This window comes from Thamnophis sirtalis, unplaced genomic scaffold, assembly GCF_051295495.1.
Source record: "Thamnophis sirtalis isolate CommonGarterSnake01/CBP01778 unplaced genomic scaffold, rThaSir2_p1.2 scaffold_2, whole genome shotgun sequence".
NCBI lineage: Eukaryota > Metazoa > Chordata > Lepidosauria > Squamata > Natricidae > Thamnophis > Thamnophis sirtalis.
This window is the reverse complement of record NW_028261382.1, coordinates 164,416,754-164,488,842: the sequence shown is the minus strand read 5'-3', so window position 1 is coordinate 164,488,842 and position 72,089 is coordinate 164,416,754. Positions and strand designations below refer to the sequence as shown.

Below are 72,089 nucleotides of genomic sequence, written 5' to 3'. Positions count from 1 at the left end.
TTCAAAGGAAACAAAGTACTCTAGGAATTCTATGGAATTTCCAAATAACATTGGTCTTGTAAATCCTTTGCTATATAGTTTGCCATCTCAGACAATGCAACTTGTTCAAGCCGCAAGACAGCTCTGTGTAGAATACAGCTGAAACAAGAAACTGGACAAGATGGGCACATACAAGTCAAATAAATAAACTGACACCATCAAGAGAGAAATTACCACCACTGCATTAAAATGTGGATGCCTTTATAGACGTCAAAAAGAGGTTCCAGTTATATAAATAAAAATGTAATGGGGCTCCTCCAACTAAATTTCTGGGGAGGGAGGAGATGCTGTTCATGATTACTACACTAATCATTGAAAGTGTGTGAAGTTCGGTAGTTAAAGTAGTTAAAATGATGGACTAAAGATTTGTTTATTTATTTTATTTAATTTGTATGCCACCCCACTCCCGAGGGAAGATCAGGGAGACCAAGGTTTTAGTCTTCTCTTAGACATAGAATCTGGATAGGGGACTTTGGTCCAATCATTCTCTCTTTCCTGGGAAGCTGGAAATCTTAAATCTACCAACTGGCACTGGACAAACAGATTATGGTCCATAGTCTTCTATGACTTTGCTCAGGTTGCAGTGTAATACTATACTGTATATTAGTTGTTGCACCAATTTTTGCTCATGGATAGCAGTAAAACTGAAAACTGAAAAGTGATATGAAAATAAGAATACTACAGTATGGAAAGATCAGATATGATACATTAAATAAATACCAATGTTTTTTTGGCTTATCAAGTGAAAATTTACATATACAGTATATTTGCCTGATCACTAAAATAGTAGAGATTATTCTGGCTATACTTTTGCCTGTGCACTGCCACCAAGCAGCTATTCAGAAACAGCCCTTCTTTGTGGTATTGCCTACTTCATGGAATAAGCCCCGGGTGGTTGAAAGGCCTTCCTATAGCAGAAAATACAAGGAGAGTAATTACTTATTGAGTAAACATGAATTATTATAGCCTTCCCTGTTTGATTTTCAATTTGGGGATAAAAGAAGTCTTAGATCTTATTTATTTTTTCTCCTTGGTTAGAGTAGACATATATCTGGCTGTGAAAATCTGGATTACTGTAGTATGCCATGTTTTTTTTTTGTATTCTCTTCTTAACAAGTAGTTGTTGAGATTTATGCAGCCCAGAAATAATAGCTGTAAATTGAAGGCACTGTTAATATTAGCCTGCATTATTTGATATAGTCATATTAATTTCAAGATAAAAGGCCATTATTCTGCTTAGTTTTACTATATTGGATGCAAACACTTCATTAACCTAAGCAATCCTATATAAGCAGTTTTATATAATTTCTGCTTCTGAAAAATGCATCTTTGCAGGATTTTATTTTTGTCTCCTATTGTAACAAGGAGCAGAGATCTTTACTGAATAGTTTACAGTTACTGTCAAGATCTTCTGCTGAGTGGAATAGCTAATTTAGAAACCAACTGTGTGCATCCAAAATGGAAATTAATCTTGCCAATGCCCTTGAAATAGCTTATATTCATTTCTATTATGACCATAGAGAATACTGTAGAAACAAAGCAGTTACATGAATTAAAACAATACTTTTCCTGTAATTATTTTCCTTTCTGTTTTCTGCAGACTTTTGTTTTACAAATATTTCTAAGGCCAGTGGAGCTTTATGGATCACATTTATTGAATAATAAAATAATGGATAAGTAATCAATCATCACTTATTTTCAATTTAGGAATGGTCACTTTCCTACAGTATTTGTTTCAACTTTAAAGGATGTTAAATAGATTCAGAGGACTCTGTTCATGATTTGCTGGTTTTCACAAATATCCAGATTAGATTTTAAATCCCCAAAGCATCATTGCCTGTTCCAGGCAATCCAATGGCAATATTACTATCCCCACTGAATTGCGTAGGGGAATCTTAAAAAGCTACATTCTGGGAAGGAAGAATTAATAACTTTACAGTTCTCTTTTTGTTGTTTCCAAGTCTGCCCAACTAAAGAGGAATGCTATTGAAAATGTTCTTGAAATCAAATCAAATGTCTTTTCTGAATGTTCTGTGTGACCTGAATGCTTGGATGCCCATTAACATAATCTGAAAGAACCTCTTCAAATCAAGAAGTTTCTACCTGTCAGTTAGATGCCCCATGAAGATCTCTGAGCCATCACAGCTATACAAATGGAGTTGCTCTTCTAGCCTAGGTGATAGACCTGTCATCCTTTCTGCTGAAAATTTTGCTAGAGTTCACTGACTTTTCTGCATACAGCAAGAGTGGAGGACAGCCCTTAATACAGATATGAGGAAGAGCCCATAATTCACTTTTTGGCACTTTTTTGGCTGTATACCAGCATTTGTGAGGAAAATAGATTGAACCAAGGCCATATTTGGAAAGGGAACAAAAAAAAATGTCAGAGCACTGAAAAAAACAGAAAAGGTTAGTTGAAATGATCCAGATCTTGGCCCATTTTTCTAATCAGGACAGAGTGTTATTTTAGAAGAAAAATAAAAGACAAAGCAGAAGGTTACAAAAGAACACTATGGAGACAGAATATGAAAGAAGTTTCTTCTGTTTTCTACTGGAACTCACGGCCATCTGCCGAAATTGCTTATTAACAAGTTCAAGATGACAAATGGAGAGCTTGTTATTATGACACATAGTCATTAGGTCACATGGCAGCAGAAAAAATTTAGATAAATTAATGGATAGATCTGGCATTTATTAACACAATATTAACAGAGTAATATTGCCCTTCTTCCTGATATTTATTTGGGTTTATATAACAAAAATGCCCTTGTTTGTAGCTGAGAGGAAATTATTAAATGCCTTAAGGAAACATTGATGTTTATGTATGTATAAAGAAACTTTGTGAAAAAATCCCTAAACATTAGTGGTTTTCAAAGCATTCTGATGAGAATGAGGCACGATTGTCACTGAATGCTGACCTTTTAAGAGGATAAATGGAAAAGGGTCTGTAAGAGAATGTAGAATAGTTTTTTTTTTAAGGCCATAGTTGTTCCATCAGAATTTGAACATAAGGATTCTGCACTGGAACATGTTTTTACAAGTCATACAAATGAAAATTTGTGTTTCCTGTGAATGTTTGATTCACTTTTATTTATTCTTCTTTTTTGTATGTAATTTTACTTAATCAGGAACACTAACACAAACTAATTATAAGGAAGAGAAAGAAAGAGAGAAAAGACAAAAATGCAAGAAAGAAAAAGTTGAGGGAAAAGAGGGGAAAAAATAAATAAGTGGCTTCTAATATTCTTCACAGCAGTTATTGTACAAACTTCTATTTATACTCCCAATTAGAAATTGAACAGAAGTTCAGATGGTTGTCTCAGGGACTTACAAGTGCTGAGGGAGGGAGGCAGATTGACTGGATTCTCAAGATATTTGTCAGAGGTAGATCTTTAGCACTTGAGAACTGACAGCTCCTCCAATATGTCTGAAGGTTCTTTGGGCAGCCATAGTGTGTGGACTACTAGTTTGGTGAGTTGCATCCCAACTGCTAGAGGTTAGCTGCATTACTATCACTTTATTCTGATCATGGAGCAAGGCATTGTTAAAAGATTTGCTAGAAGCTCTATAGCCACAATATAATCCTAAATTTAGCAGTAAACTAGAATTCTCCATGCATTTAATCCCTAATTCAGCCTTTGACTAGACTTAAAAGGAAACTCTCAGATATGAATTATCTAGCTTAGAAACTTCATTGCAAATGAGTATGAGCCTTATACTCAACAGTTGATTCTTCCTTTAGTGGAAATAAATCAGAGTATCTGTCTAAATATGCTCTGGGGTTTAAATTATAGTGTTTTTCCTCTCTTTTTTCCTAAGTTAATGGATACTTAGCTAGTCTTCTGATGACTTTTGGAGGCAACTTAGTTGCGCTTACATAATAGTTCTGCTTAGCCAGAATCTGCTGATTCCTGTCTTGCCAGTCCCAATTCTTATACAACATATATTAGAATCTTTATTGTGTCAGGAGATGGAAGGTGGGGGAGGGGAAGGAATTCACATCACGGTTTGGGTGTGTATCCTGATGATAATGGTGAGGAATAAAAATTAAAAACAACAACCTTATCTTTGATCATTGTTGGATTCTTGTCAGATCTTCACACTTGGCTGCCAACTTCCATGTTGCAATAATACAGAATATGCTCTTAAAAGCCATTGGTTTCCAGTCCTGTCTTTGGTCTGTCTTTCCAAAAGGTAAGCCCTCATGCTGTTGTGGTGGTGGTGGTGGGAGCCAGAGTTTGCATATGGAGTAGCAGGAGTGGGAAACAAGGGTATAGAGCAGCTTTTCTCAACTGTGGCAACTTAAAGATCTATGGATGTCAACACCCATCTTGACTAGGGAATTCTGGTAGTTGAAATGCACATCTTTAACCTTTACCAAAGTTGAGAAATACTGGTATAGAGAGGCATGGCCATCTTCGGAATAATTACATTTAAAGTACTTCTGTTTTTTATATTATGAAGGTCCTTGGGAAGGCTCATTTGAAACCATTCAAATTTGTGTTGTATATATTATTTTCATGTTAGCTACTTGAAGCAAAGAAGTAAAAACATGTATTTGTGCTTCATAAGTTTCTTCTTCCAAGTAGCTTCTGTGAAAGGCTTATTTCTGTTTATTTTAAGGTTATTTAAGAGTTGCTAATATCTGTCGGAATCTGCTTCTTAAATTTAGCCAGCCTTGAACTGGGCATTCTTATTAAATGCTAACAAAGTAGCTTTGGAAGGGATGTTCTCATTATGCATCCAGATAAAAGACTTTACAGTGCCTATTAAAATGGACTATTGAGAATAATGGATGATTGGTACTCAGTATCTCAGAGAGAAAAAAGGAAACTTTGGATCTTGAGGTTTTATAAAGCAACAAATTGAAGCTTCCTTACAATACTTCTGTTTAGAAAGAGATGCATCTTAAAACCCTCCTCTGTTTAGAAACAACCATTGGCTAAAAGCTTCTCTCTGTCTGGTATAATTAGAGCTATTTAAAATGAAGGTTTTACATAAAAGCCATTTTAACAGCAGCAAAGTATTTTTGGTTTAAAATTAGACCACATGAAATCCATGTTGACTTTGTGGTAAATAGTTTGCAAAACTTCTCGGAATGTATTCGCTTCAGTTTGTAGAACACTTTCTAAGATCAGAAAGGGGCAGGACAGCACTTAGCTGTCTTGGTTGATATTGAAAAAGAAACTTAGGTGCAGATTCAGACCTGGGGAAGGGGGGGGGCAGGATTTCCCAGGGATACCAGAAAATTCAAAGGTTTTGGACTATTTAGGGAATTTTTTTAAAATTCCCTGGAAAAGAAATGCTGGAAAAAGGCAAATTACTTCGTTATTGTAAAGAAAATCAGAGTCACATTGAGATTTTCAACCTTTAGAAAAATGTTACATTTTAGCATTCTATAGAGTTAGTTCCAATATCTATTATACTCATTGTTTGTGTAGAAGGGATATGTTGGTCTAAGCAACTTCTGCTGTTCATTCCTCAAAACACAACTCACAATTATTTAGTACGAACCTTTCTGGCTTACTGAGCAGGACTGAGAATTCAAATTTCAAATCCATTTACTTCAATTCTCTGCAAGATCATTGGCTGTAGCTTTGCAGCACCATTGCTAATCTTCCTAGCCTGAGAATTGAAATCCCCCAGGAATAAATATTTATAACTATACCTAGGTTTCTTCATGAGTCTCTCTTGCTTTAAAAAGTATTCGTCCATATACTCTTGAATCACCTTTTTCAAACAGATTTTGAAGTATATAAACCTCATTTCTGTATCGGTGTATCACTGCAACTCTGGTTCTGGATTCTTAGAGATTTAGGTTAGCTGAAAGATTTAAAAAATATTTAAACGATTATCTCAGCAAAAATTCAGGAGCTGATATTGTTTTAATTGCCTCCAGGCATCCTTATCAGAAAGTTGCAGAAGGTTTATAATCAATGTAAGCCTGTCCTGAAACTTTCATCAAAACTTGGAAAGCTTTTTGCTTTAACTACAAATGGAAGAAAAATGAAAATGATTCATTCATAAGATAGTGGTACAATCTTAAACATATATGGTTAGTGCCAGTTTCCCACATTTTAATTATCATCAATTCACAGTAAATATATGCCGAATGTTAATCTATAAAATAAAGTATATTAAGGTAGCCCTCTTTCTCCAAAGAATGATTCCCTCTTTTTATGTTAAATTTCATCATAGCTTCAGTATGTGGGGGGAAAGTATACCACCAGACATGTAACTAATGTATTCAACTATTATATATATAAATTATGATGTACTTATCCCATTTTACTGATTAGCTCTGTATTTTGTGCCTTAATCCCATTTAATTTAGCTGTGTGTTGTTACACAAGATAAGACTTCTAAGATATTTTTTTCTATTTAATTATTCATTTTAATTGGAGAGCTTCTCCAGGTACTGTCAACTTTCATCAAATAACTAACCACCAAATTCAGATTATTCAGCTGCCCTATCAGCCATATTTTAGCTATTTATAATCAGGGAGGCCTGTCACAAAACCTCCCTGCTTCCCAGTCTTACACACTCACCTTTCTTGCTCTCTTCTTTTTTTGAGCAACCAAAATGGAAGCTCATTTTGGCGCCTTAAAGTAGATTTTGATTCTGAATTCAGGAATTGTTATTACTTGTTCATAGCATTGTAAGGCCCAATACCATACAGAAGCTAGGTGGATACGGCATTTGAATAGCATTAGTCTGTTTTTCTGCTTTGTCTTCTTGCTTTTCTTTCAAAAAAGCTGTTGTAGAAATACTATAACAGGATAATGTTGCTTTGGGTTGGATCCAATGGAAGGAAACATTATATAGAAATAGAAGGGAAAGTTTGGACCACATCCTGAGTGCTAAAAGAGTACTGGCACAATACAAGTGATAGAAGTGATATTTTACAAGGGCCAATTTTAATTAACAGTAGTGATGGGAAGGCTTCATCTATGAACCTTTCTTCCCTTTGTTTTTCCATGCTTAATTGCTTGTGGAATATCAACATATTCATCTCTATTTAATATTTTATTGTAAAGAAATGCAATGCAACCCTCTGGAACGAACTCCCCGTGGAGATTCAGACCCTCACCACCCTCCAATCCTTCCGCGCCGCTTTGAAGATCTGGCTGTCCCGGCTGGCCTGGGGTTAAGATTCCAACCCCACCCGAATTGTGTGACTGTTGTGCTCTCTTTTAATATGTTGTATTGTTTCCATATTGGAATACTGTTTGTCTTCCCCCCCCTCCCTTTTTGAATTGTGAGCCGCCCTGAGTCCCCCCAGGGAAAAGGGCGGCATACAAATAAAGGAAATTCAAATTCAAATGTGATAACTACATCAAGAAAAATCTCATAGTGGCAATATCATCACCATTTAATCATGTTTGACTGTCAGCCATTCTATGGATCAGCATTCTCCATGCCCCTCTGTATTGCATTGCCTCCTTCAGTTCCACCAGGGTCATTCTCAGTGTCATCCTTTATAGTGTCCAGCCAACAGCTACTAGGGAGACCCCTTCTCTTTTTACCACTGATCACTCCCAGTATGAATGGCTTTTCAAATGGGTTATCTTGCATGACCAAAGTATGATAGCCTTTGTTTGATGATCTTAGCTTTGAGTGATATCTCATAGTACTATGTATTAAATCTCCTATATACAGTAGTTGTTCTGCCCCCCCCAAATGTTATTGAATAGAATGATAAATATGAAAATGTATAATTCTATATACTTGTTTATGTAGCTTAAAAAATAATAATTTGATTTTTAAAAAATTACTTCAACAGGTATCCTTAAAGTCTTAGTATTCAGCATCTATCTTCTAGGGATTGGAAAAGGGGGAAATGTCATAGATGAACATGGTCCATTCCCGTAGAGTTGGTAAATCTGCGCATGAAAGTAAAGACCTAAGCTTGATTGTGAACAAAAGGATTAACATATTTACCGGTATGTTTCAGAAAGATCTGTTTTGAATACCTGACTTAGGACAGGCCTACTGAGTATACATAGTAAAATAATTTGAACAGCTTATTGTGTAAGATTTAGAGAATAGTGAAGAATAGAAGGGTGAGAGGTTTCTGAATGTGGACGATCTTTTTTTTTTTAATGGCAAAAGTAGATCTGGGAACATGTGCATTGTCAGTTGATGGGCAGGAAGCATACAAATTAAATGTGTTTTTCAGCAAGTCTGAGGAATGTATTGATCTAAGATGCAGAATTAATTACAGATCATTTGATTTAGAGAAAGATTTTGGCAAAATGAGTAAATTTGAATTATGAAATGCACTACACATATATGTAATTGAAAGTTGCTTTCTGAATACAATAAAAGAATGCTTAGGAAATGATTCAACATCTAGCTTTCAGTAGGAAATGATACATTTAATACATTTATTGATCAATGCTTTATTGATTATTAATCTTTACTATTTATAAGAAATGCTTGCACTGATATTAGAGGTGTGGGATATGTAAATGGTCTATACTGTTGACTGTGAACCTGAATAATTTCCACCAAATGATAGATTGCATAATTCAGTGAAGTGGGTATCCACATAAATCATTTAAATAAATAAATAATCTCACCCAAAAAACAGAGGAGGTAAATATCCATATTTATATACTGCCCTATACGTTTTGATAATTCAGAGTGCTACTGGATTTTACTAATTATACTATAATTGTTTTAATATAATTAAGAGTAGTAGGTTCTTGACATAATTTCAAAATAATTGATATTTTAAACTAATAGATAAGTTTGACATTTACATGCTATTATAATATATAAGTAATTTCAATAGCTAATTTTGTCAATACTTAGAACTTGTTACAGATTGTTTACTAAAAGAAGAAAAAAGTAAAATGATTTATGGATTTAATGATTGAAATGGATGAGAGTTAAGTAAAACGGTTGAAGGGATGTGGGGAAGACTCAAGAGAGAGGGAAAATAATAGGTCTGTTAACTGTTGAAGAAAAGATTATCTTATGTTTCATAACTATGGATTTTTTCTTGTCTTTCATCTCTTCTATTGTCTTTCTTTTCTGTTTAGATTTGCCTTTTGTGTAAAATTCTCAGTAAATATACATTAAAAAGAAATAATATATTTGACTAAAATTAATTGAAGGGTTGTTTTTAGAAATCTGAAAGAGTTTTTGATCTGATGTTTATAATGTTTTAACACAGAATAAGTTAAGCACTAACAAAATGGATTCTTGTTAACACTTTATACTGCAGAAGGACCAGCAAATATTTCTAATAAACACATCTTTAACCTTATGCTTAAATCAATAGTTTTATTACCTAAGAAAGGCATAACTGTCTAGTTCATCATTTGAGATAACGAGCTCATGTTTCATCAAGAAAAGCTAATATTTAGAAGATCATTCCAGATAAGCCTATGTTTTTAAATCAACTATTTATCAGAATTTGAGAATAGGAAAGAATAAACAAAAAACAACAACAATCAGGATCAGAAGCAGAAAAAGATAATATCTTAAGGGAGTTAGTTGAAATAAGAATGCAATAGCATTGCTTTTGGTGATCCTTTTGGATTATAATTTTAGAGAGATAAGTTGAATTGTAAATAATTGACAAAGCAACTTCATTTGTAAATGCTACCATATTCACTACTCCCAGCCCAGAACAAATTTGAACACACAAACTTTTATAATTGTTTGCATTGGCTACGCTAGGTGCCATAGTTGGAAGCTGAAGTCCCAAATAAGAACAGTTTGACAGTAGACCTAATTATGCAGAAATGGTAGGCTCCCAATGAATGTATCTGTGCAATGGCTAGACAGACCTTCTTCAGGGAAGCCTTAAATTAGTCTCCTGCATGAAACCTGAGGCTAGTCAATAGCCTTTCCACCTATATAAGTGTAGGATTGCATCAGCTTACCTATCTCTACTATAACCAGCAATGTTGACCTTGGAATATTTCCCCTCTTGGCAATCTTGTGCTTATGGAGCTTAATGGAATGCCCTCCTAGTTAAAAGAGCATAGGCTTGCTCTATAAGGTAAAATCAGCACCAAACTACAGTACTGTAGGTCTGTACTTTGCACTAAGGCATACATTTAATGTATGAACCCAGACAATGTGGATCATAAATTATTCTACATAATAGAAGCATAAAATGCGTAGCCAAGAGAGAGAGACCACATTGCGCCCCTTGTTTTTTTTTTCATTAATTGAGAAAGCCATCATCCAAGCCTAAAGAAACACAAAGATTATCGATATCTAATTATCAGCGCTCATTCCCTATCAACTAAAAAGATAATTTCCCCAAGCAATCATTCTCTATTGTCAGTGCTGCGAGGTGAATATAAAATTAGTCTTGCACAAATGAAATGGAAATGGGGAACTGAGAAATATGCTTTTAGCCCCCCTTCCTGTCAAGTGCTGAACAGAATTTCTTTTCTCCACTATAACTTTTTGTTAGCACAATGTGTCTTGTTCTCTTTAGACTTTTTAAGAGCAGGCTATCTAGAAGTCCAGCTGACCAAAGATATAGCAAGATTTCTGAATGCACTGTGCATAGTAGCACTGCTTTCATGTTGAATGGGAAAGCATAATAATCAAGCCGCTATACAGAAATTGCCATTTGCTGTACAGAAAGTGAGATTGCTACTCTGGTTGGGGACTAAGAATGCAATTAAGTCAGGACACGGGTGAATAGTTTGTATTGCTGAAATTCAACAATACTCGTTAACGTCCTTTCTTTAATGACCATGGAGGAGTAGTTGGTTGGTAGCTAGAATACCCAGCCTATCCAGCTATTCACCCTTTTTCTGGTTTTATTACAGCAAAATACCTACCCACCATTATTTAAGTGGTTAGCGCATTAGAGTCCACTATTTACAAAAATATGCAGCATATGAAGTAAGGTTACTGGGGTTTATAATTTCTCTCCCACCGCCAGTAAATGTCTTTTCTTTAAGTGCTTGTGATGCCACTAGAAACTGTTTGTTCTTCACTAAGGCTATTACTAACAAAACACTGGCCAACTCTACTTCACTGTCACTACTGAGTTAATAACACAACTATATTCTATTTAATGTCATAAGGACTGTAGGAAATTGTGTGTGGGTTGAAAACAAGAGGGTGACTGGCTGGCCAATTTAGATGATTCAATCTCGGCTCCTGAATCCATTTTGAAAAGCCTGTGGCATGGAGTACTGAACTATTGTTGCTCAAAAATCAGCTTCCAGGAAGAATTCTAAGCAGCAATGAAGTAAAAATGACACAGTGAAGGAAAGCATTGATTGCATACTTTGGAGTGCAAAATGCAAAAGAATGTGCTATTGGCTCTTTTGGGATACCTTTAAATAATACAATAGAGCTACAGGTTTCCTACCAAATTCTTGTCCCTTCTCGACCCTTGGATTGTCTCCCTAGGTGAAAGATTGGGATCAAAAAAATAATGGCATTTAATAGAAAGTGACATGTATAAAGAATGCATACTGTGTGTAATTAGACCTTGAGTTATGATCATAACTGAGCCTGGCAATTAACGTTTGTAAGTTGTGGTGGTCATAAAGCGGAACATCGTCTAATTTTATGATTTTTTTGTGGTGGTGGTCATTAAATAACTCTACAGTTGTTAAGTGGAGTGCGTGCATGTGTGTGTGCATTCAATGTTGAAACTTCAACACTGGATCATAAGTAGCTTTTCTTAAGTTCATCTTAACTTTGAACAATCATTAAACATATATTCCTGATTTCCTTTAATTGCCTTTTCATAAGTAAAAAATAAACCAAATTGTCTTGCTATGTGATTTTTCTCCTTCCCTGCTTTTTCTTTTGACCAGCTTCTTTAAAATGAGTCAGGTTAGAGAGAGCAGATTGCTCTCTCCTAGTCTGTTACAAAAATGATTTCCACTGGTGTGCTTGCTGAGACCTTTTAAATTGATTCTGTATTGTTGTTTGTCTTTGTTTTCTTTCCTTTTGTATTGTTCCCCTCCCTTCCGGTTTTGTTAGCCGCCCTGAGTCCCTCGGGAATAGGGCGGCATACAAGTTGAATAAAACCTCTAAACCTCTAACAGAAGCTTAGAGTTGGATTTCCCCTTTTGAAGACAGTGGAAAGATTAGGTAGATCTTAAATATGCAGGGATATTAGACGGACTTCTCATTCCGTTTTCCCAGAGTAATGGCCATCATAATAATGCAGCGGCCATCCACTGTAAGGCAATGATCATCACAGATTATATATATTTTGCATTCTCCAGCTGTTAATCTATCTCCCATCTGGCATAGGCAGTGCAAATAGGGGAAAATGCTTTTCATATGAACACAATTCTCTGCAGAAAGTTTCATATTTGAAGGCATTTGTTACATTTATTTTTTGAAAATGTTGCTATTCAGTTAGTACAAAACATTTGTGGAGGTGGAAATCCTTCCAGGTCTGATGTATACTGCCTAACAATGCTGTTTGCCAGATAATAACAGATATTTTTAAAAAATTGTTATGACTAAGAAGAGCTAACAACTTTTAAAAGGGGGGGGGGATGAGGGCAGAAACAGCTGTAGCACAAACTTTCAAAAAACATTTCAGAAAAGGCAGTTGCCATATGTTAGATGTGCACTTGATCCAGGATTCTAAATTGAAACATTAGAATTAAAGTTAGCCCATGAAGTCAAGTTGGCTTCAAACCAAACTGTGGCTGACTTAACTCGGTTATGGGTTAAGATGCCTTGCAAAAGAATCTATATACCGTATATACTCGAGTATAGGCCGGCCCGAATATAAGCCGAGGCACCTAATTTTACCACAAAAAACTGGAAAAGTTATTGACTCGAGTATAAGCCTAGGGTGGGAAATGCAGCAGCTACCGATAAATTTCAAAAATAAAAATAGATACCAATAATGCCATTGCCCATTGAATAACATATACAGCCTGCCTGTGCCCATTAAATATACAGTAGCCATTGTAAAAATTTGCTCTGCATAACAAATTATTATCACACAATACCGGTGTATTCAATGAAATACTTCACTCACCTCATGATGCTGATGTCCCGCTGTGATGATGATGTCCCGCCTCCTATGACACACGGCACAGTGATTCCTATCATTGGATCACTGTACCAGAGGAGGTGGGACATCGCTATGTGGCTGCTTGCCATAACAAGGAGGAGGTGGGACATCGTTGCAGAGCGGCAGGAGGGGGAGGAAGGGGAATCGTAAGACAGCCCTGCATTACATTAGAACGTGAGGAGGGGGGATGGTGCAGTGCACGCTGCACGACAAACTGACACAGAGGGAGGGGAAACTCAGGGGCGCTGGGCCATTCACGAGCGTCACCCAGCGGCATGGCCCCGCCCCTTTTTCTCCTCCATTTCGGGCAAATTTTTCACTGACTCAAGTATAAGCCGAGGCGGCTTTTTTCAGCTCAAAAAGTGGGCTGAAAAACTAGGCTTATACTTGAGTATATACAGTATTTCTGGGCAAGCTGTTTCATCAGTTGCTTCTAAGACAAAGTCTCCAAAGGACACTGCTGAGTCTCAAACAAAAGCATATATTTAACTTTGGCACTAAAAATAAGGGCCACGTTTCAGAAGCAGCTTTTTTCAAACCTGTCCCCATGTGCAGGAAGATTAGTGGGTTTTTTGTGTGTGTTTTTTTAAAGCCCAATGTGGAGGATATTGTGTGTCTCCTGCCTGTTTTTGATTTCATCCAGAGGGTTTTGCCAATCTGGAGCCATTTACAAGGGCTACAGTAGTCTATTTTTCCACTAGAGTTCTCCCTAGCCAGAAGGCCTTTCTTGCTCTGATAAAACTTTGGGGAAATTTTCTCATTTCTTTGCCATAGCTAAATGGCCCATAAACAAAGTAATTTGCCAAACACTTTCTGCGCCTGTGTTGTTTATAGCAGTGTTTCTCAACCTTGGCAACTTGAAGATGTCTGGACTTCAAGTCCCAGAATTCCCCAGCCAGCGAATGCTGGCTGGGGAATTCTGGGACTTGAAGTCCAGACATCTTCAAGTTGCCAAGGTTGAGAAACACTGGTTTATAGAGCAACCAGCTGGATCAAAGCTTCTGGCAACCTGGGAGCTGGATAGAAGGCTAGTGCTTTCCTCTCTAAGGAAAAGAGGGCATGTAAGATTAAAACTTACTTTGTGACATCCAAATATTTTTGGGATTGAAGAGCTACAGCTTAGTAATGCTCTGAATGCAAAAGTTTCCAGATCAAATCTGATATTTTTGGTGCGTAGACCGGAAAAACATAAGAAAAACTTTGGGTCAGATTAATGCAGAAAATTCAGTCTTCTGTTCTAAATTGCTATAAAACTATTGTAATATTTAGAGAGAGTTGACGTCTAATATTTAGCCTTTATTTGCCCCTTTTTTTGTGAAAGGGATCTTGACAACTGTTAATGAAGAAGGATATTCTTCGGACGAATGAGGTCACTGGCTTGCAGAGCTTCTGCTTTGCCTAGTAATGTGGCTATTTGTCATATAAAAAGGGGATGTAATAATACAATCCACAAGAGCATTTCTATGGTTTCTGGCACTCAAGAATTGCAGCACCCAGAATAGAAACAGCAGTAGCAATTTTGCTATTTCTTCCCAAGCGGCGAGAGAACTGTCTTGATTAATTTACAGTTGCCTACATGCATGTCACACTTATTGAAAGAAAGAAATGGATGTACTACAGGGACGTGCAGTCACTAGAGGCAGGGGAGGCGGGGCCTCACCAGTCTCCTGAGGGAAAGGAAGAATTTTAAATAATTTTTTTTAAAATAAAGCCAGGGTAGTTGCTACCAGATTCAAAGTCACAGTGGCTTGGTGTCTGCTCTCAGTGTTAACTATGGGAGGAGGCCAGAGAACTCGGGGCCTCTTTTGCCTAAGGAATTGTTCGCCTTTTAAAAGTTAAGGAGGAGTTAAAAACCGAAAACTTTCATATGCAAAAGAGGGACTGATTCTCCTGCCTCCTGATCGGGGAGCAGCAAATCATGCCTTATGAGCACGCTTACGTTGGGCGGACAAGAGGAGAGTTGAGAGAGTTTCCATAGCTGGAAAAGGTGGATCGGACTGAGGGAGGGGGGATTCAAATTTATTGTAATTTAATTTGTATTTTTTTATTGTGAGGTTTGTGTGTGTGGTTTTTTTTCTTTCTTCACAGAGGTGGGGTCGGAGGAGGCAGGGGGACGAGGCGGTGGAGCACCGAAGCGGCAGGGACGTTCTCGCCGCTGTGTTTCAACAGGCCAGGCGTCTTGCATTTATGTCCGCCATAAATGCGAGACACCTGGCCTGTTGGACACAGTGGTGGTGGGGGGAGGAATTGGCTGGGTGGGCTGGCTGGCTGGGGAGGGGAGACCCCTTTAAAGCCCAGCACTGAGCGGGGAGGAGGAGGAGGAGAGCGGTGAGTCCAGGCAGGGAACAGGTCGGGCGGGGGTGGGTGGGCTGGCTGCAGGCTGGGGCAGCAGGATTGTTCATCGGAGGAGGCGGGGGGCAAGGCGGTGGAGCGCAACGGCGGCGAGAAGCAACGTCCCCGCCACTGTGTCCGACAGGCATCTCGCGTTTATGTCCGCCATAAATGCGAGACGCCTGTCGGACACAGTGCCGGGGACGTTGCTTCTCGCCGCTGCTGTGGTCTTACCTCACCAACGGTAACCGTCACCGCACGTCACTGATGTACTAAGATCGCATTTGGGACAGAACACGTAGACGCAGGTGATAGTTTCTTTCAGGTACATTGTTCCAGCCTAGGCATTGCTATCATAGGTCAATCTTTACAAATCTGAACTATTGAATTATTTTTTTTAGTATAGTCCATTACGGGTAAACAATTAAATTCTTGAGCCTACAACTATAGATGAGGATGATAATGACAGTGAGTTTCAGGGGAAAATGTGAATACAGGCAGCACACATCAAATTATTTTTCTCAATCTTCCATATTCTGATTGGCAGCAGCTTTAAGGAGAGATCGGTCCTACCATTCCTTACTGAAACAGTTGAACATATAGAAGTTTGTATCTTTTGTACATGGGTTCTTCCTAATTTGAAAGAGGAGCTTGTTTTAACATTCTGGGGTAGGAGCTTATGTCCAAAAGGATACATGCAAAAAGAGAAAAACAACCTTGTGTCATCAGTAAATGAAAAATGTTCTGTTAGCTATCATTCTTCTATTTTCTACTGAGTGTAGTGTGGGCTAGGTACGATTAATGGAGTTTAAATAGCAATAATAGCAATAGCAGTTAGACTTATATACCGCTTCATAGGGCTTTCAGCCCTCTCTAAGCGGTTTACAGAGTCAGCATATTGCCCCCAACAACAATCCGGGTTCTCATTTTACCCACCTTGGAAGGATGGAAGGCTGAGTCAACCCTGAGCCGGTGAGATTTGAACAGCCGAAACTACAGAACTGCAGTCAGCTGAAGTAGCCTGCAGTGCTGCATTTAACCACTGCGCCACCTCGGCTCTTAAAAGCTCTATTGATCTCCAGAACTGGAGTGATTACTAGTAAAACTTTTTTCTGGCTCTCATTCTCATTAACAAGATTCAGAGGTATAAGAAGTACAGAAGGAAGTGTTAGAGTGCAGCATTCCTGGATGCTATACTGTGTCCAGGTATTGAGTAGTTATGTGTTGGAGCACAAAAGGATGAAGGATTTTATCCCAGTTCCTTACTGAATATCTTTGTTTTTCTTATATTAAATGGAAAGGTGGATTCTGAAAGCCAGAAACGTGTAAGTCATATAGAAAAATAAAAACCGGTAGCTCCCAAACCTATAGAGCTGTAGGAGCAGATCCCAGAAAACTACAAATCTGAACTTTGCCTATTCATTAATATCTTGATGAAATCTGAGCTGGCAACAACTGATAAAAGATCCCTTTTTTAATGTGACAAGGATCCCTTATTTTATGTGACAAAATGAGAAGACAATCCTGGAATATCCTGAGAGAACATCTACCCATGGTAATGTAATCAAGTCTTAATCCCCATCTCAACCATATATTATCATTTTGAAAGACCGAAACCTAAAATCTTGTGTGCCACCAAGCCCAACATTTCTGCTTTTGCTATGCCATTCTAAACAGATCGATAATGACCACACAGTAATTCAATCTATGTTTTTGTTTTAGTCCTTTTTGATTCTTCCATTTGGTTCAGAACAGCATTTTTGCTTTGGACCAAAAAAATGTACTCCATGAATATGTGAGCAAAAGACAAAATTGCATCTTTTTTTTTCTGCCCCAGCAAACCCAGGGGGGTGGGCTTTTCATTATGCATTCTCCTTAATCTTCTGCTAAATTTGATCAGATTAATTCAACACATCTTCTGAACACATCTGGCACACAAACTTTTAGGTGGCAGAAGGGCCCCAAGATCTGGCTCATATATACATGTTTCCTAACCAGGTGTTTGTTTTTTAAATCTCCATTATCCTTCAGCATTGGTTTTTGCATCTAAAGTGGACATGAGAAAAGACAAGGGTGATTTAACTACCATAGAGATAGTTGTTGCTAAGAAGGGGACAGAAACTCAAAAAAGAAGGTAAACACATTATACTATAAATGTTTCATATAAATTAATATTTCATACAGTAGGTCCCAATTAGCTCCTAAAATACTTGCCGTTGTAAATTAGCAGTGTTCATTATTGTCTTGTAAGTATATTTAACTAAAGAGCTAAGTGCCCAGCTGGATGGAATAGTTTTGTTTTGTTTTTAAATAGAAGAAGTCTGCTGCAAAGCAAAACTCTCATCCTTGACAAAATAAACGCCAGGCACTCTGGTCTTTCACTGCACTGGCAGATACTTTACTCTCTTGAAAATGGTCTCTAGTACAGATAAAAGCAGCCCAGCTCCATTGCAGCAGCAGGTCATTAATTGTTCTAAATCCATTTCTCTGTTCACATGCAGATCACAGCAATAAAAAAACCCTTTCTTTTGATCACTTATGAATTGTTGTTTAGCTGTGGGTTTTTTTTGGCCCTCCTGATTTTCTAATCTAACTCTTTTATTCACCCAGCTTTGTTACATTTTTAGAAGGGATGTTATGTCTGTGATGGACTGTGTGCGATGTCTATCTTTGTTATTAAGCACCCTGAATGGAAAACCAAGGACACAGCTATTGTTACTGTTGCCATAGGGAATCAGGAGTGCTAAGTATTCCATAGAACCGTTATTGTCTACACGACCTTTTGTTTTGTATCAATATACTATAGCAGACAAAGACAACTATGTGGAAATGGAGTTGGGAACATCCCATTGTCTTCCTTTATGTAACTATGAGCAAGGGTATCATCCAGTCAGTTGGTTGTATTTTTGTAAACCAGTTATTAGACTGAGGAAGAGACAGAGGCTTAGTTTGAGTGAAGAAGTCAGGATCACCAGTATCAAAACTACACACTCAAGCAGCTGGCACATGCTCTGGCTTTCTTCTCTATAGCCATAGTGGCTTGACTGAATCTACAGAGTGAAAAGTTGAAAGGTTTTCTACTTCCTGTCCCAGAAACCTTCTCATTCGATACACCATCTAGCCGTACTTCCTACTTTGATGCAGTGGCTTGGTGTAATTCCTATTGCCATCACCCAAGAGAAGGCATTTGTTTAGCAGAATTTCCTCTATCCCTAGCCGATGTGGGATAATGCTCCTACAGTCTGCATCGCTTATTGCCAGAGAAAAGGGAAGTATTGGGTGCATGGTTCAGGAAATTAGTCCCTTCTTCTCCTCTTCTATGGAGGGATAGACCAATCCTACAAAAGGGAAGGAGAATCAAAATATATATTAAAGAGATCTGCAGACCAGCAGAATCACAGCCTTTTGATAACTCCCTAAAGCAAGCAAATATTCCAAGCAAATATTTACATAAACTGCAACCATTCTGTGAAATGGCTGGATCCTTGATATAGTTAGGTCTAATTACAAGGAGAGTCTAGAGCAGGGCTATCAAACTCCTGGCCTGTGGGTCGGATGCGTCCCGCGCCGGCCACGGTCATGCCTGGTTTAATGAAGGGGGGGGGAATCTGATGCCGACGTTACGATGTGAGTTTGACACCCCTGATCTAGAGGAACATGTAGAACCAGATGAACAGTGTTAGAAGGGAATAGTTACTCTTCAGAAAAACAATTCCTGAACCTATATTCATATGCTTTATTGAGTCCTGAATTTTAAGTACAATTAAAAAGGTAATTTAAAAGACTGATTAAACTTATCAGATAATGATATAACTATGGTGCCACAAAACCCGGAGGGGAAAACACTGCAAATCGCTGATTTGCTGTGTGACTTCTAATAGAGGAATGTATAATAAATTATTTCTGGAAAAGGAGAATATAGTGGAAACTGCAAAAAAAAAAAAAAAAAAAAAAAAAACACCTCTTGGTGCTGTATCCAATTTTGGGTCATATAATTTTCCTAGACCATATGCCCCTATGCTGAATATAAAGGTTGGTGATGTGTTTCAAACATCTTTCTATATGAAATTTTGCGAAGTGCAAAAATACAGAGGTTCTCTGAAAGTCAGTCAGTCAAATAAGTGGCCTTCAGCTGTGGAATAACTGCTACATGTAAACCCACGCTAAGCTCTACTATGGAGAAAAGAACACAATATAATTGGTATCCTTCAAAGTGACATTTCAATAAGTGTTATTCTCAAATAAATCACTGCACAATAATTTTCAAGAACGGCCTGCCCGTGTTTCTTTATCACATAGCTTGCTGGAAAAGTATATTTCAAAATGTGTTATGAATTTCAATGGATGAAAAATGCAGCCTAGATTTATAAAGTCTACCTTTTGATATAAACACGGAGAAGGCTAATAACTTCTCAGTGCTATCTAGTCTTGTTTGCTTCCAAGGTGATACATTACCAGGACCTACAGGACTATCAACTTCCTTTTATCAGTCACAGGATGCTAAACACGCTTAGCCTCAGAGAGCCTTACCGTGATTGTTCTCTTTTGCAGTGCTGCATAAACTTTGTGTTGTGATTAGCCATTATCACCTCTTTCTAACAGCATGTCATCCTTGTTATTATGGAGGGCTGTTAAAGAAAACAAGGCAGGTTGGAAAATGTCTTTAGGTTCCAGATTCTGTTACTGGTACCTCTAAAGGCGAGCCATCTGCTCTAAGTTAAAGGAAACCAGGCTTTGCAGTGCTTCATGACCTTATCCGCAGTGCAAACGCAGTTTCATTTCAGTTCAAGGAAAAAAGCTTGCCAAGATAACACAAGCACTAAAGGCTGTAAAAATATGAGAAACAGCTAAAATATAAAAATGAGGAGAAATCGTTTACAATAATTTTGCTCTGCATTTTCTAAGAACTATAGTGAACAACTTTCTTCTTCTTCTTCTTCTTCTCCTCCTCCTCCTCTTCTCCTCCTCCTCCTCCTCCCTTTCCTCTTTCCCCTTCTTTCCTTTTTCCTCCTTTTCATCTTTCTTCTTCTTCCTCCTCCTTCTCCTCCTCCCTTCTTCATCCCTCCTCTCTTTTTCTACAACAGGGTTGTCAAACTCAATTTCATGGAGGGGCGCATCAGCGTTGTGTTTGACTTCAGCAGGTAGGGTGGGGGCGGCCAGCTATACGTCACTCATGTCAAGGGTGCATGTGGTGGCCTGTTTCCAGGGAGGCCTGCAGGTCAGATCTAAGCACCCTGCGGGCTGGATCCGGCCCCAGGACCTTGAGTTTGACACCCCTGTTTTACACCATATAATGCTCCGTCTTACACAGGTAATATCTACATATTTATGATACATTGTTTTGTTTCTTCACATTTGAGAATGTGTATCAATTTGCTGAAGTTGGGGGAAAAATAATTCCCCACAATTCCTAATCATGTGCATGCTCTCAGAACTTACATGATGTGTAGTTCCAAGTATCTGAGACTAATTGACCTGGCCCAAGTTAGTGCTTCCACATACAGTAGTCTTGAATTAAAATGCTTCTTATAAGTTGAAATTCAGAAAATGTTATTGAAATTTTATTTACAGTATATATATTTACCCCATTCCAGGGAACTCAAGGCTTCTTCTTTCCATGTAATCACATCCCTGCAGGACAAGTTAGTTAGAATGAGTAAGCCTCACCTTCTGACATTTAATGGGGTCACTGAGAGCTAGGGAATCACCTGGTCCTTTCTCTCCAATGCATCCACAGCTAAAAAGCCTGTTTAGATGAAGAGGTGAGCAATCAGCTTTCAAATGTGGGAGGTTCCATGTGTCATTGGGGAGGGCACAGACTGATTTGCCCGATTTTGCCTTTTCCTATCTTTCTTGCAGAAATGCCCTGATGCTTGCTTAGCACTAGTCTCACATCTATCTGCTCAACTGCTTCAAATAGCATGGCATTTTGGCTCTATAAAGCTTTCTATACTTTAAAATTAAATAAGATGCAAGTAGCAAAACAAGCAAAGTAATATTTAAAGAGGTACCATGTTCCCTTTTACTTATCTTCTCACGTGTCACAATTTTAACTGGTGAGGGTACCTGTTACCTAAAGTCTGGTTGCTGATTAATGGATCAAGGAGGATTGTTATTTTTCACAGCTCTCTGACTGGTAGCTGAGAGTGTACACACTTCCTCACCGAAGACTAATTCCTCTTCCAGATATGTACTGTATGCATGGTGCGATCTGTTCCTGGCTCCCTCTATCACCATGGATGCTTGGGCAGATTCAGGGGCCATGTAAGGAGATATGAGATATGAGAGTGTCCACCCGAATCATGGAACAGTGTAGCTTCCTTTCCTAATAGTTCTTCCCTGCCACAAAGCCAAGGATGCCCACAGAGGAGCATCAACAGTCAAGATGAGATCTGTAATCATGCAATGAAGCCTCACTCAATAGGACAATCAGAGGCCCCAACATAAGCTGATCAGCTAGGCTGTGTTGCCATCTGCAAGTTGTTTCAACAGTCACCTATTTTCACCTAATTATTCACAAATAATTATTGCTCAATTTTCTCCTGAGCTTCTCCTTTAAGTAATGGGTTAGAGTTAGGAACATTAAAAACCAGATGAGGCTTCAATTGCACCATCACAACCACAATTTTGACTTTTCTTACTGTATCCCATAGACACCCCAAAGCATCCACAGCCATTTGTTTCAGTAGAAGAAAACTTTTCAGACTAGAGTAGCTTCATCTCTGGCAACCTTCCAAGTATATACAAGCTATTGTACATGGATATTGAACAATGATCTCACCACAATTAAAATGTGCAAGGTCTTCATCTGGTATTACAGCCATGCTTCTTTTCTCTAAATCAAGGATCTTCATTTTTGGGGGGGGGGGGGTTCTCTGACTGGCTGAGGATTGCGGTGTGTGCAACCTAATCCTGGGCATGTGCAAATAAAGCTTCGCACACTCGTCCACCCCTCACGTGGATTGGTTCCCAATGAGCGGCGGACCGCTACCAGTCCCTGCTCAAATCACGTCAGCCCATAGGCTCTGCAGCATAAAGCAACACAATTATTTTTACTGTCTTCAAAGGATGATGCAGTTAGGCGTAAGGATTTACACACACTTTTAATACAAACTGCTTCTTCAGGAGGAAGGGCAAAAATGCCAAGAAGGTGGCAGTGCCAGCAATAGAAACTCCACCCGGTTTTTATGTGCATAAAAGGGTGGGGTTGATTTAAATTGTGCCCTTGTAGCTTTGAAGTATGAGAAATATTTGAAAAGTTTGTGTCATGTTTGGAAAGAATTTCAACTCCATATTAGTTTTGCTACTTTTTATCACATGTCATTTGAGGAATGGTTTCAAGTTCCTTTAAATGGTGTAATTTTCAGCCTGAAATAATATTTGAAGTACAGAGGAGTTTTTAAAAAATGTATTTGTTGAGGTAAGTAGTTTTGTTGCATAAGCACTAGGACGTGGGTAGCTATATTTCTCAGCTGACAGTCAAATACATTTTCCAGAACAATAATTCAATATTTGAATGACCATATAGTGCAGATATATACATACAAGCAGAATGTTTGTGCTTAAAGAAATGGCATGGATCCAAATGCAAGAATAGGAAGGGAAGAAGAAAGAATTTGAAGTAATTTTTTTATGGCTGCTGTTTTAACCTCAACAAAAATTGTAGCACCTTGCTACAATAAATTTATGGCAATGTAATTAATCCACACAAGACTTTCAAATCAGTTTCTTCATTCAAACTTTTGCCTTGGCATTGATAAAAATATTAGTGTGGAACACTGATTAATCATATGCCAAACATACTTTTTTTCTTTCCTTTGGAGTAAAATTGACTTCCCTCTCTAATTCTGCATATTGCTTAAGCTTTTTTTTTAAAATTTGCATAGCATATAGAAATGTGCAGAAAAGACGGTAATATGCATGAGTGAATAAGAGAGGAGCAGGACACTTGTGGCTTTAAATATTTTTTGAACCAGTGTATCCATAAGATTGGGAATGCCCTGGACAAGAAGTGCAAAAATACTGCCTCCACACCAGTATTGCCTTTTCTGAGCTTGAAAGCCATAGCTGTTCTTATTTAAAATAATGAAAAGGTAAAAATGTAGTACCAGCAATATCTGATTAGCAACAAATAGAAAATATACAACAATGGCAAAACTAACAGCATATATGTAAAAAAAAAAAAAATTAAGCAAATTTAAGCAAGTAAGGTTTCCATAGATGTTACATGTTATGTGGCAAAGCAAATACAAACATTTAAAACTGGGGGCTGGACTAGAAGACCTCAAAAGTCCTTCCAACTCTATTATTCTGTTATTCTTTTATTCCTAGTGAATAGTGTCATTTATCGGTTCATAAAGAAACTTTTAGGACACTGTAGGCAGTAATTATAACATTGGTGCTGACATCCCACTTTTTAACTACAACTAAAGGAAGAAATTTTAGCTCATTTAAAATCAAGATCAATTTTACTACTAAGCAGCATGCGTAGTTGCCTTGCCAACAAAATGCATTTGCTTTATAGAGATTAGCACATTTTATATCAATCTATTCAACCAGAAAGATACTTTAAAAAGAGCTTTTTACTAATACATAGTAAGTAACTATATTGTGTTTGATCTTTCTTTCCTTTCTCTTGGACAGAACATCAACAAAGTGTATGGCATTATTTAAGGAGATATAACAGACAGGTTCAACTGAAATTTATCTGGAGATGCAAGATTGTGGATTGCAGACAAATATTCCACTTAGGTAAAATACTTGTTTGAAAGCACAATTAAATTATAAATTAATTCCTAATCTTATCATTCATTTATTATTGTTTTAGTTTTATTAAAAAAAACCTCTCAACAAGTGCTTTTTGAAAAGTAATGACTCAAAATAAAGCATTTATTCAAACACATTAAGAACTCTATGTCTGAACTAATATAGCTAAGCTAATACAATAGATTAGATAGCAAGCATGAAACAAATTCTACCATACATGTTTTGATTTCTTTCAAAATAAAGTTAAGAATTCATTATATCTAATCTTGGAAAAGATACATCTTAGAAAATTAACATTTCAATTCATGACTTGAAACCACAGCTTATAAAATGTCTTTTATTATATGAAAAGAATCTGTTTTGTAGATCAAATATGAAATAGAATGTACAAAAAACTTTACATCTCTTCTTTGAAAGAAATAAAATACTATCTAGAATTAGCTTGCAGCCATTCCCTTCAAATACAGCAGAAAATAAAAGATCTTTTAAATGGCAGTACAGTAATACACAGAATAGTCCGTATTTAAACTGCAATTATAGAGGTTAAAATTTAAATGGAATCTTAAAGAATACAACTAATCCATAAAGTAACAAAACATGAAAGTCAATTATTACATTTCTTTTAGAAGCAAGCGGTGGGTACATGAAGTGCAGAATTCATAAAGCTTGCATAAAGCCTTCTCAGTTTCTATACAAATATAAAATGTTCCTTTTTAAAAAAAAAAAACCTTTTTTATTCCATAACATTTCACAATGAAGGAAATCATCTCATCTATCCGTTTAGCTCAATCATGCAATACATTCCTCAGATCTTTCCTTCTGAAGCTTGGTTCCCAAAGCCATTATGACAATTTAAAAAAAAATCAGTTCAAAATTTTGCACCATTGTATAAGGAGGTTTTACAGAACTTATGTCTTTGGCATATCACACTGACTCCCTCTTTAATACTTTTCCTTGTAAAAAAAGTATACATTCTTTTAGTAAGTATCTTAAAAACATCTATTTCAGACCTTGCAAAATAATGCATTACACCTCCTATGCGATTTGCAAAATATACACCTTTTTTGGAGGTGATGGGAAATACCCGCTCATTCAAATCTTGAGTGGTTGAAAAAAGCTCAAATAAGCTCACTTCCGCATACATTCAGTTACATAAAATCATTCAGTTCGGCTTCCAATGCTGCCGCCATTTCATCTGCCTCTGAGCTGCTACCCTCCTCGTCTTCATTGCTCGATCCTTTACTTGATTCACTGGCAACATCGTCGTCAGCTAGCTTTCGCTTGTGACCCCTGCAGGTATGGATACAGACAATAATTGTGATTAAAACCCAACTATTATCTATAAGAATTTTGATCAACTAAGCCAAGTCCAGTGCTATTAGAGATTCTGTGTTACTACAGCAATAGGCCTCTGAATGCTGAATATAAGACCTTCCCCTGAAATCCCAAACAAAAGTAGGTAAAATGAATATGTCCAATATAGGTTTCTGCCTGCCTTGCTTAGGAAGATTAAAGTACCTAGAAATAAATATAAATATATTTTATTTATCATATATAGGAACTGCTTATCTACATCATAGAATGACTGTATGAGCAAGTATCTGTATTTATTTAATTTGTTCAGCATTTTGCTGATAATTTGGCAGGATTCTGTGAGGGACTAAGAGCCAAAGAAAGGGAAAAAAAGTTCAGCTGAATGCAGCCAATTTTTTTATGACAAGAGGTTTGCCTAACAGGGTTCTGAGAATTAAAAACAGACAAGCAAATAAACAAACCACTTCCGTGGCATGAAAATTCTTGTTACAGACCATTTATGCTCATTTTAAAATCAGAATTCCTTGTTTTACATATATAAAAGCTTTTTATGCTTTATAACATCAAACACTTGATTTCAATATTACATAGTACTGATTCTGATGAAATTGTCTCCAAAACATGAATTATATTTTAAGACAAGGTCAACAGTGTGGTTACAATGTGTAAGAAAGTAAAAATGCACTAAGATTTCCTGAATACTTGGATCCCTGTTTTGGAACACTCATCTCCCTCCCCGTTTCCCCAAGATTCACCTTAAAATATTTTAATAAGACAAACAATAGCTTGGGTAAGGACAGTAATTTTAGATGGCTCGGGTGTGTATACCAGACAAAAACCCTCACTAATCTTCTCCTCAAAGAGAACATTTCGAATTTGACATATTGTCACCATATTTCTGCTAAAAATCCACGGTCACAATATCAGAGGCACTATGCTACTCTTAAGTTTGTTTTTCCATTAGGTTTTTCAACAAAAATACCTGATCAAATCATATCTATATGAATATGTAATCTGCATCAAGACACATACATTCTATTTCTATGAATTTGCGAATAGGCATATGTAGATTAGTGATTAACAAGTTGGGCTTGAAAGCAGAGGTTCAAGTCCCCAGTCAACAACCAACATATATTTGAAACCAGGGCCTAATTCCACAAAGATTTTACTGCTGTGGGGATAAAACAATTCCCATGTATTTCACCTGGAACTCTAAAAAGGTTGGATATGAATGCAACAATAAAAAGTGAGGTTATGTATCCTAATTGTATTTACTGATTTAGATTTAGATGTGTTTTATTTATGTCCTTTAGATTTTGTATAGTTTTTCTCTTTTTAAGATTGTAAACCACCCAGGATCATCCGGGGTGGCCAATAAATTTTACAAATAAATAAATGTGAAACAGTATTTTTACAGGAAGTCCTCATTTACTGATCACAATTGGAACTTGCAGCTCTATTTGGATTACAATTACAATTCAATTACATTGAATTATAATGAATTAAAGCATCGATGAAGAAGGGATTACAAGAGGGACATATAAGGAATACACATCAAAAGGAATGTAGTGGTGCTTATTCTCCTGTAATCCTTCCTCTCCAATCTCTCCTCTCTGCAAGGACGGGAAAAAAAACAGGTCAGGCACAGAACAGTGAATGCTGATTGTAATGGTGATCACATGATTGTGGGACACTGAAAACATCAGTGTATCTTATTTTTTCAGCACTGTCATAACTTTGAACAGTAAGTGAACCCTTGTACTTTTTTGATTCAATTTAATATTTATTTAAATATTAATATTGATAAATAGGAATATAATAAACATGATGCACCATTTACATTCTGTAGTCCATTGTGTGATTTGAATGAAAAAAATTGAATTTTGTGTGTAGAAAAATTAAGTATAAACTTAATTTTAATTAAGTACAAACATCTACATTTTTCACCACTCCCAATACTCCAACTTAGAATCTGGTACACCAGATCAGGTGCAAATGTTTGCTTCATTAGAAAGGCTGTAGGACAGGGGTGTCAAACTCGTGTCGTCACGGCAGTAAAAGGGGGAAAAGTACCGGGACTTCCCCCCTTTTGCTAAACCAGGTGGGGGCAGAGCCAGCACATGACGCACCTGGTTTGCAGGCCGCGAGTTTGACACCCCCTGCTTTAGGAGGAACCTGTCTGATTGAAACCTTGAACGTTTAATTTGATTTACTCTTGTTGTGTAAGTGTCTGATACCACATTCTTAGATCAAAAGAGCTCTGACGCTTTAAGAAAAAAGGTTAGAGATGCCTGTGATTTTGGAAAGGGGTTTAAAAAGACTGGACATCAATCATTCCACTATCCAGAAGATCATGAGTCTACCATTAGAAAAAAGCTGCGTAAAATAGATCTACATGGCAAATGTGCCAGCGGGGATCCTTGGCTGCCTGGAAAAGTTACCCTTCAAACCAGAGCAAGATTAAAGTTTGCACAAAAACATCTAGCCAAAGAATTTCTGGAAATATTGCTCTGTACTGATGAAGCATTATTGGGCCATAGTACCAGAAATTCTGTTTGGCGAAAACCAAAGACAGCATTTCACTAGGACAAACTATACTATGTGTAAAGCGCACAGGTGAAAATGTTATGGTTTGGGTCTGCTTTGCTGCATCAGGACCTGGGTCTTCGTCAACACAAAATCTGTAATAAATTCCTGATACCTCAAGATGCTTCAGGATGACACCAATAGTCATGAGATTCAGAGTCAACCACAAGTGGACCTTATACATAACAATGAGGTTGTTTCTGCCAAAGGGGCAATACCAGGTGAAACAAGGGTGAACTTCAATTTTCCAGAGAAGGAAATGGCATAGTTTAGTTAAGTAAATGATTAGTTTTTATTGAATTACATCATCTTTACATCATCCAAGGTGGCGCAGTGGTTAAATGCAGCACTGCAGGCTACTGCTAGATCAGCAGGTCAGCGGTTCAAATCTCACCGGCTCAGGGTTGACTCAGCCTTCCATCCTTCCGAGGTGGGTAAAATGAGGACCCAGATTGTTGGGGGCAATATGCTGACTCTCTGTAAACCGCTTAGAGAGGCCTGAAAGGCCTATGAAGCGGTATATAAGTCTACTGCTATATTGCTATATTGCTATTGCTATCTTCATATGAATCAGCTTTTTATTGAATTGCATCTTTATATTAATATACTATTTGAATGAAGATAACATTGATTTGCTGATGTTTAAAAAAAGGGAAAAAAACTTTGCATAGGGTGTACTTTTTCACACGTCTATATTCCTTTTTTTTTTTTAAAGAAAGAATAAATTCAGTGTAAAACTCCATCTCAGTTTTAGTCACAGCAAAGAAAAGCAGAGGATGGCGGAGCCATGGGAATAGTATACCTTGCTCATATATAACGTTGATAGTAAAAATAACTTGACATGACTATTAAAGGAAGTCCTCCCATATATTTGCTCCAGTCATAATCCAAAGTGCTTGATAAAATGACTTTTAGATATCTTTTAAGCTAGCAGTTCCAAAAATCCTTGAATATAGCCAGATTTTTAATTACAGATTTTTAAATAATAGCCTCTTTGAAATATACCTTTTGGAAATTATTTCCAAACTTCACTTATCCATCTCCCCTGATTTAAATTTGATTTTTAATTACTATGAAGTAACTGTTACTCTAAATATAAATTTAAAAAATGATTCTGATCTGGTTTCCTAAATAGAAATAAGAGCTCTAGCACTGCTGACTTCTGAGAATATTTTATTTAAGGTTTTTCTGCAAGCTCCTCATAATAGCACATTTTCTGTCAACATCCCAGGATTATCTTAATACATGCCTACTGGCATCTTCTATCACTTTATAGTTTCTGGAAATATAATTAATCCAAATCACATCTGTGCCAATTAGATAATACACTGGAGTGAAATACAACCTGGCAATTGATTGAAAATTCTTTCTTTGAATACACTTCAGATAATTTGCATTGTGCTTTTCATATAATGCAAGCAACTCCTGAAAAAAAAATCTTCATCTATCTTTATGAAACCCCTAGAATTGGTTTTACTGAAATATTCTCTGAAAGAGAATATCAAATTAGTTTTGTATTGGCAAATTTGTATCTACTCCTACTGGGCTTTGCCTGGTATTATCTCATGATAATTCATTGATTTCTCTAGTTCTAAACAAGCTGTCATGTTTGCCTCTGATGAATAGAATTTGATACCTCTTCAAGGTCAGGTTTTGCAAGAAATAGTGGCAACTTAGCCAAATTATCATGGAAGAGCTGGTGGTGACCACTTTTTCGAAAGAAGACACAGCTGGGAATAATGAACTGCTGGAATCTATTTCTTTATTGATACAAAACTGGAGGTGATTGGGATTGCTGGATGAAAACCTAATGAATGCTTGAACAAACTACTTCATCCAGTTAATAGGTGACAGGTAAGCACCCAATACAGAATTCCTGCCAATATGGAAATGACATCCATAAACATTGTAAAATGATGTATTATTGGTATGTATCACCAGAATAATTGTCTAGAATGCATGAAGGCACTTCAAATTTATGTTGCAGCATAAGGACATTTTATCATGCTTTACATGGATATGTAAACAAGCAAAAAAAATGGGATTAACATACCTACACTGATTCAGAGGATTTTAAAGATTAATACACAATTGAGAGACTTTTCTTTTGCAATTGATGGAGATACAGTTTGGGAAAAATCATGAATTTTGTTATTTTATGTAACTGCAGTGAGATTATCATATTGTACTAACAAAATAAGATTTGGTGCTAATCACAATGAAGGAATATTTGGTGAAATGATGTTAAATTGCTGAGATGCCTAAATTGACTCCTTTGTTTATTGCTGATTGGAAACCCCTTATGGACTTTTCGCATGAAACAGAAAAAATGTATTTATGAAAGTTATGTTATCTTAAGATAGTTATGTTATAATCAAAGAATAAGAGTTAAATTTATATTTGTACTTATAATTGCTGTAAAGCAGATCAGAAGCCACTTTGTATTTTTTCTTTCTTTTCTGTTTTCCTTTTTCTTCCTTTATTGCTTTTAGCTTTTTTCCTCTTTGATTTCTTTCTTTTTCTTTTCTTACTTTATATTAGTAGGTATTAGTTTTATCTTTCTGTTTCAATTTTTTAAAATCAAAATTATCAAAAAATAGAAGAAAGGAGTTGGGAAGCATCAACTCCTTTCTTAGGAATAACATGATTAAACAGAAGTGCACACTAAAATTCAATGTTATCCATCAGTTATCAGCAATACTTTGAAAAGAAATGTACTAGTATATTTATAGATCTGGGATGAGACAGAATAAGAGAAATAGTCATCATCATATATAACTTTTTTTTTACTTTTATCAATCATGTTGCTTTGGTAATATAATATGTAGTATGTGTAACTTGATGGATTCGTAAAATCTTCAGTCTATATAATAAATTTAGAAGCATAGCACCAGAATTTTGACCACTAAGGGCTTATACTGTTACTGAGTAACATTAACTTATATGGCTCTGTCTAAGCTTAGGCCCTTCTCTGGAGACTAACAGCCCTCTTTCCCCTCCCCAATTAACAAGTATTTGATTCTATGATTTCTATAAAAATGTCTGTAATAATGAGGTTTTCATTTAATCTTTTGACAATATGTATACATGTTATATAATTATAGGATTTATTATATTGTAGAACAGCAATTTAAGAGTACTTTTTATTAGCGATAACATGTTTCAGACTCTGAAGCCTGATGCTCAGTAAATTAAATCAGTATCATTTACAAGCTAGTGTTCCATCACTTTCTTAGATCTATCAAAACTTTCAAGCAATAGAAAGAAAAGTGAACTGATAACAAATTTGATGAAGTTAATAAATTGTTCCGCTGGAAAACATGTATGTTCTCAGTTGTAGCACTTGCTCTCCAGGACAGCATCTCTGCCCAGGTTCTATACAACTTATTCCCTAATGTCCTTTGGAAAGTCAGTAAAATTCTGGCTGTTCTCTCAGGCCTGGGGGAAGAATGGTGGTTGAACCCCTGCAAGATACCTTATTGAATCATCTGGAATTGGGAAGCCTCTAAATGATATCAAGTAAAATAAAATAAATAAAAATAGATACATCCAGTAGTAGGTTCAAGGAAAGCTCATTGATACAGAAGAGAGAAGATAACCCTATGTGTCTTCCTTTTTCACCCATTTCTTTGACAAAGCTCTTTTTAATGCATTACTTGCTGCCAGCAGATAGTACTTAAGGAACTGTTCCTCAATCGTGTAGTATGGAAAATTTACATTTTTATGAGGCAATGTTCTGTTTTTATCAGACTTCAATCTCTCATTATGCACACCAATGTGTAGCCATGCTAAGAATACTAATCCTTTTGCAGTGGTGAAGACACTTTTGCAATCTAATGATTTTATTTACATTCCCAGAAAGAGACCCCTGATGGAAAACACACTGATGATTGGACTAAACACAATTCACTGGAGAATAAAACAATACTTATAATGAAGCTAAATCTTAAATATTTTGGAAACATAATGTTAGGAAACAGGTCTTTGGAGAAAATGCTAACCAATCAAGAGCATGGTTAGTGATGTCCATCAGGTGGTGAAGAATCAGAAAACATTAATTATTAAATTAGAATAGTAAAGTGTATCATGAAAGTATGTTTAGTCTTAACATTAATTTAATGAAACAAGTTTGGTTGGTTAACCCCCGATTGTTTTATAGGGTATTTTGTAATAAACATTTAAAGGAGTACAGGATTTCAAGAAGAATGGGAAAGCAGACCAATATTTTAGGAATTCCCTAATAACCTGCTCATATTTCAGATAGCTTACCTTTCAAAAATATATTAAGAAGGATATATAGGTAGTCCTCAGCCTATGACCACAATTGGGATAAGAATTAGCTTTGCTAAGTGAGGCAGTTATTAAGTGAGTCATGTCCAATTTTATGATTATTTTTTTTTGCTTCAATTGTTAGGTGATTCACAATGGATGTTAAGCAAATCTGGCTTCTCCCATTGACTTTCCTTTTCAGAAGCCCGCTAGGAAAATTGCAAATGGTGGTCATTTGACACAAGGAAGATACATTCCAGTTGTCAAATGCCTGAATTCTGATTTTTTTATCATGGGGATGCTGTGACGCCTGTAATTGTGAGGACCAGTTGCAAGTCACTTTTTTCTGTACCACTGTAACGCTGAACCATCACTAAACGAATAGTTATATGTCGATGACTACGTGTTTTTTCATATACACATTCCATATACACAGGCAAACAAATACTGATGGCTTTAATGAACTACTGGCAACCATTTAGCTTGTTGCTTTCTGTGTTTAAAATGCAGAAACTGATGCTGAAGGATTTATTTAAGAATGTTAATAAATACCTGGGTATACTGCCTGTCAAACTTCTTTCACTTGATGATGTTGATATTGGTCTTTCTTCCACTTTTATATTTAGAGTCTCTTTTGTAGTACTATGTGGTTCTTGCTTTTCTTCTTCTGTTTTCTTTTTTTCACTGTCACTGTCATCACTACCTTCTCCTAAAATATCATCAACCTGTGGAGCAATATTAGTTGGGAGTGAAAAAAAATTAGAAAAAAAATGAGAATACTAATTTAAATAACACATTTTAAATGATTTCTTTTCAATTTCGCTATTCAAAATGTGACATTTGCATGTTTGATTTAAAACGTATTTATTATTTTTAACTCCACTCTCCTCTAAACAAGGTGGCATAATGTAAAGCTTAAATTAATGCAAATATTAGCAATTAATTGATAATTTCAATGCAAAGCAGTACATGATTTTTTTTTCATTTAAAGCTTTAATTAAATAAAACGTATAAAAACGCTTCTATGACAGAGGTAGGCAAAGGAAAAATAGTCATGGTCTTGTTTATGTGTGATTTTTCAATAAGTAATAATTGAAGAGAACATCTTAAAAATCTCACATGGGACAAAGATTGTTAGCATGGGACAGAAAAGAACAATGTGTATTTGGAAACTAAAGAAAGAATCATATCCACTTTTTCTACATCACTTGATGAAGTTTGAGATATGAAACTAAGAAAATTCTAAAAGAAAAACTTCTGTACTGTATCCTAAAGGCTCTGGAATCAGAAAGATGGATTTTATATTTCCAAAAATGGGGAATGAATCATTCGGATTAGTACAAGATATAGTATAAAACATCTCGGCATTTGCATCACTACCATCTATATGTTATTTTCACATTTCACTTCACAGAGAGTTTGCTTCCATTTTTCTTTTTAATTTATAACTTTTTCTATACGGCTTATTATTTATACCTTATTGAAAAGTTCTGGAGAATCCATAAACTTGACATTATTCTGTGGCCTTGACTTTACCTAAAACTACTCTAATATAAATTTTAGAATATCACAAGGTATCTTGATGTAAGATTGATCTACTGAGGCTAAAATTTGTATTTAGATATTACAACTGGTGTTCCACGTATTTGATGCAGAGCTGCTTATAATATGTATTTTTTAATTTAAATAATAGTTTGATATTCATGAGCTCTCATTTAGAAAAAATAGCAATTGCTATATGTCTTTTACACCCTCATTTACAATGGAAAAGACACTTTCTAAATTTCAAAATTCAAAATATCCATTGTTTGGAATAATTTCTGCTAAGAAGACAACCAAAAAATGTTGCAATTCATTCAAGTGGATAAACATAATAAATATATATTATTATTGATGTTGTTATTGTTATTACTACTATTAAATAAATGGAAACAAAAGTTATCTTTGAGCTTAACTGTCATTTCCTCATCATGGGACATGTTAATAAAAGGAATTCCAAGATAATTGTACCTAGCCAAAATTTTGGCCTGTTTACACATTATAAATATTTTTTAATCTTAATGAACAGATATTTTAGCTTACCTCTTTATCCATACTTTCTAAATCCTCCTTGCACATAGTATAGAGTGGCATAGTCTCAGACATACTTGGCTGGCGCTTCCTTCTGGATGGGCCAGGCTCCTCATTTTCACTTGCTGGAATCTCTTCTTCGTCAAAAAGCTGTTGATGTGGTTGAACAGCTCTGAAAATTCAGACCTCCTTATTAAATGTGTTATGACTGGAACTGAACAAAATGCCAATTTTGGCATGATATAAACAACCATTTCAAGATTTGTACAATGGAAAAATATATTAATCGTGTTGCTCAATTTGGAATTCCCTGTCATAGTTCAAAGAATTCTAAAGGAAGCATCAGTTAGAATGCCCTCCCACCTCCTCTCTTGCCAGTGTCAAGGTAAAAGTATAGGAATCTCTCCACCACTGAAAGAACTTATAAAAACAAAAAGAGAATTCAGAACAAAGGACTTCAAAGTATGTGTCTATTTTAAAAGTGCTTTGCATACTTATAATTTTATTTGGACAGATACTGATTCATATTCTATCAGGTAATATTATCAAAATAGAAACCGTTTAAAAGTGTGAGGTTCTGCTACTAAAATTAAAAATATAAAACAAGTCAGTTTAGCAAAGTACATCAAAGTTTTTAATTAACTGTTGCCATAGCTCTCATACCTTTAAAATAACATCTATTATGTCACAAATACCCATCAGACTGCAAAATATAACAATGCTCAACTGTACTTCTCCACAAGTTTTATAATTTCCTTTCTGACAATTACAGGAAAGAGTAAGAAATTATATTATCCTATGTAACAGATTCACAGTCATAATTGCATACTTTAAACTGAAAACAAGATGTACAGAAATTAGAAATTTTAATTATTTATAAAGGTATTGCAAATACCTTATTAAGTATTAAAAATGGACATGGCACTGATTTCAGTTTTCTAATAAAGTGCTTCTTGAAAGAATAAAATATACAAATATATGAATTATTTCTTTCCATGTTAAATGTAATAAAAAAAGAGGAAAATCATATATTTATGTACCTGAATAAAGAATGCTCCCCATGGACTGGTAAAGTGAGAGGAGGAGCTGGTGCTTGAATATACGGAGACTGGTTGGAATTCTGAGATCCTTTCCTAATTAGTTTTCCAGTATTGGGATCATAAAGTCGAACTTCAGGCCCAGGCTGACACTTTGGATGAATGGGAGTTGGATGAAAAAGAGCAGTCTGGAAAGGGATATCTGGAAACATGGCAGGACTGTTTTCTCTGTTAAATATTTAAAACACTGTTAGCAATTAGCTTTTCCTGTTTCTTTCCTTGAAAATGATATATAAAGTATAAACAAAAAATCATCGGCATTTTAATAAAATAATTGATTTTGAGAGTATAAGTATGTATAAGAACCAATGTGAAAGCGCTATAAAAACAAAAAGGATAATTATTTCACTTTCATCTCAAGTTTTTAAAACACCAACTGTGAAAACATACTTATATAATGTATGGTTAATTTCAGAAAAGACATTGAATTGAACAAATAAGTTATTCGAAACAAGGAAAGACAAAAAGTATACAAAAAAAGAAACTCAGCTAATATTTACTACTTCTTTAACTGCCATATTATAAACTGTATAGGCTGACTACATCCATAACCGATACAGAAATTTGCATATAAAATGTTCTCATTTTGTACAAAGTTTTCTGTATTTGTAGAACACAATCGTTTCTATAAGAGTTCAATATTATTTATTGAATTTTAATCAGAATGCATCAAACAAAATCTATTGTAGATTTTAGCTCAACTGTAGTTGTAAATTGAGGACTATTTGTAACCATCCTAGAGAGCTTTGCCTGAGATTCCATTAAAGTAAGTTTCCATTAAAAATAATCCATTCCCAGAAACTGCATAAGTCCTTTGACTCCCATTGTCTTAATTTCCCAACCATTCTCTCACTTGAAGGGAGCTTCCTTCTAAGGCTGAGGAACATATGTCAACTCAGTAAGGTCTATTCTTCAAGTCCAACTGATCTTGCAATAAATGACTTTTAGAATATCCACATTCCCAACATTGCCTCTTCTTATAACAACTTGTTCTTTGTTGGCTTGTGTACGGGTAACATAAGAGGAATAAAAGAACAGAGTCTTGCAGCATCCTATAATGGAGGACTTCAGATTCTTTTCCATACCAATAGAAGCTATTTCTGGAAGGGGCATTACTGCAAAACAATATCCCCACTCCAAACTTCCAGAGGCATTACAGAAGGATACCATGAAAGATGCTATCAAAGGCTCAGAGCAAATATGTCCAGAAGGGTTACACTCCTTTCCTGGCCTACCATACTCATCTACCTAACTAAGATAATTTCACTTACCTTGAATCCAGACTGAAATGGATCACTATCATCTGTTTCCTCTAAGAACCCCCCATATATTTAAGTCAAGATTCTGTTAATGTAGCCTTCAATAAAGTAGTTTTAGTTTATCTGGTCATGTTTCCTGTTTGGGAGAGTTAACATCAATCTTGCAAATCTGAAAATATAAACTTTCCACTGCCACTTTTAACTGCTTGATCCATTTGGACTAGTCTTTTCTAGGTTTTTTGAATTTCTACTGGAGACTGCTGCCCCTCTTGTCTGATTGTTTCCTTTCCTCAATGTCATTCTCACACTCCCTTACAAGCTTTAAAGATTTTTCTCCAATATCTTTATTTCTGAAGGCAGGACATTAATTTTTAAACGCAAGCAAGTTGCACATAACCAGAATCTCCATATAATCAATTATTACTTTTTACCTTTGTGTTTTGAAATAATCCTCCTTCAAAGGAAACAATTGTTCCTCTACTTTGTCCCATCGTTCCAAGCAGCACCATAACCAATCTGGATTTACAATTTGAAGATCTTTACAGTTCTGAGCTTGTCGGACTTTTTCTGTGCCTATTTAAACAACCAAATGTGAGTGTTTGGGAAATAAAATGTTTGTGATAAGTCAATTCTAGCTTGGGTATGTATTTTATACATACCCAAGTCCCACTAAATTTAGTAGAGTTAAGGCAATGTATATAAACATTACTGATTTCAAGTCAGTTTCAATGTTTGTAACTTTCTGAGATTCATCCTATAACCTGCTTCAATAAGAATTTGTTGTACTTCAGTTATGATGGCAGAATTGGTTTTCAGAGATGTATTATATTTTATGAAAATCAAAGTTTAATTTTAATTTAACTCAGTGCAAAAGAAGTACATACCGTATTTTTTGGAGAATAAGACGCACCTTTTTTCCTCAAAAGAGGCTGAAAATCTAGGTGCGTCCTATACACCGAATACAGCATTTTTTGCCTCCCGAAGCCCCGCCCCTTCACCAAAATGGCTGTGCATAGCCTTATGGAGGCTTTCAGAGAGTTCCTGGGGGCTGGGGAGGGCAAAAATGAGTGAAAAATCCCCCCCCCAGCCTCCAGCAGCGCTCTATAAGCCTCCATAAAGCTATGCATGCAATTTTTTGACAAAAAACAGGCCCGTTTTTGCAAAAAAAAAATGGGCCATTTTTTGCTTGTTTTTGCCCCCCAAGGAGCACTCTGCAAGCCCCCCCAAGGCTATTCATGCCTTTTTTTGGGGAAAAATAAACACGGGCCCGTTTTCATTAAAAAGGGCTGTTTTGGGAAGGTTTGCAGAGTGCAAAAACTTTTTCCCCCCTTTCCAAAAACTCTTTGATTGATGAAAATTACATTGATCAAGTGCTGTGCCAGCAGAAACACCTACACATCTGCTGTATTTCTTTATTTCTTTCTCTATCCCTCTCCCTACCTACACACACACACACTCTCTCCCTACCTACCTACTGTATTTCTCTTTCCCTTTATCTACCTACCTATCTACTCTCTCCCTACCTACTGAATTTCTCTCTATCCCTTTATCTACCTACCTACCTAACCTACTCTCTCTATCCCTATCTACTGTATTCCTCTCTATTTCTATCCATCCCTCTACCTACCAACCTATCTACTCTCTCCCTACCTATCTACTGTATTTCTCTTTCTATTTCTCTCTATCCCTTTCCCTACCTACCGATACTCTCACTCTATTTCTCTCTATCCCTTTATCTACCTATCTACCTAACTACTCTCTCCCTACCTACTGTATTTTTCTCTCTATCCCTTTATCTACCTACCTACCTACCTAACCTACTCTCTCTATCCCTATCTACTGTATTCCTATTTCTATCCATCCCTCTACCTACCAACCTACCTACTCTCTCCCTACCTATCTACTGTATTTCTCTTTCTATTTCTCTCTCTATCCCTTTACCTACCTACCTACCTACCGATACTCTTTTATTTCTCTCTATCCCTTTATCTACCTATCTACCTAACTACTCTCTCCCTATCTACTATATTTCTCTCTCTATTACTCTCTCTATCCCTCCACCTACCTACCTACACACTCTATTTCTCTCTATCCCTTTATTACCTATCTACCTAACTACTCTTTCTCTCTACCTACCTACTATATTTCTCTCTCTTTCCCTCTCTATTCCTCCACCTATCTACCTACACACACACACTCTCTATCCCTTTATCTACCTATCTACCTAACTACTCTCTCTCTCTACCTACCTATTATATTTCTCTCTCTCTCTCCCTCTCTATCCCTCTACCTACCTACCGACACACTATCTCTATTTCTCTCTCTCTCCCTACCTACCTACCTACCTACCTATGCTCTCTCCCTATCTACTGTATTTCTCTCTATCTCTATTCCTCCCTATCCCTCTACCTACCTACCTACACACACTTATCTACCTACCTACCTACCTACCCTCTACTTACCTATCCACTGTATTTCTAGCTCTATTTCTCCCTCTATCCCTCTACCTATCTACCTACCGACACACACACACACTATTTCTCTCTCTCTATCCCGTTAACTACCTACCTACCTAACTACTCTCTCTCTTTCCCTACCTACTTACTGTATTTCTCTCTTTCTCTCTCTATCCCTCTATCTACCTACCTACTTTTTTTTTAATTTGCCTCTTCAAAACCTTGGTGCGTCTTATACTCCGGTGCGTCTTATAAACTGAAAATTACGGTAGTTCTATAATTTTACTGAAGGATCTAATTAGTACAACAAAGGAAAAGCATTACAGCTACACAGGGGAGACTCTTTCTTCAAATTCAAAGTAATTTTATTTTCTATTTACCTGCTCTGGCTGCAATAAGGTGGGTTGGCTTATTGGGGTCATCTTCATTCAATGCAAGACTTTTTGTAATCTTAGCTCCAAGTGCAATAGCATGATAATGCTCCCGTGTTTTTTCAATAGGAAAATTTGTAGGGTACAATCCACTAAATAATATGGTAACATCTGACAATACTTTTTGTTTCAGTTCTGGCACTATTTTTCGTATATCTGGAAGTTCATCAGCTTCTTTTCTGACATATTTATCATACTTGGAATAATAATCTGTATGCACTCTGACAAGAATCTCTTCGAGATATATTAAATGGTCATCATGATCTGTGTCATCATCTTCCTCTTCCTCCATACTTTGATCTAAAGATTCTCCCACAGTTATACCAGATTGTTCACTATTTTGAGACTCTGTTTCAGCTTCCTTCTTGTCTACACAACCATTTCCTAGACTATAAAGGCTATCTTGTTCAATTTCCTCATGCGTTTCCAAATCCAAAGCTTTGGGATGGGTATTGACAGTAAGTGAAGATGCAGAGTCTCCAGAATGGTTCAACTGTCCATCATTTTCTACATTTGTATCATTTTCCAGCAGATGTACACCCTTTTCTTCCTGCACAGAATGCTTTGATTTTTTCCAGCTTCTTTTCCCTTCATTTTCACTATCTGAGGCAGAAGAGGATAAAGACTTTTTAGCTTCCAGGCCACTATCACTTTCACTATCACTAGACAACTCAAAGTCCAAGTAATTGGATGTTTTGTCTTGAATCTGCTGTTTGCCTGTAACTGTCCTGTTTTCATGATCTGAAGGTACACAAGATTCCTTGGCACTCATCTGATTATTTGTATTAGGAACATTTGTTATCTGATCAGAGTCACACAAAGAGTCTGTTGTTCCTTTATCGTTAGAATTCAAATCCCATGGTGAATTCTCACTGCTGACAGAATTATTGCCATTTACTTCTTTCGTAGATTTCTTAATGCCGTTGCTCTGTTCTTCCACATTTTCAGTGTTCTTTATTTCTTCAGAATCTTTTATTACTGCTGCTGGATCAGATGCATCCAGTGATTTTGAGGAATGATTTGCTAAATTAAAAATGCAATATGAATTAAATTCAAATTCAGCTTACACAGGTATAGAAAAACCAAAGAATATAAATTATCCAATTAAATACATCTTTATTTAAGGCAAAAGCATGGGCCTGCATGATTTCTGTAATAATCACATAAGGAATACAAAAAACAATCCCATGGAAATTAGTTAATGACATTCCCCCTTCCCTGCCCCTATCCATGGGAAGGGAAGGAAGCTGAGCCAATTATATTTTTATGTTGCACAGGGATTTAATTGGTTCAGGGTTAAAAACAATAATCTACTTTAAATACTTTTGGCTGCACAAAATAGTGAAAAGCACATTATTTCATCTTCAGCTACAAGATTATATCTCTATTTAAAATTCATACAATTAGAATGTATTATCTCCCTGAGTACAAGAGATCAAGAAGATTATTCCATTTATATCATTTTCTTAACTGAAGTATACCAGCTGGATAGTGTGAATTCTATTAGAATATAACACCAAAATTGGGATGTGCTTCAGCATAGTGACACAGTTGATTGAAAAAAATATATAATTGTATACTTCTGTTTCTACATATTTAGATGTCCATTTTCATAAATGTCACCTATAGCCTGGACTAACTCTCTTTTGCCTTACTTTTCATAAAAGATAAGCAGTAGAGAGAACACTCTGGGCATGTAATTCAAAGCAGGGAGAACACTACATCCTTATTTTTCAGCCATCATGTAAAAAGCGCTTATGAATATACAACAGCACAAGTGGGGACATACATAAGAAGTATGCAACTGGCTCTATCTGCTGTTATTTACCATTCTGCTTTAATTAAGTTCAATTTTTAATAAGGCATATTTAGTTCTACTGTAACTGGCTGGGTTCAAACACTGCATTGTGTTCATTGGGCTTTTATGTGGCTAAGCACAACATAAATCCAACCATTGTGGTTTAAAAATCACAGTTTATATCTTACTGTAATCTACTGTCAATTAATTATTAATAAATTATAGTTCAACACAATGTATGAGCTACTCAGAGAAGCACTTATGGTGGTTATTAATTTCTTTTTAAGTTGAGGTGCCTAATTTGAACCTGTTTGAGCTAGATTAATTGGCTGGTTACAGATTAGATGGTAGACAAGTTATTATGTATTTTTACAACAACTTTCTTTCTCTCCTTTCTCTTCTTGAAAGTAATAGGACAAAAGAATCCAGGCTGAAACCATACCACAGAAAAATACCATTTCTTTCTTACTATATAAATTTATTTTTTGTTCAAAATCTATCCTAATATTGTTGAAAAAGCACCAGTATAATTAAAATATTGATGCAGATTTTTCCTTACAAGAAGGCAACTTTAAAAACAGTTGATAAGTGTAAGTAAGTTGCCTTATTAGCATTTGATGACTTCCCATGCAATAAAAACCATCTTTATATATCCATAACTAGCAATCTTGTAATCATTTTTAGAAGTGATTATAAATATCTGCTAAATGTTTAATAGAAAAAATTGATTCTGTTGGTTTTCCAACGCTGTCTTAGATTAGATAATAGTTTGCTTAAACAAAGATGATGGCAATTGACTTTGTATGATGCAAATATTGACAATTAGAACATAGTGTACTGCCATTATGCATATTAGAGAGTTACAGTACCTTTCTTTCTAATTTGAGCTTCCCTTGAGCCAGGTGGTGCATTAATATCACCTATACCCTGAAAATATACGTATTTCTTCACAGTGATCAAATTAGGGGCAAATTTCCAAACATCTTCTCTGTCATCAATAATGCAAACCATGGAATCTCCACAAGGAAATAAGTTCCTACAACCAGAGAACAAAATTAATTTATTTTGGTTATATACTTTTAAGTAACTCTAAAATAATTACTAATAGGGTATGACAAGTTGACAGAAACATACAAGCAAGCATTTATTTTTTTTAGGTTCATCTGACATTCAGTTCTACCACCAACTGCTCAAGTATGATCCTCTGTTGGCTAAGGCAACCAGTAACTGGGTACAGAAGAAATTCATCTCAGATGTAGATAAAAACAGATATGATTTTGCTTAGTGGATACTTTAGCTTAATTACTGAGGAAGGGGCAGCAAGAGAAAAAATCAGAATTAACAAAAAACAAAGTAAATGAAATACAGTCGAGAAAAAGCAATGGCAAGATCCTGATAGTCTAAATAAAATGCACAGATGTTAGTAAGATGGAACATACATCCATTATAATTTTTGTTATGCACTACTAATTTTTAATAAATGAGTTACAAAAATCAAAACATAACAAACAAAACCAGAATTATTCTCATGATATATGTGGATGACCGGCGGAGCCCAAGGGGGGGGGGCTCTGGTGCATCATCAATATGGAGTCCCTTCAGGTCACAAGAAATCTAAGTCTTTCAATTCCACTGACTCTTATCTACCTCCAGTTAGTATTGACTGTTAATAGTTCAGATTTTTGTAGAGAGCTAGCATGGAATAAACTTATATTCATTTGAACAGGCTTGGTCCTGGATTTCTTGTGCCTAACAATATATTTAGCATAATAAATTATTAAAATACAATAAAAAATCCAAATTGAAATAGCAATGTTTTAAACATTCATGTAAACTTGTACTCATTTTTTGTTTCCAAAGTATAACTTAGAAAGAAATACACAAAAAAAGCTTAGGGCAAATGATTTTTCTAACATATACAGACACGAACATAGCATTCAATTTAGCTAATACAAATCTTTCTTTTCAGTCAAAGTTGACAGAAATACTTGTGCATGTAAGTGAAATATAAGCTGAGAATACAAGAAATACTTGTAATATTTAATTGATTTTTATCTGCTATTTCCACCAATATACTTTGCATATTTATTCCATAGGTTTACTCACAATACATACCTAAGGTTGCCAGTTTTTGAATATGGATCAATACATTCATCCCTTGACAATATTCGATGGGAAAAAAGCTTCTTTTCAGAGTCCAAAAATGCTTTTAAAGGGAAAAAAAGCCTGAAATTAATTTTTCCAGTATTAATACATTTTCTGTAGGGATTTTGTATATTATGTGTTTGTCTTCTAGATTACTACAAATTACACACACATACATTTTCATCTGGGTTCTCCTATATAAATAAAATGTATTATTAAATTCAAAAATATGTTTATCTACTAATAATACTGCAAATTAAATCAGCATCACTAATTCAAGAATTGGTATATAATTTATAATACATTAGAACATGCTGGAAGAAATAATATTAAGCAAAATATTTTGAAGCTTGACTATTATTTTATATGTTCTTAGTTGAAATTTAAACCAGAATGTCTGGTTTTTAGCATTATATCATTTTGTTAATATTAACAAGATACTCCATCTTGATCACTCATATATTTTCATTGCAAGTCTCAGGATTGAACAATGTCTCTCATTTATCAACAGCATATCTCAGTGTTGATAAATGTTTTGGTGCTTTTAGGAAAAGCACTAAATATGTGCTGTAATGCTTAAGCAAAGTGGGCAAGATAAGGAAAAAGTTTCAATAGAAATTTCTTGCAGTTGCAGGTTTAAGTTATACTTCTAATACTTGTGTATAAATACCACATAGCTGTCCTTGTAATACTATTGTTTTTTTTAAAATCATACTTGTGTTGTCTAGTTTGTGGTGTACAAAAATCAGTTTTATCAAAGCTTTATCAGAATTTCCGATCTGGGAAAAATCATCTTATGCATCTCTTGGTTTTGCCATTTGCCTAGTGGTCTAAAATATTTAGCACCTGATAAATTATATATCAGATAGGCAATGCCCAGCTTGGCTGGTTATATAATACTTATACTCTAGAGATTATCAATACAAACTTGCTTTTTTAAAGCAGGTATTTTTTTAAAATACTTTAAAGTTTTGACCATAATTGTGTAAATTCCATGTTCAAACATGACTGGTGATTCAGGAAGTAATGCACTTAGAGCAATCTAGTATCTATTGGCAATTACATAGCATTTTCTAGAAGTTAAAAGACTTTTAGGAAAACACCTCCAGATATCACTGGTCATTTATTAAAGCTGATACATGTAGGTCAAAACAACTGCATCTTAAAGTAATAACTTAAAACCCACAAAAGCAAGAAAATGTGAGAGTTAAGGATAGAAATTCAACCTTAACTCACCCGCGTTTGCTTAAGAATTTCAGCAAATTCATGTAGAATCATCCCTGTTGTGAGACCCCTGCCGTACCTAGGCATAACGAATTGAAAAGATTAGCTAAAGAGAATAATCACCAGATAAACTTTAGAAAATGCATAGAGTTACTGAGATGAAACAAGCCACTTGACTTGGAAAACAAAAGGACATACATATATTAAAATAAAATACATTTCAATAAATAAAACTGGGACATAGGATAATTCTATATCTGTACCAACATAAGAAACAAATTCTGACTAGATTAACAGCCTACATTTAGCCAAAACTTTCTCATATACATACATACATACATACATACATACATACATACATACACACACACACACACACACACACACACACAGGCTTTCTCACAACTATTACCTCCTGCAGACAAGGAAAGACTTACTGAAACAGCAATATAAATAGAAATTTCATTTCCCAATGTCATCTTTTTTGGAACTTAATTATAATTTCTTAGTCTGTGTGAATTAAGTATTTAAGTACATTTAAAGCAAAGGAACAACATGACACTCAAACAATGTACTCTTATATAATTTGATATGAAACCACATACTCAAAAGGGCAGACAGATTAGTCGTGCCTTCCTTTATGAAGAATTATAAATTCAAAAACAGTCAGAAAATTGTTTCCTTGCATTTTTATAAAAATGCATCTAAATGATGGCAGGATTAAAGTCCTAAATAATCTAATGCCTTGCTATCTCATAAAGGATAATGTGTGTTTCTGTGTGTATGTATGTATGTGTATGTGTGTTTGTGTGTGTGTGTGTGCCTGCATGTATTCAGATATTTAGTCTCAATCTGCAATTTATAGAATATAATTATTTTAACAACTAGAGCAGTCATATACCCTTTAACGGGAAGTTGTCAATAGTCTTCAGTGGAATAGGTAGTGTCACCAAATATTTTTCAAAAATAGCTCATGTAGATTGAAATCCATGTAGTATGTATTCTAGGCATGTGTCATAACAATCATGTTTAGTGTCTCCAGAAAATGAACATATTTGGTGAGCAAATATGTTGTTGGTCTCCCTGGATCTTCATGTTTGTGGATAAACAAACATGAAGTGTTAGCTGCCCTGAGTTGTTTATAAAGAAACAATAAAGGTAGGATATATATTAAATAAATAGATATAATCCAACTCAGCACAAGTTGAATGTCTATTATTAATCTGCATGTTGACTTATCTGAAACAGTCCTATGTGATTTGGATCAAGCCCTAACTTGTTCATCCTCATCCAATCTACTATTATAGGGTCTTATTTATAAAATTCTTGGATTTTGATAGAAAAGAGAGTAAAAGCTATACATTGGCATAATAGTGCCACTCAATTATAGGTGTTATGCGGGTGCACCCCGATTCACCCGCATAACACCTATCCTCCGCGAGCTGCGCTGGCTACCTGTTGATCTCCGGATGCGCTTCAAGGTGCTATTAATCACCCATAAAGCCCTACATGGCAGTGGATCTGGATACTTGAGAGACCGCCTTCTGCCAATTACATCCCTACGACCGATAAGATCTCATAGATTAGGCCTCCTCCGTATTCCATCGGCCAGCCAGTGTCGGCTGGCAACTACAAGGAGGAGGGCCTTCTCAGCAGTAGCCCCGACCCTTTGGAACGAGCTCCCCGTGGAGATTCGTACCCTCTCCACCGTCCAGGCCTTCCGCATAGCCTTGAAGAACTGGCTCGCCCGTCAGGCCTGGGGATAGGATAGTTACCCCGCCCGAATGATGAGTGTTTGTTGCTTGCTATTTTATTACATGTTTTGTCCTAATGTCTGTATTCCCCTTTCCCAGTTTTTGTGTGAGCCGCCCTGAGTCCCCTCAGGGAAAAGGGCGGCCTACAAATTCTAATAAAATTCTAAAAAAATTCTAAAATTCTAAATTCCCAAACTCTGGACAACTTCTCCCATAGTTTAATGTATATTATATGTAAATACTATGCATGGAAAAATAAAACTGTGGAGAGTTCAGACCAACATCCACTATATTGAAAACATAATGAATGTATAAATGGATAAATGAAAGAATACTTGAAACAGCCTAGTCATAAAAATCAAAATCCCTGTAAAAATGTCTCTTTCCATGCTCAAGTCACCAATAAAACCAGAAAATTATCAAGCTCCTTCCCTGATCATACATCAAGCAAAACAATATACTCTTCATTCTGCAACAATGTACAACATGAAAATGAAATGCATATGGATAACCTAAGCAGCGGTTCTCAACCTGTGGGTCGCGACCCCTTTGGGGGTCGAACAACCTTTTCACAGGGGTCGCTAAGACCGTTAGAATTCTAAACTTTAGACTCCCCCTCGCATTCCTCGAAATCCCCCATGGATGGGCTCATCGCCAGCTGCGCAGAGCGTCGCCATGGCTCCATGCCATGGAAAACATAGGCGCGCGCGCACACTCCATACAATTACAGCCTCGGAAACTTTGTAATGGCGGGAACTTGTTCTGACTCGCCTGGGCTTCTGCAGAAGCTTCCCTCCAAAGCTCTCCAAAGCCCTCCCAGAGTATTGCCAGGTTCTTTTTAAGAGTGAGTGATTAAGTGAGTGGAACAGACAGACCAGGGGTGGGTTGCTCCCTCTTCTCTGGTTTGAATGTGGGTGAGCGGGCAGTTTAGTGGCCTGCCTTCTTTGCTAGTTCGGGCGGGTGGAGAATGGAGGCATGCAATAGACGGGGGTGAAGGTGCTCCCCTTCGCCCTTGGTGGCAGGGATGCTTTATCACAAGCCTCCTTTCTTTCTCTGCCTGCCTGAATGAGCGAAGGTGGTGCTGGCCCCAAACCACCCGCTCGGCTGCATTCAAACCAGCCCGCCCCCTCCTGTCTTTCGGCATGGGCTCTCTGGAGGGAGGGATTCTTTCCAAAGACTGGCTTCTTTCCTTCCCTCCTGCAGCTGGAAAACAGACATTTTCCCAGCGGCGGCAGAAACACAATCCCGGGTAGTCAGTTCTGACTCTCCCTTCCCCAAGCATGTCCCGTTGCTGCTGGTGCTGCTTTTGCTGAATCCGGCACGACAGCGATGGCAAGAGTCCCGATAGGGGGTGAGAAATCCATGCAGAGGGAGGAAAACACATGCATTCTCCATCCCTTCCATCGGAAATGAGGCAACTGTCAAGAGAGAAGAGGGGAGTGTACACCACGTGGCCTTGTGCAGCAGCCGAAGAACAGGAGGTGAGGTGACCAGTGTGTGTGTCTGTGTATGTGAGAGAGAGAGAGAGAGAGAGGGAGGGAGGGAGAGACAGACAGACAGAGGAAGGGAGGGGAGAGACAGGGACACATACAGAGACAGAGATTGGGGAGGGAGAAGAGAGACAGAGAGAGAATTACAGAGAGACAGAGAGAGGAAGGGAGGGGAGAGACAGAGACACACAGAGAGACAGAGGGGGGAAGGGGGAGAGAGAGAGATACAGAGAGAATTACAGAGAGAGGCAGAGAGGAAGGGAGGGGAGAGACAGAGACACACAGAGAGACAGAGATGGCGGAGGGAGTAGAGAGAGAAGAGATACAGAGAGAGAATTACAGAGAGGGAGGGAGGGAGGAGAGAGACAAAGAGCCACACAAACAGAGAGAGAGAGAGAGAGAGAGAGAGAGAGAGAGAGAGAGAGAGAGAGACAGAGAGAGAGAGAGAGAGAGAAAGGAAGAATTGGTGGCTGTTTTGTTTTTTTCTTTCCTTTTTTTCTTTTTAAAAGAAAGGCACTCTTTCCACTTAGAGCCGGGAGCTTGCTCTTAAACTTCCCAGAAAAAATTTCATTTATTTGTAATTAGAAATAAATATTTCACAATGTATAATTACATATTGTCTTTGTGATTAATCACTATGCTTTAATTATGTTCAATTTATAACAATAAAAATGCACATATCAGATATTTACGATTCATAACAGTAGCAAAATTACAGTTATAGAGTAGCAACGAAAATAATTTTATGGCTGGGGGTCACCACAACATGAGGAACTGTATTAAAGGGTTGCGGTATTAGGAAGGTTGAGAACCACTGATCTAAAGTATCCAAAAATAACTGTGATTGGAACGAATAGATGAAACGGACTGGATCTTATCCAACACAATGTAGTGTAAATGTAATTTTTAAAACAAAGTTCTGTTAGTTCTTTATGATATAAAGAAATGACATTCTACTAAGCCTTGGAATATTAAAACAGATATTATATAAGCAAGCAAAAAGCAATCTAACACTCCCTCAATATCCTATAGATATTTAGATATTTTAAAAAATTAATCTAAAAAAGTGGAATTCAACTCCTGGTGACTGAATCTAGTGTGTCCTTGTTAGCTTTACTGAACTATTTTGCTACTGTCTTCTTCTGGGGTTAAAAAAATATCACAACAGATATTTCTTTGTATTTCTGAAAGACAAAAAAATTGTATATCCCAAAAGAAACATCTGATCATTGTGATATACGATTGCTTGCAGAATTATTTTATTAGACTTATAATTGATATTGTTTAGTCTAACATGTTAGCATATGGCAAAGGAGGGGAAATTGTAATCCTCTTAATTATGGTGAATTACAACTTTCAACAATTCTAGATAATCAGCAAAGTCAATAATGAGTAACCTGGAGACTAACTTAATAATATATGGAGAGTTATAAATATATTATCCTTTTACAGGCATATTTTAACAAAGACATTTCCTTAATATATCCTTCTCTGTTCTCTAGATTATTATGGCATCATACTACTATGAAGATATTTCAGTTATCTGTCTTTAATCATCTATTTTCTATCATTGACTTTATAAACTTATCTAGATGTTCCTTTATTAAAGATCATTCAATATAATGCTTCAGAAGGGTTTTCTAATAAATTACTGAAGTCTCTATATATTAAATATATTGTATATGTTCCATATTAGTCATATATTAAATGATTTCCCATAGCTACTTACAAACAGCAATTTTGTATGAAACTGAAAGCAGAAATGTTTTTTTCTTGACAAATTCTAAGCATTGGGTACATATGTAAAATTTAAAAAACATTACTTCACAGATTTAAAATATGTTTTTGTCAAAGCCGATAAAAGCCATTTGATTTTAATGTAGAACAAAAGTACTTTTAAAAATTAAAACAGCATCTGTTACATACTTTTTAAAAATCATACATTTAGCTGCAAAATGCTGCCATCTAGAGCTTAAATTAGGTATGATCTGCTATACATTTATCTATGAAAAAAAATCAAAAATTATCACAAAATCTAGAGTTGGAAATAACTTTAAGAATATGTTCCAACCTTTTACTCAGTGCAGGATCCAGCAATGCATCTAACATATGACTATCCAGCCTGTTTGAAGACTTCTGGGGAAGGACAGCTCATCACTTCATGTGGCAGCTGTACAAACTGAGAGCTATATGTACATCAGGAGGCTCTTCCTGACGTCTATCCTGAATCTAATTCCTATAACTTTCAATTGGTCTTGCTCACTGGGATAATAGAGAAAAGCTGACTCCACCTATACATAACAAGTCTTTAAAGCCTATTATATCCCTTCAATCATCTCTTCTAAAGACCAAAGATGACCAACATCCTTTAATGTTTCTCATAGGGCTTGATTTCCAGACCCTGCACTGTTTTCTTTAAACTTGTTCCAGTATGTTACTGTTCTTTTTGAATACAATATTCCAAGAGGGGTTTGGACCAGGCAGAGTAGAATGAAATAGTGGCCCTTTGATCTGGACTCTATGCCCATTAAAACATGCCAAGATAGCATTTGCCTTTTTAGTAGCAACAGCAATAGCAGACTTATATACCGCTTCGCGTTGGTATATTTAATTATTTAATTAAATTATTTAAAATAGTTAAAAATTGTTTTAATTTTTGTCATTCACATTCAGTCCATTGGATGTTCCTGTCAATCGGAAATTAGAAATAAAATGTAAATACGCATGCTGTAGGGGGCAGGAGAAGAAGCCAAGTCAGGTCTGGCTGTGTGCAATCACTGTTTCCTCCTTCAGTCACCTGATGAGAGAAAGTACTTTTCTGTATCTGTGTGGTACTCATCCTTTGCCTGAAGCAATCTGTGATGGAGTTTGAGGACATAAAATCAGGTTACATTGATTTGGCCCTCCATGAGAGTTTCAGTTTCTCAGTAGCCCCCTAGGAAAATTAATTGCCCACCTCTGGGATAGAGGGATACTACTCATTTTGTGGTAGTACTGATTAAAAACCATAAACTCCATAGATTTCACAGATGTTGTAACAGCTGATGGCTTAGAAGAGTGTTTTTAATCAAATTACTTTTTGCAAGACATTATCCATCCTGATTAAGTGACATGCACAGAAAGCTGATTAGACCTAGGGATGGCCTACTAACGCTCAAAGAATGGGTTACACTACACTATAGATATCTTCAAAACTATCTGCAGCAGTCAAGCCAAAATCTTCTCAGAAGCTGCCTAGAATACCCAAATTTCAAGAATTGAGAAGGGTTGAAGCCAGGAAGCATTATTGAAAATTAATGGCAGACATATTCTAGAACTTTCAGAAGTTAGTGAAATTGTACTTTTTCAGAACACTTCTGGTGAATAATTGGGTACCACTCAGACCTAGTCCTTTCCAACTGTTATTCTGTTCTGTTTGATCTTATTAACCAGATATTACTGTATCTGATAACTGGGAGAACAATGGAGAAACTGAATGGTCCCTTGGAGAACAATGAAGAAACTGAATAGTCACTTGGAGAAGGCAAAATTGCTGGCCCTAGGCCCCAAGTGATAATGAGAGTGGTGGGGCTAGGTGCCAGCAAAAGCCATGGATCCTTCCTAGAAGCTCTGGAGATCTGAAGGCTTGAAACACCTATCCAATTATCATTAGCAGCCTTAAGGACATATACTGAGAAGTTATATAGCCGTGATGGCCAATCTACGGCACGCACGCCACAGATGGCACACAGAGCTCTCTCTGTGGGCGCACTAGCTGCTGCCCCAGCCCAGCTCCACCGTGCATGCCTCCCGACGGCCAGCTGGTCTTCGGGTCTCTGTCATGCCTGCATGTGCGGGGGGCAGGGCGCATGTGCAAGGGGCGCTTGCATTGCACTTTGGGGGGTTGCGTGTGTCTCCCACACCCAATTATGGGCTTGGAAGGCCTCCAGCATCAACCTGGAAGCCAAAATGGGGTGCAGGTGGGGGGGGCACATGCACGGGGGGGGCAAGCAGGCATGCGCAGTGGGTGGGGCATAGGCATGCGCAGTGGATGGGGCACAGCGCATATGTGGGGCATTCATTTTGGGGTTGCATACAGCACACACATTCATGCACACATGCGCTTTGGGCACTCGGCACCAAAAGGTTAGCCATCAGTGTTCTATGGTATGAGAGGCTGGATAATCTGGAATAATAGAAAAACGTGGCAGATTTGTTTCTCTTGATGAGAATAAAGCCTCAATTAAAGCTTTAAGCTAAAAAAAAAGAATTGGAAGTAGGAATGAGAAAGGGATGAGGATGGTTGGTTGAGCGAGTGAGAGATGCTAGCATATATACTTGGGAAGATTTAAAATTGATCATAGGCAGATCCTAAATAGCTCAATCTGTAAGCCCCTTAATAATACTGTAGTTAATTAATAAAAGTTTGCAAGGCTTTGCCAGACAGGTCTTGTCAGATTTACCTTATCTCACACAGATATAATGTATCTTCATTTCAATCCAGGTGGTCCTCACTTAGTGACTACTCGTTCAACGACCATTTAAAGTTACAATGGTGCTGAACAAGTGGTACTTACAACTGATTCTGAAGTTATAGTCAGTGTCTCTCCAGTCAGGAGATTGTGATTCAGGTGGTTGGCAGCTGCTTCATGATTACAACTTTGCAGTGTTCCACAGTCACGTGATTGCCATTTGCGACCTTCACTGACAGTTCCTGATAAGCAAAGTCAGCAGGGAAGCTGGCCGGAGGTTGCAAATGAGAACCACATGAAATTGCACTTAACAGTATGTAATTTGTACATTGCATTTAACAATGACAATTGAATATAGTGCAACTGCCATGCCAAAATGGTGCAGTTATGTGACACTGAGTTTGACAACCACATTACTTAGCAATGGAAATTCCCAGTTACCATCAATAACAGAGGACTATTTGTATAAAATATTTGACAAAATGCCCCATGACACTCTCTTTGGCAATTATGTGTGAATTGAAATAGTGGGACAAGTAGGTATCTGGTTGGCTCAAAAATTGGATTCAAAGAGTGCTCATCAATGGCTCTTCATAAAACTGAAAAAAACTGATAAATGCCACAAAGCTCAATCCTAGTCCTCTTGTTTTTGGGTAAAGAAGCTGAAAGAATGCTTATCAAATTGCAGAGAACACAAAATTGGATCTGATGTTTTTATGATATGCAAACAGAGTTTAAAAGAATCCTGATAAGTTAGAAAATATGTTGAAACTAACAGAATGAAATTTAATGAAGTAGAAACTTTTTAAAAAAAGTTTTAAAAAATTAAACACATAGAACAAGATAGGAGATACCTGGCTTGATAACAGAACCTATGAAAAAGATCTTAGAATAATAACTGATTAGTGTGATGAGGTCAGGAAAGAGACAAATGAATCAACATAAATACATAGGTTACAAGACATAGAAAGTAATCATCTTCAGCATTTGGTCCACTTCTGGCTTCACTGAAACAGATTCCAAGTAGGAAAACTGTTGCAGAAGGTGAAAAATGATAACTAAACCCCGTGAAAAATTGGATGAGCTGGATATAATTATCCTGAAGAGAAGGAAGATTAGAGAGATGCACAATAGCATTCTTATGAAACTATATCAGAAGGAAAACCAAAAAAAGTTTCATTTTGAGTATGTGCCTAGGAACAATGCATTTACGTTACTAGACAGATCCCAAATGAATGTTAGGAAAAAACCCCACTAACAGTAGTTCCATAGTGGAAGCAGTTAACAAACATGGCAGACTTCCTTCTTCAGTGGATGTGTTTGAGGACCATTTGTTGCTGATGATGAATTTGGATCTCTGCATTGAGAATGAATCAAAGCTTCAAATGGCCTCTCTCAACTTTATAGCATTATGATTCTAAAAAGTAGTATCATATTTAGCAGAGAATCATACAGACATAACAGGTGTCAGGCCTGTAGCCGGTTCCTTTTGGGATCTTTGGCCTGCCACACTCTCTATTATTTTACTATGCTTTTTCATTAGTGGGGAATTGGGAGGGGGAATAGTAAGTAGTAAAATGTGTTGTTGTCAAAATAAAAAATTCCTTCCTAGAAGCCCAAGGTCATCTTTTGTCTCTGCACTTCTAAGTCTGACTGGAACTGGATGGGTGGAACTGCCAGCGTGGCAGTGGAAGATTGGACCATGAGAGGGACTTGTGGGTGTGGGGGCAAGATCATGAACTTTCAACTGGGTAGAGAAACTCAGGACGCTCAGATTTGGGTTTCCACAGATGTGCCAACATGCCTCTCTTAATAAATTGGAAGTTTGAGGAAAGTTCTGCCTTGGACTCTGATTTAATTTTGGATGATATTTGGAACTGACAGCAGGCTTGATATGAAAGGTGGTAAGGAAAGGGGCAAAAGCTACATAAGCACATAAAATATACAGATAATCCTTGACTTGTGACCACACTTGAGCCTGACAATTATATTCAGAAGTTCTGATGGTTGTAAAGTGGATCATTACATGACCAAATCAATTTTACAATCTGAATAAGGCAGTCATAAAGTGAATTAATGTGATCATTAAAGAAATGGCATAGTCGTTAAATGAACCCATTGTTCATTATGGGCCAGGTAGATTTGTATATAAATAATCTGATTTTCTTCTAAAACATGATTTTCAAATCAATTGGCAGAGCTTACAATAATATAATATTACAGTCAATTGTCAATACTATTTATACATAAACATAGAATAATTATTTTATGCTAAAAACAGCATTAAAAAAATTTGGCACAATATCTTATCTGATCTAAATGGGATTTGTAAGGGTAAACATATCCAATAATACTAAATTGACTGGAGAAGAAAGAAACATGATTGCTTTTTTCTACTAATTAATTCAGGATATTGGTTTAAGAAAACAAATAGCCTATTCTATTCTTTTTCTTATAATCGTATTGGTTTACAGTATGGATAAGAAAACTTTTTCAGTCTGTCCTTGTGCTCTGTCTTGGAGTCTGTAGGATCATAGTTACAAGACACTATGACAACACTGGAATGGAGAGTGCTGACATTTCTAGCCCTATTTTATTATGTTATGGATGGGGCTCCTGGAAGCGCATACTGTTTGGCCACCCTGCGCTCCACTGTCTATTCTTGCTTCCCCTGTGTCATCTCCAGTTTCACCGTCTTCCTTCTCCTGCTGCTGACCTCGCAAAGGTCCACTTTATCAATAATGGAAGATGGTAATGCTGAAATGGGGGGGGGGGGAGGTGGTGGAGAGATGTAGGAGTAAATAATTCACAGGTCTGTGACTAAAAAGCTGTTTGATTATTTTCATCTAATTTCCATGTATTGTGGTCTGCTGAAAACAAATAAAATATTGAAAAAACTCCTATACGTCATGATTTGCCACAACATGCAAAATTGTCTTCAAATTTATCATTTTTTTTAAAAAAATGGTATTTTTTAATATTATTGGTTTTTAACCAAATTTAAAGTCCAAATTACTATTAATTAATTTACATAAGTGCATTTAAGATATAAAATGCCAAAAAAACCTTAAAGGGTTTGTCCGAGTTATGTAAAAAAAAAATAGCACTGTAAATTTGATGGTCAGCAATATATACATAAGTTAAGCAAGTTTTAAGTCTGAGCTTCTAATGGTAGAAGGGGTTAATCTTTCCTGAAGAATCCAGTGGGAGGGAGACACAGCGCAGATAGCAGCATCTCCGATCGGTGCAGGGGGCGTGGCCAGCACTGTGACGTCTCGTGTATAGACACAGAGCTGCTCTCTCCTGTATGCCACACTTGTGCACGAATCATCATCAGGTTCTTGGTTCTAGGCTGTTCACACTTTTTCATCACAATTCATGTTAGCTCATCATTCTTCAACCGTTATGTTATGGCTCCGCGAAAGTGTATTTCATATTCTAGTTTCTGTTTCATCTGTGGTGAATATACAGTGTTGAAGCAACAGCAGAATATTACAGACTTTGTGAAAAAAGTATACTTTGCATACTTTGGACTAAAAATTGGAGATCAAGATAAAGTTTGGGTGCCTCATAAAGTGAGCAACCGGTGTGTTGAGGACCTCCAAAACTGGTTCAAGGGTAAGAAAAAATCTTTCTGTTATGGGATTCCTATGGTATGGCGAGAGCAAAAGAACCATAGTGATGACTGTTACTTTTGTTCATGTGATGTGAAAGGGTTTAATTCCAAATGGAAGCATTCCATTTCATACCCCAATCTTCACTCAGCAATTCATCCCATCCGCCATGGCACAGATATACCAGTACCCAAGCCCCTGCTACCTTGGAAGAGATACCTAGCTCCGATGAAGGTGAAGTCATACCTGAACCAGATGACGAATCAAATGCTGACTTTGAAGATGATACAAGACCAAAATTGTTTTCTCAGGAGGAGATGAATGATTTGGTAAAAGACTTGAATCTTCCCAAAGATGCCGCTGAGTTACTTGGATAAAGGCTGAAAAGCAGGAATTTATATTTGCCAGAAGTGTCATCTTCATGGTTCAGACATCGTGAAAAGGAGTTTGTTCCTTACTTTGCCCAGGAAGACAAGTTGGTTTATTGCATCGATGTCAAAGGTCTGATGGGTCAATTTAAAATCCAATATGATTCAGAGCAATGGTGTCTTTTTATAGATTCTTCAAAAAGAAGTCCCAAAGCAGTTTTACTCCACAACGGTTTTTACGCTTCCATACCTGTAGGTCATCCCATACACTTGAAGGAAACCTACGAGAATTTGGAATTGGTTCTTCGTAAACTTAAATATGAAGACCATGGTTGGCAAGTGTGTGGGGACTTGAAGGTCTTGTGCATGCTGCTCGGGCAACAAGCTGGGTATACCAAATACCCTTGTTTTCTATGTCTATGGGACAGTCGAGACCAACAAAATCACTGGACCAAGAAGAGTTGGTAGCCGAGGGTGCCAACAGTCGGTGAAAAAAATGTCCTCCGAGAAACTTTGGTACCGTCTCATAAAGTTCTTCTACCACCTCTCCACATAAAATTGGGATTGATGAAGCAATTCGTAAAATCACTTCCGAGATGGAGAATGCTTCAAATATTTGGTCACCAAGTTTCCATGCCTGTCGGAGGCAAAATTGAAGGAAGGTGTGTTGTTCGTCGGACCAGATATTAGAAGGCTTATAGTTGATCAAGAGTTTGTCAATACCATGACGGATCCTCAAAAAGAAGGGTGAATTGCATTTAAAGAAGTCATACAGAAATTTTTAGGCAATAACAAAGATCCTCACTACAAAAAGATTGTCGGAAGAATGCTGAAAGCATTTCAAGCTTTAGGTTGCTGATGAGTTTGAAAGTGCGTTTCCTCCAGTCCCACCTTGACTACTTTCCTGAAAATTTGGGAGCTGTGAGGGACGAACAAGGTGAACGATTCCACCAAGACATTAGAGAGATGGAAAGGAGATATCAGGGAAAATGGAGCATTACAATGATAACAGACTACTGTTGGATGCTTCAGAGAGACATTCCAGATGCATAAATGCACCAAGAGGAGTCTCACAAGGAAGAAGAATTGAGTTTAGTGTGTGTAGGTGAGCTCATTTCAGTTCAAAAAAGGATTTTCATGAAAATATTGTAATAAAACTTTAATTTTATAAGTCTATTTCCATTTATTTTGAGGTATTGCCTTATTTAACATAGTTACCTAAATTGTCTGGAAATGTGATGTCCTATGACAAAATGGAGGTAATTTTCGGATTCCGCGCACCAAAAAAACATAGATTACGTGGACTAACCAAAACAGCTCTCAAATTTTTTTGGGGCACACCTGTGTAATGGCAATAGTATGCTATGTGGCCAAAAAAGGCAAAGGTATGAGGGGCTTTAGTGGTGGGGGGAGTTGAAATGGAGGTGAGTAGAGCAGAGCAGGAGAAGTATGAGGATCTAATCCAATACCTGGATTACTGGAATTACTATTGCTAAGTGATGTAGCCATGTGATGTTTTGCCTAACAACTGCATAGCTGAGTGACAGAAACTTTGATCCCAATTGGATCATTAAGCAAAGGCTACCTGCATAGGATTGTTAAAAATGAGTACATAACTGAAATACTAATATTTTTAGGTTTCAGAAGCATTATAATTAAGGCTTTGATGCAAATAGATTTGAAAATATATTGGAAAAGAACCTTACAATTATGGAGTATCTATTAATGCAGAATACTACTTACCTGCAATAGTGTGTGCATAAAGCCGGCTCCCAAATGTGAAAACATGCAGCTCATACAACTTGGCAATTTTTTCTAGGAATTCTTTACAATGAGGTCGCAATCGTGTATGGAGCATAGGTTCGCCTCGACCTAACTGATAATGAAATATTCCCTAAGGGAGAGAAAGATCCATAGTAAGACCTTAAGACATTATGTCATATATATGGATATTCATATATATGAGTAATGAGGAAAAATCTGCATGCTCCAAAAGAAAACCATGGCTGCATTCCAAAGAAATTAGGATATGGTAGAGTCAGACTCCATAGACACAGTATGATGCCCCCCCCCCATAGAAATTACTGTACTACTATAGAAAACTATAGTATTCTACTACTATGCTAAGTTCAATAGTTATGCATCATATGAGTCAGAAAGTGTTTAGAAGAAAATGGCAACTTTAATATAATTTATATAATAAATCTTCTTTGGGGTCAAACTTTGATATACTCTCTGTATCTACCTATATATGCCATATCTACCTGTCTGTCTGCCCATCCATCATGACCATTAAAAAAATTACCTCATACAAATCAGTTTCACTTTAAAATATTATTTAAAATGATTTTATACTTATTATAGAGATTAGTAATTAATAAAGTTGCTTTACTCTGTTAGACATCTGTGGACAGTGTTGCTCTGTGGTGTGAATCAATGTCTGATCCAAATCTACCATTAGCACCAGTTTTCGATTTCGGCGTAGCCTTTCCTGATCTTCTCTTCCCAACTGTTCAGCTTGCTAAAATAAATATATATATTATATTAAATGCAAATGCAAACACCATAGGCTCAAAAGAAAATAAATATCATTATATTTATTTTTCCTTTTTAATGAGGAACCTGGAATTCTGAGAGTAGCAGTGTTTCAGGTTCAAGCCTATTAAAACTTACCTATTTATTCAAAACATTTAATTTTGAAATTGTCTAGCAATATGGTTTTATTTTTATTCACAGCAAGTAGCAGATGCTTGTGAAGAAGTGGAATAGAATGTTTTCCTACATAACTGTTTTGTACTGTGAGAAAGAGTGGTGTACAATTAAATTCTGCTTATTTGTTATTCCATTGATGCATAAATAACTGGTCATACTATGTATAATGCAAAAAATATTTTACAGAATATAATTAAACGTGTTTTTATTATCATTCCTGAAAACATATGCCAGGGATGGATACTGTATTCCAAATTTAGTATATTAAGCTGAATGTATAAAGTATAGATATAATACCTCAGAGATAAGTCCCACAATTATATCCCACCAAATACAATGGGAAAAGAGAGGATCAGAATACGATTAGTGTATTTTTTCTTCTTCAAAAGAAAACATACATATAATAAACATGGGTAACAGATAATAACAGCAGAAGGCCATTTTCCTGTTTTGGGAATTTACATTATTTATATACCATCTTCTTATTTAATACTGACACTTAAAATAGGCAACTGTTCCATCATCAAAAGCTGATTTTTTAAAGATAACTCATGAAAGGGTTTCTGAAATTGAATTGCTTTAAATTCCAATACTTGCTAAGATGGACACCATATGCATTATGAAGAAATATCTCTAATGAAATTTGATGAACTCTGGTTTTCTCCCAAAAACAGAGGAGGAACAGTATACTTGCCTCAGAGCTAACCATTAATTCTGGGACACTATGAACCATTGATACAGTTGCTGTGGAAACGGGCATGTTTTGTTTTCCATTCTTGCTTTGTAACCTAATAATTGAGGGAAAGGGAACAAAGAATATTGAACGAATTGATAAATTGTCAAAAGGTAAAGGGCTAACCAACTTACTGTGCTATGAATTTTCACAACCATCTCACACATTATATGTGTCATATAGTCTTTGGTGTGCACAAGTAAACACTGTGCTTAATTGCCAGGTAACATCATAACATCCCCCCACCCCACCCAAGAAATTGTGAGTTCTAGTCCTGCCTTAGGCATGAAATCTGGTTGGGTAACTTTAGGCTAGTCACGCTCTCCCAGCACAACTCACCTCACAGGGCTGTTGTGGGGAAAACAGGAGGAGGAAGGAATATTAGGAATGTTCACCACCTTGAGTTATTTATAAAAACAAGATTTTTTTTAAAACATAAAAAATTATACTTTGAGAACCTGACAAACAGCATACTTCAAGCACTTCACTCAAGGTTTATTCAAAGAGTAAGCAAAAAACACAAGGTCTTTTGCAAAATGGGATTTCTGGCTCTTTTTATATATTATACAACTTTTAAAATTTATTCTGGACAATCTCATTAAAAATCAAGATTTAGACTGCATATGCCACATGCTTCAGGGGGGACTTGAGACTGGTAGAAATAGCATCCAATAGCATCACCTTTTGTAACCTCCTAACAAACAAAGTCAATGGAGAAAACAGATTCACTTAATAATTGTGTTACAACCACAGTGACTGATTTAACAACTGTGGCAAGAAAGGTCATAAATTAGGGCAAAACTCAATAGCTCACTTAGCAAATAAATTTTGGGCTCAATTCTGGTCGTAAATTGAGGTTTCTGTAATCCTCAATTTTAGTCCTATATAATTAAGAGAAATCCAGCTCCATACAATAGTACTTACTGTGTCAAATCTTGACCACATTCTGCACATAAACCTTTCATAACAACAGGATGGCTACATGCTTCTAGCCTTAGCAGAACACCTCTGAAAAGCAATAAAGAATCAGATTTAAGAAAAAAACGGACTTGATAAAATTTCAGTTTCCATCAAAACTAAGTTGTGTAAATTATATACAATCTCTGTAAACAAGACACTAAATACATAATATATATTATTTATGTTTACATGTTATATTATTTTACACAAGAAATATTTCTTTAATTTTTCAGCCACCAAAATATAATTTTTCAAACAAGGGACCTCTATGACCGATTGTGAATGAGTAACAGATAAGAAAAACTTCAGTAATAATATTCTTATTATTTTATTTTGTTTATATAGAGATTTTGAATATAGTCTTTATATGGGGAAAATAAAGACTATAATAAGAATAAATTTTTACATATGCCCTACATAGGGCATATGTAGTTGCATATGTGATTACTGATTATCAATATTTAGAAGCTTTTTAAACATGCCTTCATAATATTCAGCTTATTTTGGTATATGAACTTGGCTGAAGTGAATATTAAAAATCCACTGTCACAAAAAAAATCTTGAAGAAAAAGTTGGTTAAACCTTCACTTTGATGATGTACTAAATTACATGGATCCAAGATCCACAAAACCTATCTTAGATTCTTAGGGCCAGCTTGCAGATTTTCTTCAAATATCTGGTGAATACTGATGTTTCATGAACATAGATTAAGAGATACTGGAATAAGATACACATCAGCCTGGACTTCATTACTGATTTTATAACAAGCAAACATTACTTGTACACAACCATGAATAAAATAGTATATGATAATTTCACAAGTCTACTAGAGTCAACATTGCCACAACCCTCTGTAACAATTCTTTTTACAAGCTAATGTTATAAAATTGATTAAATTTTTAAACTACCACATACAAAACATATAATGGGAAAATAGGTCATATACAATAATGACACAGTCTCACCTCAGCGTACAAGTTTTCAAGGGTTGTTTTCTTTTTATATAAATTGTTATCAGCATTTTTATTGCATACAATCTTCTAAGGGCAAATGCATTTATTTTTTTATGACATCTTTGTAGATAGCATTTTAATGTCAAATTATGGCTGGTCTGCAAATACACCATTTACATTGCAAATATAAAATACCCCAAACTCTGTTTATAACTTCCAACATTAAATAAAAAAAATTTTTAAACTACCAAAATCCTGAGAATTGTTTGTGCTACATCTTGTGAGAGGATTTAATTATTTATCAAATTTATATATCATTTTAATCTAGTGGTCACTGGTTGAATTAGAAATTTTTAATGATTTAAAGAAATTATGGGGAAAATTCCAAATGTAGAAAGGGTGGGTGACACCTGATCCAACATCATTAATATCATGGGAGAATAAAGCTGAATTTCCTTCACTTCTAATGTGCTGTTTACTTAATTATCCCAAGTAAAGAAAAATATTTCAATGTTATGTTTCTTCATGATGTAGGCTCTTCATATTTATATATAAAAGATTCTTGACAAAAATGTCCCTGGAAGCAAAATACCCACAACATTTTCAATTGTTTTACTAGAACAAATAGAAAAACTACAATCTGAAAACAATGGGAAAACCCTTTCCCATAGTTTCAGATGAAAGGGAATTATATTTGTTGGTTTGAAAGAAGAGTACAGTGTTAGTATGATCAAAAACTTTGCTTTATTCAAAATATGGATTGCATAGAAAATTGTGTTTCTACTGAAGCCAATATGAGTTCATTTTTCATTTTGTTTCATTTTTCTTCAGATCTCCTGCTGAATGCATAAAGAATGGAAAGAGGAAAGGATGGAGCTGTTAATACAGGCCCATTCTCTCCTCACATTGAGACCCTGAAATATTCAAACAAACGAATAGTCTCTTAAACCATTAAGTGGAGCTGCAAGAAAGTAAATATCCAAGAGTATGCTAGTCATATTCAATACAACTATCAATTGCATTTAATATAATCTGGGTGTGACAGTCAGAGCCAATACTACTGTATAATTCAGTAATATGACACCTAGAGTGAATAAGGTGAAATTAAACAAGATTTAAGAAGAACTCATGGTTGAACAAGAGTCCTGCTGTAACTGTTCCTATAAAAACACCTGTCCCTAACTCCAATCAATAACATTTTCCTTAATTAAAACAAAGGTAAAAGCACTAGTAATTTGCACAGCTTATAGTAAGATAGATAGCAAGAAAATTACTATATCTTTCATTAAAAATAGCCAAGGAAACCACACATGTATGTCCCTAAAATATCAAGAATCAAGCATTTAATATGTAATTCTGGAAGGCAAAGTTAACAGGGAAAGCTATTATTTTGCAGCAATCTGCCTGCTCTTTCAAATGTACAAAAAGAAGAAAAGATTTCTACTGTTTGGAGCAACTTGGATTTCAGAACCTCAAATTATCTATTATTATCCACTTAAGTTGCTATACTAAATATAGGTAGGGAGCTGTAATCAATCAAAAGACATCTGGCAACTTCTGGATGCAACCATATTCCATATTAACAACATGACTGTACTCAAGAATACTTTTCATTCCAGTTTTGATTATGAGTATACAATGTAAAACAGCATGCTAATTTAATCCTTCCTTAGGAAAGTGCATATGTAACATATTTATCTTTGTTTTAAGATTATTGAGATATACTTCCTTTGGACTAGTTTCTAGTCTAGACTATGACAGATGATTTGGTCTGGGTTGTTAAGGCACCCAGATTAGAAAATGTTCTAATTTCTTTTTAGGTATAATTCAAACGTAAATAAAAATACACATTTTGAGTTTTACAGAGTTCCAAACCGTACACTGAGGTTTATGGATAATATTATTTTTCATGAAGTTATATTTAATTAAATGAATTCTCTGCACTGGAAACATCTTTTGAAGATATTTTTTTCCATTAAGAAATGCCTTTTCACTGAAAAATTGTTATAAAGTCAATACATTATAGTTATTTTTTAAAAATTCAGTTTTCTGCAATACTGTTTATTTGCAATATATCTGCTAGCTGCATTCTTTCATCTTTCTCTCTGAATGGATCTGAGTAATATATGCTATTCTGAAAGTTTTCTGAGAATAGGGTTATTTGGCATTGCAAATAAATATAGTAAAATAAAAAAGAATTGGTATTTCACACTGTTCAGTGTTCTCTTCATCTGAAAGCACTGGATCTAGAAAGCAGTTGTGCAACTTAACAGATCTTCCACATCTTCAAATTTGAAAATATCTGAAATATTTTCTAATCTCTAGTTAGCCAGTGTAATTATTTCTAAGTTTTTCGATTTAATCAGATGGGCATAAAACATTAACTTATTAAAATCTACCAGGGCATCAGAGATGATCACACACTACTGTCACGAAAAAGTTTAAGAATTAATGGCAATCATCCATTCTTCTGAACTAGGTAATTCAAACTATCTGCTAATGATCCTCCAGTGTCTGTCTCTATTGGCTTCTTATAGCATCTCCCCATTAACAGTTACAGAACTGATACTGAATGAAAGCTTACAGTCATCACCTATAATCAAAATGTAAACACAAGGAAAATCGATGAAGGGACAGGGTTCGAGTCCTTGATTTTACTTTCATCTTTCCGAATCCTTAGGCTTTGCTTTCAATTAGTCACTCCTCCCACTTCCCCCCCCCCTAAAAGGGGAGGGGGGGAAATCCAAGAGACTGAATAAAAATAAAGTCCAATTCATCCAGCGCTCTCTCATAAGAGGCAGACTGCGGTTTTTCCTTGCGCTGCCCGCAGGATCCCGCCTCCCCCCCCCCCACTTGACGCAGCGTCAGGTGCTTATATAGGCTATCTGAGGCAGGTTGGCAGGCTTTTCTGAGGAGCCGTCGCCTCGGCCAGTTCTCCGGCAACCTAGGCCTGCAAAACCTCCCCTCACGATGGCGGCGTCGGATGGCGACCGGGGAGGGAAGAAAGAAAAAGGAGCGGGGCCTCGGCTGTCACCGGAGCCGCAGCGCTAGAGGGCGGGGAAGGGACGGCCTGCCCCTCGCGCGCTTTCCCCAACCTCCTCATCTTTCACCGCGCTGGAAGAACAAGCAGAGCGAGCGAGTCGCCTAGCCCCGCCGCCATCTCTCCAGGAAGCACCCAACCACCCACCCAGAAAGCCGAAACTTGAGGGGTCCGAGTCCCGGGGATCAGAGGCGGCGCCCTCAGGGATCGGCCCACCCGCTCAGATCGTCGTCGTCCTTTCCTTACCCCGGGGGAATGACTTGTCCCGGCTGGGCGCGCAGCTCTCGTACGATTCCCGGGCGCTCGGCTTTGACCTTTCGCTCGGCCGCCCGTTGCAGGCCGGGCTCGATAAGCGACGCGCCCGGTCGCGCTGGGATCTGGATAGGCGCGCAGACCGCCAAGACCGAGCCGATTTTCACTGCCGCTCCGGTCGCTACTTTCCATTCGAGCAGCCGCAGCGGCTGCGGGCCAGGAACGAGGATTTCTGTCACTTCAGACGCGGCGTCCGTAACGGCGTCCGCGGCGTCTCCACAGACCGAGGCGGTTGCCCCGGGTTCCTCCATGGCCTCGGCCACTGGGGGTTCGTCCCAGGCCGGGCCCGTCGAAGGGCAGGTCGCTATGGCAACGGCGGCGCCTCTATCGGTTGAATTGGAAGAATCGAACGCAAAACGTTATCTTTTACCCTCCCCCACAACCAACTACCACCTTCAGGAAAAAAAAAATAACAACAAGAAGTAGTCACGAGCAGCGCCAAACGAGCGCGAGGTCAATATTCCGATGCGCAGGCGCGAGACAGCCTTTTCTCGCGCCCGGACAAGCTTAAAGGGACAGACGCTGAATTCGAGCAAGTCATGGAGCAAGCTCAACAGAACAGGCTCTTGTTTCGTTCCCACCTCTGACGTAGCCGCTTGAGCCACGCCCATTTTCCTTCTTTTATGCCTTGTTAGTCTCCGCGGTGACGCAGGTGCGCGCTTACTGTACTTGCCAGCCCCTCCGCGTGGACTGCATAACAGTGTCATGTTTTTCGCCTCCTCAAGAGGAATTGTGGGACGAGAACTTGCAAAGGTTTTTTTTTTCCCTTCTGCAGCTACAAGTTCCAGCATGCATTTTTTCTGGCGGGTTTGAGCATGCGCACCAGACTGGTCAAGAAAAAGCCGCTCAATAGCTGGATGGGTTTTAAGATTATCGAAGTTACTAAACAATTCATCTTCAGACGTTAGTCATATCCAGCGCCCTCAAACCATGATTTACATTCTGCATTTAAAAATATATATAGGAAATAATTTAATTTTTTTTACCCCCAAAAATATTTTACCCAAATTCTGCAAATTCTCGGAGAAAAAACCGAGATCTCTTTAACATTTGGCGTTTCCACGCTGTTGATATGGAGGGGGCAGAAACCGAAATATACCTGCCCAACTTTGCAGGGAGTATTGGAATGACTTAAAACAATATTTTAAAGTGAACGGTACAAAAATGCAACCAAAGTTACTGAAAAATGTAGATAAAAATAATATTGCTTATTCCAACTTTAGAACTTGGAGCCATCCATTACATCCAGAGAAAGCTTATTACAGAGGAACGTATTAAAATAGGCTGCTTGTGATTTATAGTTACAGCAACAGTGATGAGTTTGATGAAGAAGTGGCCATCATTAATTTGTGGAACTTGGCACTGGCAAGTGTGATGGCCATCAATTACACATAGTCCTCCGCTTAAAACAGTTTAGTGACTGAAGTTACAAAGGCACTGAAAAAAGTGACATGACTATTTTTCACACTTACACTGTTGCGCATCTCCATGGTCAAATGATTTAAATTCAGATGCTTAACAACTGACTCACATTTATGAGGCTTGCAGTGTCCCGGGGCCATATCATCCCCTTTTGTGACCTGACAAACAAAGTCAATGGGGAAACCAGATTCACTTAACTGTGTTACTAATTTAACAACTGCAATGATTCACTTAACAAATGTGGCAAGAAAAGTCATAAAATGAGGCAAAACTTGCTTAACAAATTTCTCACTTAGCAGCATACATTTTGGGCTCAATTGCGGTCTTAGGTTGAGGACTATCTGTACACAATTTTAAATGGAGACTGGAGGATCAAGTTAGCCATGCACATTTGTCTGAATATCAATTTACTATCTGCAGACTTTAAAATATTAACTGGAGAACAATTTGGAGGAGAATTGTCATTTCCCCATCTATGGAAAGTTTTTTTAAAAATTCCTTATGTTGGTAAATACGCGATAAAAAGTGCTGAATTTCATAGCTATTTCATCCTCGATGTGTTTTTTGTATAGCATTATGTAACCCAGTCATTCCTCAATATTGTGTGTGTGAAGGATGTAGAGAAAGCTATGGCTGACCAAATTGTCTCTTAATACCCAAAATATATTTGATCTGATGTGACAATGCTCTTTGCATATTTTTATTATGCAACACAAAATCCATTACATTTATTCAAATATGACCTCTGAGCAGGATCACTATTGTTGCTGTGCACCACACACTCAATGAAAAATCTGCTGTATATTTAATTGAAACAATTTCCTTTTATTCTGTTGAAAGAAATATCCTTCCGGGTTTGGCTCCAGGTGGGGAAAATAACACGAGACATGGAGGCTGCTTGGAAAGATGGTTTAATGGTGGACAGGACCACATGGCTTGCATCCTGAACAGAAAAGGTGATCACATGCTTCAATGTTGGTGGAGAAGAAGAGAAGGGTCGAGGGAGGGGCTAGCCATGCTTTTTATAACCTATTCAGTCCCACCTCTGTTTCCTGTTCCTGTGTAAGAAATGTATTCTGATTGGTTGTCAGACTCCCATGGGGCCATGCAGGGGCAACTCTCTAGGCTGCGTTTTGAATCAAGGTTTGGTTGAGTTTTCAGGTGGCATGTGGTGAGTTGGGTAAAGGGCCAATATTATCATGCCTTAATCCCATCCCCCTGGAGATGAAGGGGAGAACTCTTTATTATGTAAAGGGACTGGCTTGGACACCTTAATGGCCCATTGACAAAATGGGTGGGGGCAGGAAGCTGCTGGGAGCTATTTTCTCTTTAAAACATGTTTCTTCCTTTTTACGTCCAGGGAAATATTCTGCCTTTTCAATATTTCCTAGGATATTTCATTTTTCTGGGAGAGGGGTGGGTTTTAACTTCCTACAATCCCTCCTTTTTTTCTCCAAAACATGTGAGTGGAACACATGTTTTTGACAAAAGATTAATCCGGGAGACTTTTTTTTTTTTTCCTGATGGAAAGTCATTGAGAGAGACAGCAGAAGGATCTCTTCAGTGGCTCCCAGAGAGCTTTCAACCATGAAGGTCTAGCAGCCAGGGCACAAGATCTGGAGAGAAATTTACAGTATCCAATCTTCCATGCCAATTAATATCAGATATCACTTTCTGTGAGCTTCCAGACAGGTTTCAAGAAAGCAGAAGTCCCAAAATTCTTCACAGCCATGGTTTTACCTTTTAAATAACTACTGGCTGCCCATTTCCAAGGGATGGTTCTTGAACCTGCCCTAGCTCTTATTTTAGTGGGGCCAAATTGAGTTTAGCCAGTGTGCACTCAGGCTATCTAATTGTTTAAAATTACACACTATGAGCCCTGGGACTTCTACTCATGAGACCACCAGTGCAACATATCCTGCTTTACTTGGCAACTGGACAGCATCATTTCTCTCTCTCCCCCTCCCTCCCTCCCTCCGTGTGTGTGTGTGTGTGTGTAACTGCTTCTACAATACAGAAAATACAGACATTTTGGACAAAATTTCCCTCCCACTAGACAGAAATCTAAGGTGTTCAGAACTTGCCGTGCTAGCCATTCTCAAATACAATTCTTACATGAATACATTAAACTGATTACAAGATAAATGAAACAAGAAAGATAACCTTACAATAAGTTTCTGTGAAGGAAGCAAAGAAAGAAAACTTTACAATCAATTTCCACCCTCCCCCATAGTCTTTACAGCTGTCTTCTGGGGATAGAAGAGAGTCTTTTGGTCTTTACATCTTCATCTCAGGGTCCTTTCTTTTGTGTCTGCTGGATGGCATTAGGTTTGGCGTGCTGGTAAGAGTGGTCAGTCAGGCTTGGTAGAGTCTGTCCCAATCTTGGCTAAGTTTTTTCCTCATGTCAGGTTTTATCAGGACGCAATTACCAGCAGCCAATTCGAGTGTTATTGTTTGAGCTAGCAGTCCTTTGTTTCTGAGGTAAAGAAGAGGAGAGGCCAAGTATACAGTTCTTTACAGATATATCTTTAGTCTCATGTTGTGGAATTTCCTCCATTCTGTCCAAGTGTGGAAATCCAAACATTATTTCAGAAGGCAGACAATGTAAATTTTATGGTACATGACATTCCCACTGCCTCTATGATTGAAACACTTTTGCAGTAAAATGAGTAAATTTCCAAAAGGGACAACAACTTGTATTGCAAACAAACAGACACATTAAGGATACCCCCTAGGTCAGTGCATGGAGCTCTGCCGGGCTGGAAAAGGGGGTTGCGTGAGCACCTGTTCCGCCCCCAGCAGCCATGCCTCCTAGCTTCAACATGTCCGGGCCCAGCTCTCCCTGCAGCCGCTGCCGCTGTGCTCCAAGCATAACGTCTTCTCCGGTTCCAAACTCACAAACTTGGCTGCCGAGTCTTCCAGCAGTGGCCACTCAAGGAGTGCGCTCTATTCTTGTGGGCTGGCTGCTGGAAGACTCTTTGTCTGGAAGACTGTCTTACAGAGTCTTCCAGCAGCCAGCCCACAACTATAGAGTGCACTTCTAGAGTGGCCGCTGCTGGAAGACTCGGCAGCTGAGTTTGGGATTTTGGAACCGGAGAAGACATTATGCTTGGAGCGCGGCGGCGGCTGCTGCCAGGAGAGCTGGGCAACTCCCCCCTCTGGCCAGGCAGAACACCATTCCCCAACCTAGCAGTATCCCGAAGGCAGCAAGCAATGTGAATGCCTTTCTCCCCCCCACCCGGCTCCTGCAGCTTGGCGCCTTCAGGATACAGCAATGTCAGTGAGCGGTGCTCTGCCTGGCCAGAAATGGGGGTTTCAAGGGGGTTTATTTTGGGGGGTGGGCTTATAATTTTGCCCACGCGAAAAATGTGGCAAGGCTTTAGTTTCAGGACAGATTGTATTTTTGGAGAAACATGGTATAGTATTTTGAAGCACTTGAAATATTTTTCTGATTATATTGAAAGTTTATACAATCATAACCTTTATATATTTTATGAAAATATATTTTTAAATTTAAAATATTTTAATATTCTATCTGTTTTATGTAATAGCTAGATCATATATAGCAGCGATCTTTTAAAAAAATAACATAAAGTCTCAGATATTTCTTCATAAAACTACATCATGTTTTGCTTGGATAGAACCTTAATTTCAAGTAAAGCATATTACTGCATGTTCTTTACACATTGGCTAATTGGGGCAGAAAATTATTGAAATGATTTATCACTGACTTCATTAAAAGATTAAATGAACTCCCAAGGAATGGAATGTATAATTAAACATGTCTTCATATTATATGACAGTGATGCAGGAAGCAACAATGGCTTGTTTATTAGCAATTCTGCCAAGATGGCACGAATCGGATTGGTGTATATGTATATACACTTTGGCAAGGGATGAGGAGGCAAAAACCATGGGTGTGTCAGAGTTACTCTTCACAACCTTTGACACAAGGCAATAATTGAAAATAAAATAGGTAGGTCCCTGAGGTGTTTCTTCACCATAGAGTCATCTAGCAAGGTTAGCAGTTGTGGGGCAACCTGTTGGGGAAGGCTGAACAAATATTTACAAATGAATGAGAAAATATTAAAAGAATAAGGCAGAAACTTTAAGACAGTTTGTATGGCAAAGCTGTTATGAGAGTTTTTCCCCACCCTCTTACTGATGGACTGGCCACAAAAGATGTCTTTCAACATGAAAAAAGGTCATTTGCATATATGCTGTATTTAGCCACCTAGAATGGAAAATAGAGGAGTGGAACACACACACAATGCATTCAAGATTAGTAGGTTTCCAGGAGCACAAATGATGTAATATTGAATTCTAAAATGATAAAAAGCTAGTCAAAAGGGTAGATAAAATCAAAACTGGTGTCAAAAGAAAATGAATAGTTTGGGATTTTGCTTACGATGCCTGAAATGGGGAGGGAAGGACCAACGGAAAGTTAAAGGAAGGGGAAGGGGTAGGGTGGAGTGTAATAGAGGGGAAAGCTTTATAGTTTGAGCTAGGAATAGGCCTTTGGGCCCAGCAAAATGCATTTCTGTAAATGTAAAAAGCCAGACCAATTTTGGTCAGGGCAGCTATGGAAACAAAAAAAGAGTATGGGTTGCCCTAAGAATGAGATGGTAGTCTCTAAATTTGATAAATAAATAACAATGAATAAATAGATCGCTAACAAAAGCTGGCTGAGTAACTTTGGGCTAGTCACTCTCTCAACCCAACCCATCTCACAGTGGTTAAATGTAACACCGCAGGCTACTTCAGCTGACTGCAGTTCTGCAGTTCGGCTGTTCAAATCTGTTCAAATCTCACCCGCTCAGGGTTGACTCAGCCTTCCATCCTTCCGAGGTGAGTAAAATGAGGACCCGGATTGTTGGGGGCAATATGCTGACTCTGTAAACCGCTTAGAGAGGGCTGAAAGCCCTATGAAGCGGTATATAAGTCTAACTGCTATTGCTATTGCTATTGTGGGGAAAATAGGAGGAAGAAGTATTACGGTAGGTATGTTTGCCACTTTGAGTTATTTATAAAAAATAAGATGGAACACAAATGTATAAATGAATCAATAAACCCATCTGTTTTTTTAAAAAAAGAGTTTTATTATTTTTTAGTTACAAAAATAAACATTCCATCTTTCCTTATGTCGTCTGGGTACAAACATCTCTGTGCAACATCGTTCCACTTTTGCCACATCTTTCATGTTCATATTAACATTATTTCCCTAAGTTTAGCATTATAGTATATTGAGCATTTAAACATTATGGAACTCTCCATTTTTCTTCTTAATATCTTCTGGTAATAATATCATAACAACATTAAACACCATTATTCTCATCATATACATACTAACAATTTTCATCTTATTTATATATCTATCTAAGTTTATTATCTACTTATTTTTTAGCTTTCTTCATTTCCAAATTCCTTTTTTTTTAATCCAACCATTGGTAAAATACCAGTA

The 72,089-nt window shown here is 36.9% G+C and overlaps 1 protein-coding gene across 1 annotated transcript; it reads right to left on the bottom strand.

Moving 5' to 3' along the window:
- Nucleotides 1–24,493: 24,493 nt before the first annotated feature.
- On the bottom strand, nt 24,494–65,806 carry CTDP1 (CTD phosphatase 1). Its single transcript, XM_014069301.2, has 13 exons — nt 65,141–65,806; nt 60,866–60,949; nt 59,903–59,996; nt 58,889–59,017; nt 58,240–58,390; nt 43,566–43,656; nt 42,320–42,486; nt 39,602–40,675; nt 37,197–37,338; nt 35,450–35,674; nt 34,422–34,581; nt 32,892–33,064; nt 24,494–25,460 (listed from the first exon to the last, which is right to left on the bottom strand). The coding sequence occupies exons 1-13, from the start codon at nt 65,455–65,457 to the stop codon at nt 25,319–25,321; spliced, it is 2,949 nt and encodes a 982-aa protein (XP_013924776.2). The 5' UTR covers nt 65,458–65,806; the 3' UTR covers nt 24,494–25,318.
- Nucleotides 65,807–72,089: the final 6,283 nt, after the last annotated feature.

Coding starts and splice junctions, on each gene's coding strand:
- CTDP1 (XM_014069301.2), bottom strand. CDS start 65,457: ATGGAGGAACCCGGGGCAACCGCCTCGGTCTGTGGAGACGCCGCGGAC. Junction 59,018..59,902: donor AATTAATGGTTAGCTCTGAG/GCAAGTATACTG, acceptor TATTTATTTTAG/CAAGCTGAACAGTTGGGAAG. Junction 34,582..35,449: donor GGGGAGCATTCTTTATTCAG/GTACATAAATAT, acceptor CTGAATTTTCAG/AGCTGTTCAACCACATCAAC.